At 38.6% G+C, this 72,089-nt stretch overlaps 1 pseudogene; it reads left to right on the plus strand.

Moving 5' to 3' along the window:
• The first annotated feature begins 16,316 nt into the window (after positions 1-16,316).
• Positions 16,317-56,447, plus strand: LOC100344058 (zinc finger protein 28 homolog pseudogene; annotated as a pseudogene).
• Positions 56,448-72,089: the final 15,642 nt, after the last annotated feature.

The raw sequence follows: 72,089 nt of genomic DNA on the forward strand, positions 1-72,089 counted from the left end.
ACAGGGTGCAGGGTTTTCTCTCTCTGCCTTGCAAGCCATCCCATCCCTGGCACCTTCCACAAGACTTCACACTATTCCCTAGTCAGAACAGAGTTTAAGTGGTCAGAGGAGAGGAACCAGTGGGGAGGAGTATGGTTCCCAGTTCTCATGGGGCAGGCCTCCTTATTTATCAGTCTTAGCAGCTTTCCATCCCAGCTGCCCTTTCATCACCGTTTGCTGAGCAGTGGGAAGTGATATGTAAGCCTGGGCTGTGGGATTGCAGATGCCCTGTTGGGCCCAGTTGGACTAGTAGGGCTCAGTCTGCACTGTGAGAATGCAGGGTTGTCTATCTTGGCTGGACTTAAAGCCAGCAAAGAGTATAGAGTTCGTTCACAGTCAGTACTGCTGGTTCATGTTGCTCTCCAGGGTCACAGTGCCACCTTATCTTTTTTATGTTCTCTTTGCTTTTGGCAAGATGGCATTCTGACCGGGAGCCAGAGAGGTAGGAGCTGCAGCTGCCAGCACCAGCAACCACAGTGGTGTATGTGTTTTATCTTCGCTGCTTTATGGTGTTTCTGTGTTGTTCCATAACTGCTTTACTGGCTTCTTTAGCTCTGATGAAGACAGCTAGGTAGGTGAGGAACTGTTCCAACTGCTGACTCTGAGGAGACTTGGAGCTTCTCACTCCGCAGTCTTCGTGCTGCCAACCAGTTCTCTACCTTATTGTGTCTCAAGTTACCATGGACTCCCTGTTAGTACATTAGTGAGAAAGACAACTGTGGAAGATACATAACATGGACACATTTGTAATAACAAAGCAAATCTATGGAGATCTTAGCTCCCTTACATAGTTTGTCCTGATCCAGATTTTGAAGGTAGCTTACATTCAAAGATGGGACCTGACTATTCTATGGGGGTCATTATGCTGGGTGATGTCTTAATAACGTTGTTCAGTATTTTTTTCAATGGTGCTTACTCTGTGCCAAGCATTGCAAAGGTGCTAAATATGCCAAAAGGAAATAATTACAGATAAACTGAGAAAAATTATAAGTATATAGCTGCAAATATATCAAGAATGGGTTTGTAATGGATATGTGCATGCCATTTTGGGTGACTAAAGGCACAAGTGACCTTTTTCAACCTGAGGTTGGAGTAGATGATCAGGAAGGAATTATATGACCTACCATCTTTAGCAATTTTGCTATACTTATTCCACTTATGTCGCTCCCCCTCTTCGTGGAGGAATGACACAGGACCCTGCGCTGTTCTTTCGTCTGCTCGGCCCTCCCCGGGTTTGCTGCTGGTTCTTCCCGGGTTGGCTACCGACCCTTCCACCTCCGTGGAAGGGCGGTTCCCCCTAGCCACTTTCCCCACTTCCGCGGGGGAGCAGCACACCGCCAGCCGGCTCTCTCGGGGGCTGCACAGGTGTTCCTTCAGATAGGTGTTCCTGGTGCATGTTGTCTCTCTCCTCCTTTATACTCCTCTTCCACCAATCCCAACTCTGCTACCCATACGCCGAGTACACTGCTCTCCTCCAATCAGGAGCAGGTCCTACAGTTTATTAGTTGAACTGGAGGCAGCTGTGTAGAAGCTGTTTCCTCCTCTCCCAGCGCCATATTGTGGGAGAGCAGATGCATAGAATAAGTCTTAATTCCAGTAACTTAGTCTAGTCCGAGTTGCTCCCAGTTGCTCCCCACAACTTAGAACAAGGTATATTTTTTCTAGTTAATATCAAATCATAGGCAAAACATCTATTATAGTTATATTTTTTGAGAAGAGTTAGCATTATCAGCAATATTACATCATGCATTTTTCCACATCATTTTAAATATGGCTTAGCTGTTGTCAGTTTCCCAAGTGCTTACAAAATGACATTTTACTACCTGAGAATGTTCAGTATAGAAGCAGTTTGAGTGTCAGGAATATCATGTAAATCTAACTACTAGCTTTTTGGCAAGTTTTGTTTCATTCCGTCACTGGTAATGATAAAAATATGCAAAATATTTTGTACTCAGTTTCCTTTATCTTTCAGTTCTTCCTGTCCTCATTTTATTTCTGTAAGGAAATACATTTTTTTTTCCAAATGTAGTTCCTTTTCTAGTGGATTGTCACAGATCTTTTTCCATCTTAGTATTGAAAGAATCCAACACATTCAATGAACAATTTAGAAATGTGAGACTTTTTAGAAATCCGGTCTTAGTAATACAGTGGGAGTTTTTGACATTTAAAGCCACTTAGAAATTATCAAAATGATTTGTGAAGTGACCATGCTATTTTTATCTGCAAAAGCCAGTTTCCTTTCCCGTTCAAATTACTTTGTGTAGTTTTTTTCATTAAGTTCATTTTAACCATTCTCTGACACCTTCCAAAGAAAATTTTACATTCCATCTAGGTCACTGGTTTCCAGAGTAATAAAAATCATTTAACTTTAAGCCTAATAATAGATTATTGAAAAGATTTTTAAACTTTATCTACTTGTTATCTTGCAAAGATAGACACTAACAAATCATGTTGCAATAGCTTATATGATTCAGAAAAACTAGATATGTATTAATGATAAAAGGAGATAAAATTTGAGTAATTTCAATTTATTTAGATCCTAAATGTAAGTTGCAGTCAGCATTATAGTAAGCACCAGAGTTCAGTTGGTGATCTAGGTCTACTGAAAACTTTGACAAAGAAAAAGAATACTTAATAGATGAATAAACATGACTGAGTAATTTATGAAAAAATGAAAGAACAAAGATAGCCTGTCTTTTGCAAAATGGAAGACAAATGGAATGGAATTGTTTTCCATATTACAGCCTTATTTATCCCGATAAACAATACTCACAGATCTTAGTACATTTTCCCTAGAAACCAGTCCTCTGGAACTGCCTCTACATTCACATGCTTGCATACCTACTGATACCCAGTCACAAACATTCGCACCCTTGTGTGGAAATTTACCTTGCTTCTTCCTACTCAAAATTATAGCCACATGAATGTCTTAAGACCACAACCTGCTCCTGGACTTTCCATATCTGAGCAATAATTGAGCACTTGTTAATGTTGGAAAATAAGCCACATGTTTTAATAAGCCGGTATGAATTTAACCTCATGTTTACTCTGTAGAGACTTTTAAAAAGCAGGCCAAATTACTGTTCTTCCTCACTGTGCTCCTTTTCCCATGCATTGTCTTTGTCTATTGTTCCTATATTTATTTTGCACTACTCATTTTTCTGAGTTTATGATAGTGTAAGGAATCAAAGCCCACTGGAAAATACTTTTTCTGAGTGATTGTTTTTAAAGATGTCATTGTGTATGAATGTGTGTTCACAATAGATTTGTCAGTTTAACTCATTTTTGGACCATTTGAATATGGCCACTGTTACTGACTTCCAGTGTCTGTCCCCCACACTCTACCTCCAGGGCTTCATGTGGGAGTATTTGGATATGGAACCTTTGCAAGGTGATTAAACTATGAGAGTGGGATCTTCTTCATTAATGGGATTAGTGTCTTTATGAATGAGATGCTATGTTGCAGATGACACTGACAGCTTGTTGGTGGAATTGCTATAGAACCTCCAAAACTGGGCCAGCGCCACAGCTCAATAGGCTAATCTTCCACCTGTGGCGCTGGCACACGGGATTCTAGTCCATGTTGGGGTGCCGGATTCTGTCCCAGTTGCTCCTCTTCCAGTCCAGCTGTCTGCTGTGGCCCGGGAGTGCAGAGGAGGATGGCCCAAGTGCTTGGGCCCTGCACCCACATGGGAGACCAGGAGAAGCACCTGGCTCCTGGCTTCAGATCAGCGCAGCTCGCCGGCTGCAGTGTGCCAGCCACAGAGGCCATTGGGGGGTGAACCAACAGCAAAAGAAGACCTTTCTCTCTGTCTCTCTTTCACTGTCCACTCTGCCTGTCAAAAAAAAAAAAAAAAGAACCCCCAAAACTGAGTCTGCTCCAGCACACTGTAAGCCAGTTGCTGACATCACAGTGGTGAGAGAAAGTAGGTATTCATTTTAAAGCACAGAACTATGAGTCAAACAAGTATTCCTTAATGCCCTGGCTCCCTGAGTGGTTAGGGATAAGGTTCTTGTAGATTGAAGTTGGTGTTAAGAGAGGCATGTTCAGCCGGCGCAGTGACTCACTAGGCTAATCCTCTCTGCCTGTGGTGCCGGCACTCAGGGTTCTGTCCTGGTTGCACTGCTACCAGTCCAGCTCTCTGCTGTGGCCCAGGAGGGCAGTGGAGGACGGCCCAGGTGCTTGGGCCCTGCACCTGCATGGGAGACCAGGAGGAAGCACCTTGCTCCTGGCTTCGGATCGGCCAGCACGCTGTAGCGGCCATTTGGGTGGTGAACCAATGGGAAGGAAGACCTTTCTCTCTCTCTCTCTCTCACACTGTCTAATTCTGCCTGTCAAAAAAAGAAAAAAAAAAGAGAGAGGCATGTTCAAATTTTGTGAGTTCCTGGTTGTTCCTCATCCTCTGATTGGTGTTCTTTAATGAATTTTGATGATGGCAAAATTGACTCTAGTTAGAATATGGACTGTTTTCAGGTGGTACTTACATACTGCTTCTAGCCTGGGGTTCCTGGAAAGGAAATCCCACCAAAAACTAAACATCAAGATGTTTTTCTTGGGGCTGGCGCTGTGGCTCACTTGGTTAATCCTCTGCCTGTGGTGCCAGCATCCCATATGGGCGCCGGGTTCTAGTCCCGGTTGCTCCTCTTTCAGTACAGCTCTCTGCTGTTGCCCAGGAGTGCAGTGGAGGATGGCCCAAGTGCTTGGGTCCTTGCATCCACGTTGGAGACCAGGAAGAAGCACCTGGCTCCTGGCTTCAGATCAGTGCAGTGCCGTGGCGCAGTAGGTTAATCTTCTGCCTGCAGCGCCAGCATCCCATATGGGTGCTCGTTCTAGTCCCGCCTGCTTCTCTTCTGATCCAGCTCTCTGCTGTGTCCTGGGAAAGCAGTAGATGCTGGCCCAAGTCTTGGGCCCCTGCACCCACATGGGAGACGGGGAAGAAGCACCTGGCTCTTGGCTTCGGATTGGAGCAGCTCCGGCCGTTGCAGCCATCAGGGGAGTGAACCAACGGAAGGAAGACCTTTCTCTATGTTTCTCCCTCTCACTGTCTGTAACTCTACCACTCAAATAAATAAATAAATAATCTTAAAGATGTTATCTTTGGGGGGGCAGATGATAAATGAAATGACGAGTTGCGAGATATAAGAGATTGTAGGGCTGGTTACATCACTCCATCAATTCAGTGAATTAATTTTAATAAAAGCAGGGCAAGGCAAATAGTAAGCTAAAGGGGAGAACACTCGGGGGCCCTGGGAAACTAGGACTTGCCTCGCTTTCTCAAGGCAATGTGTAGAGAATTAGTGATGATTGGAGAGCTCTCTAGCTATTTCCTCCATGGGTACATACAAGACATCAGCTGTCTGCATCCCTACAGTGGGCCCACACTAGAACTCAATCATTCTGACACTCTGATCTTGGGCTTCCAGCCTCCAGAACTGTGAGAAATAAAATTTCCTGTATCAACAACCCAGTCTCTGACAAATTAAAATACTAACAGCAGGAACTGATCAAACCATTAAACTAATATTTGAAAACAGCAAAATCAAGTATAAAATTGTATAGATTGATAATTTATTAGTTGAGAAACTTATGTAAAATACTTCTAGGAAGTCAACATTCTAAGGAATGTTTATGCCCAAGGGATGTGGTTAAGAAATAGTCAAATAATGATTACAATACTAAAGGTAAGATGGAATTTAAAAAATTAGATATTTTAAGCTTGTATAAACTAAAAACATAAAAGGAAAATTAAGAACTCACTGGGATACCTATGACCTCAAAGGACATTTGCTAGAAAACATGCGACTAATTTATTTCTACCATTGAGGTTTCATTTGATAGTGTTTTAGATTTCTCCTGACACATAGTACATTACTAAAACCTTAGAACTTTAAAATAATCTCATAGTTTCTCTGTGTTAGGCATCCAGGTGTGAGTTACCTGTTTTTTTTTTTTTTTTTTTTTTTTTTTTTTTTTTTTTTTTCCGCTCAGGGTGCCATATGTTGAAAACCAGATGCCTGCTAGTGCTGTGACTTCATCTACAGTTTGAAGTCCTCCTGCACACTCTGGGCTTGGGTTTTCACAGCCTTTCTTCCCTAGTTGTAGTTGGAAGGGGCTCATGTTCTTGAGACCACACACCAGGTCCCTCACATGGTCCTTTCCACCACATGGCCGTTTGATTTTTAGAACTCTTTAAACTTTTCTCTCTAGTGTCAGCTAAGGCAATTTTTACAGCATGGACTATATATCATGTACAGCAAAGGACTGACTATCCCATTACCTTCCCTGCATTCCAGTGGCTAGAATACCTTTATTGGACATCAGGGATTTACAAGCTATGACTAATACAGGGTGTACAGGGAGTGGGGAGGATGGAGGCCAAACTAGGATTCTACATAACCAGCATGCTTAACTGTAGTCTTCACAGTCTCATAATGAATCTTCAGTTTCCATCAGGATGCTTTTCATTGCAAGGAACAGAACAAATGACAGGTAAGACATGTGGCTTGAAAAAAGGGGCTCTGTTTTTGATCCAGTGCTTTTTATAAATTGAGATAAAATTCACCTAATGCAGTTACCATTGTAGTGTCCATATCGGTGTTACTCCATTTATAGTGTTGTACATGTATCACTTCTGTCTGAAGTTATTACCGTAGAAAACACTCTTGCATCTATTGCATAATCATTCACTGCCCCCCCCCATTTCCACATCCCCTGGCAACCATTTATCTGTTTTCCAGATTCTAGATTTGATTATTGTAGATATTTGTATTAGTGGAATCCTATCTTATGTGGCCTTTAGCTTCTTTATCTTGGGATAGTATTTCTGAGTTTCATCCATGTAGGAGCATGTATCAGTACTTTGGTCCTTTGCATGGCTTGTTTTCACATCAGGCTGGATGTTGTAGTGTGGGGCTGGTTAGCATAGAGCTCTAGTGTTATCAGTGTGGTTTGTCTCCACTAAAACTATTGTTGGAGTTTGATCCCTTTTTTGTGAGGCTTAAAGAGGGTGGAAAATTAAGAGGCTGCTTCTTAGAGGAGAGTCCTTTGGGAAGTGATTAACGTTAAATAATATCAGCAGGATGGGACCTCCATGCTTTTATAAGGAGAGAGAGAAGAATCAGAGAGTGGATATACCAGTGTGCTTCTTGTCTTTTTGCCTTAATTCTCAGCATCTTCCCTAAACTCTTATAGCAAGAAGATTATCACTTGGTGATTTTCAGCTTGAGGCTTGATCCTCACAGAAAGATGGTTGCAACAGCTCTGGACTTAATCCTGCATAACCACATCTAAAGGCAAAGGAGAGGTAGTTTGTTTTTCACATCTTGTAACTGGGCTGTCAAACATCTTCCCAAATGCCTCCAGAAGATTTTCTCTTTCCTTACCCTCTGCCTTCACCACCCAGAAAGTTCTTAATCCTAACCCAGTCAGTGGCCAAGAAGACTCTTGATTTTCCTGATTGTTTTAGAATAATTATAGATCAGTTCCTTAGCATGGGAGGGGCTAACTTCCTATTGCTTCACATGATAAAAACTACCAAAGGATTGAAATATAAAAAACACTAGAAGAACATTGAATATTTTTACCATAAAGAAATGATACATGTTTGACAGATAGATAGTTACCCTGATGAGACATTATGTAATGTATACATGCATTAAAACAATATATCATATCCTATATATATTACATACAATTTGTACCAATTAAAATTTTTAAACATTTTAAAATTAAAATGAGAAATGGGTCATTAGTTAACTAAATAAATATGGCTATCACAGCACTGTTTATGAAAAGCCAATACTTTCAGCACATTTTTGATTTATTGAGTTTTACTTGCAAGGCAGAATGGCATCTTCTGGTTTACTCCCCAAATGTCTACGATAGGCAAGGTTGGGTCTAGCTGAAACCAGGAGCCCAGAATATCATCTGAATCTCCTGTGTGGTTGGCAGGAATGCAAGTACTTGAACAATTGGCTGCCTCACAGGATGCACGTTAGTTGGATTGGAAGCAGATAGACCAGGGCTCCATCTGGCACTGCAATACTGCAATATGGAATGTGGGCTTCCAGAGTTGTGGCTTACTCTTCTATGCCACAACATCTGCCCCTAAAACATTTTAATTGTAATAAAACAATACATATCTAATTTTGATAGCAAATGCCTACTACTACTCTGGCATATAATGAGAAGCGACCTGGGTTACCATAGGAATGTGGAGGACAGCTAACTGGTTTATAAATCAGATCCTTTCCTGCAAGTTGAGACCCTGATTTATTGTCTACAAAGTCTTAGAAAGGAAGAGGCATGCATAGCATGAAGCTGAAGCCATGGGGATCAGATTCAGTGGCCAGGCACTGCACTCCCAGGGCACAGAGGAGACAGGTGAAGTACTCTTGGTGAGCACGTGTCTTTCACTGGGAATGAATTCCCAATTCCTTAGTGCATACCTCAACATCTTTGCTAAGTTGGCTAGTTCTTAGAGCTTCCATTGTGCTAAATCTTCACCAGCAAGTATCCTTTCAACACTGAGGAGCTGAGAGCATCGTCCTATGCTTTCCGGTTATGAAGAATGCACCCACCCGCAACTCTTCTGGAAGGAATATGAATCTAGTTTTATGAGTTTCTACTGTTGGGGACAATAAAATCTTCCAAGAGGAACCATATGCCTGTCTGGATACCAGATCTGAGCTTTCACAGGCACTGACTGCCTTCAGGGGAAGGCACAAAGAGACAATGCCAGAGCACTTCTTAGGCAGCCCTGTTCACAGAGGCAGTGGGGAGAGCTTTGGAGAGAAGACTGGCCTCATTTCTCCCTTAATTTGCTCAGGACCAGTCACCAGGATGGCACTTGTTCTAAGTGCTTTATCCATGAAAGTTGTGGGATACGGACAATCTGAGGAGATGGTTAATTATTCTTAATAATTAAAAACAATTAAAACAACATGGCATAAATTTTAGTGAGATCAGGAACTCAAATTCCTATTGGAGTCATAAAAGAGGCATGTGGGCCACAAAAATTGTTATTCATTCTCTGGTAAGAAAGTGTTCAAAAAAGTGGGTGAACCACATAAAATGTACTGTGAGAATAAGATTTCATATCTTATTAATATAAGTTAATTATATTATTTATTATATATAATTAATATATTATATAGTAATATTAATGTCATGACTTATCCACACTTATATCATATGAAGTTTTTATTCATACTTACCATTTGTATGAAAATTATTTTTAAAAAATATCTAGTCAGCTATTTGTCTATTTTAAATTTTTTTCTTAACTATTGAGTTGTAGGAATTTATTATATATTTTAAATGGTAAACCCTTGTCAGATGAATAGTTTACAAATATTTTCTTTGATTTCTTTTGTTGTTTCCTACTCTGGATTGTTGTTTGCTGTAGAGAAATTTTTAGGTTATTGTAGTCCTGCTTATGTCTTTTTACATTTGCTGTCTGTGTTTTGGTATCATCTCAGAAGTCATAGTTTCTAACACCCATGTTAGAAAACTGTCCACCTTTGTTCTAGAAGTTTATGATTTTTACATTTCAGTGTTCAATCTGTTTGGAGTTAATTTTTGCATATGAGGTAAGACACAGATCCAATTTTTATTCTTCATGTGGCCATAAGGTATATAAAAGATTCTCAACACTATTACCCATCAAGGAAATGTAAATCAAATTCAGAATGAAATAACTCCATTTATCTCTTAATATGGGTATTACATATTTATAAAAATATATATGACTAAAGATGTGGAGAAATTGAAATCCTTGCCTACTGCTGAATTTAAATTGAGATAGCTATTCTATAAAACAATATTGATTCATAAAAAATGGAACTATGGGGCCGGCGCCGCGGCTCAGTAGGCTAATCCTCCACCTAGCGGCGCCGGCACACTGGGTTCTAGTCCCGGTTGGGGAGCCGGATTCTGTCCCGGTTGCCCCTCTTCCAGGCCAGCCCTCTGCTGTGGCCAGGGAGTGCAGTGGAGGATGGCCCAGGTGCTTGGGCCCTGCACCCCATAGGAGACCAGGAAAAGCACCTGGCTCCTGGCTCCTGCCATCGGATCAGCGCGGTGCGCTGGCCGCAGCGTGCCGGCCGCAGCAGCCATTGGAGGGTGAACCAACAGCAAAGGAAGACCTTTCTCTCTGTCTCTCTCTCTCACTGTCCACTCTGCCTGTCAAAAAAACAAAAAAATGGAACTATATGCTCCTATACTACTGAGAACACATTCAAAGGAAATAAGCTAAAGATCTTGAAGACATATCCACACACCAATATTTGTTGCAGAATTCTTTATAATTTCCAAATATGGAAACAGCCCAAATGTCCATCTGCAAATGAGTGGGTATACAAAATGTGGTATATGCCTTAAATGTAATATGATTCAGTCCTATAAGAGAAAATCTTACCATTCATGAGAACATGAAAGAACCTAGATGACATGTGAAATAAACATGTCTCAGAAAGACAAACAACATATTCTGTTTATGTGAAGTTTCTAAAATACTTAAACTCATAGAAGCAGATAATAAGAGTGGCAGTTGACACTTTAAGGGACAGAGGGAATTGAAGCATCATTCAATGGTACCCAAGGTAACTTCAAGAGGTCAGTTGTGAAATATTTATGACATTTAAAATCAGCACTTATTGTGTACTTGAAAATTTAAGCGTGAGCTTTATGTTAAAGGTTTTTACTACAAAAAGGAACAAAGAAAATTTTAGAAGTGGTGGGACGGGCTTATTGGTGTGACTGTGGTGATTACATGTTTATGTGTGTTTCCAAACTCATCACATTGTGTACATTAAATACAGATTTTTATATATGAATTATATACCAATACAGTGTTTAACTGTACCAGCAGTGTCTTTTTTTAAAAAGCAAAATTTTTAAAAAAACCTAATTTTAAAAAGCTGTTTTTGAAACAGTATAGAACCTATTTGGAAGGGGGGAAGACACATATTTCATCCTACCTGCATGAACATAGCTTAAACTGTAATATTACTGCCTTCATATTTTTGTTCAAATATTTTTCTTAATGTTGACTTGAAATTTAAGATGAGACATGACACAGCAAGTGGTCAATTTTTTTTCATGTTACATGTTTTTACATTGTTGTAAAAATTGTCAGCATTTGTATTTTCCTTTGTGTTCAGAGTAAGCAGACATAACTTCTGGCATCTCAAGTTTGTTACCTCTTGTTTTTCTGAATAATTCTGGAAAATGAGATAGAGGATTGCTAGGAAGCAATGAGCTCTCAGACTGTGGGATTGTCACGGGGATATTCACTTTGAAGGGTTCTTCTGCTTTTGCAATACTCAGAATAATGCCTTAGGGACTTCAGCTTAGTTTTATGAAGTGAATCTTACATGCAATTCTTGTACAATTGAATAATACACAGTATTTATGATTATATGCATAATTCAGTTTTTGGTACTCTGCAAAGATGACTTTGAGGAAGAAAATACATAAAATTTGGCTGTTGAAATTGTGGCTGTTGGTAATCATGAAAAATCAGATGTGCTGAGTTTGCATAGAAGTTATGAGATTTTTTTGTATGTAGTTATGCACATATTATACAATAAATATTATGATTCTCATCTTAGTATCCACTATTAGAATGTGAGTACATTGTGAATGGCAGAACTTGGGTAAAAACTATTAGGTTTACCTATCCCAAATCTTAGAAAAAATAGGGAATATAATTCTCTTCTTATTAAGCATAAGATATTTGTAAAACTTCTTTTTAAACAAAGAAATTATATCTTTCCAGTGCTGAATCTGCTAAGTTGTAAATAAAATTAGTAGAAGTTTATTTCAATGCTTTATCTCTAATTAAAAATATATGTTTGGAATAAGAATTCTTGATACTGGTTGACAGTCTTCACAGACGGTGAACAGCCTAGAGAATTATGACATTAAGATATTATTCTTCCGGTAAAGCCCAAATTTCAGATTTGATCTCTAGCAACTTTCTGATATAAACTATTTACAGATCATTCATGGATTTTGCTGAAAACAGTGTCACAGTTCTTTTAAGTAAATGTTTAACTTCCCTTATTAGCCACGTCCATGGTATTGTGGGTACATTGCAGGCAAAGAGGGTTGTTCTGAGGTGTAGTAGGTCCAGTTCATTCACAGTGTTGTGCTGGTCCTCAGTGTTACCATTTCTATCTACTTGTTTTGCCAATTCCTGAAACATGCAGAAATCTCCAACTCTACCTGCAGATTCATCTATATTTATTTTTGTTCTTTTATATTTTGCTTTGTCTGCATTGAAAACTTGTTATTAGCTGTTTTCACATCTAGGGTTACTACTTTGTTCTCAAATAATTAACACTCTGTCTTTACCTTCCTCTGCTAATAACCTTTTCCTTGAATTAAACTTAGTCTCATATTTCTTCTTAAGTATTTGCGTTGTGTGCATCTTTTAGTATTTCCACTTCAACTGGATAAAGAAATTATGGTATTTGTACACTATGGAATATTGCATAGCACAAAAAATGAAATTCTGCCATTTTTAACAAAATGGGTGCAACTAGAAGCCATTATACTTAGTGAAATAAGTCAGTCCCAAGAAGACAAATATTGTATGTTCTCTCTGGTCTGTGGTAACTAATAGAATACCTAAAAGGTAATCTACAGAAGTGAATTGACACTTTGAGATGTGATGACTTTGAACAGCCCTTGTCTCTGCTGTTGAACAGGTTATTTTTCTATATACTATTTGCTGAACTCTTTACTTAGTGCAGGGTTAATCTTATGTATATGGAGTTAATTGAAAATAGATCTTAGTAAAAAAGGAGAATGGTAATAGGAGAGGGAAGAGGAAGAAGGGTGGGAATGCAGATGGAAGGTGTGGTAGGGTGGGAAGAATCACAGTGCTCTTAGATTTGTATATATAAAATGTATAAAGCCTGTATACTTAAAAAAAAATCATTCCACTTTGGACCTATTTGTTTATAAATTTCATCCCTTACAAGCTAATTACTTTTGTGTCTAAATGTTCTTTTGGATTTAATTATCTGAAAGAATGAAAGGGAGAGAGAGGGTGGGAGAGAGGAGAAAACAAACAGACAAAAAGAGCGTACTTCTGTCTGTTGGTTCACTTTCTAAATGGCCACAACAGCTGGGGATGGACTAGGTGGAAGCCAGGTGCCAGGAAATACCGCCTGATTATCGGATGTGAGTTTCAGAGTCCCAGTTACTTGGTCCATCATCTGCAGCTTTCCCAGGGACATTAGCAGGGAGCAGGATCAGAAGCAGAGCAGTTGGGGTTCAAAGTGGTGCTCCAGTATGGCATGCAGATTTTGGCAGCTTAAATTTCTGCACCACAACTCTGTTCCTTTGTGTTTAAACTTTTAAAATCGAATTTGTTTTTATTTTCCTACATGTTTTAAAGTATACAAATTTCATGCATTTCATAAATACAGATTCAGAAACATAATGATACTTCACACCCTACCCTCCCTCCTGCCCGTGCTCACACCCTTCTTTCTCCTCCCTTTCCTATTCCCACTTTTAATTTTTACAAAGACCTATTTTCAGTTTACTTTATACTCATGAGATTAACCCTACACTAAATGACGAGTTCAACAAATAGTATGAAGAAAAATACTGTTCCTTAGGTGTATAGGCAAGGGCTGTAAACCATCATCGAATCTCAAAATGTCAATTTCACACTTAGATATTACCTTTTAGCTACTCTTAGTTACTACAAATCAGGGAATGCAAATGATACTTGCCCTTGGGGACTGGCTTATTTCACTAAGTGTGATTGATGGTTTCCAGTTGCATCCATTTTTTTGCAGAGAGAGGGAGAGACAGAGAAAGGTCTTCCATCTGCTGTCTCACTGCCCAAATGGTGGCAATGGCTGGAGCTGGGCTGATCTGAAGCCAGGAGCCAGGAGCTTCTTCCAGGTCTCCTACATGGGTGCAGGGGCCCAAGCATTTGTGACATCATCTGCTGCTTTCCCGGGCCATAGCAGTCTGGATCAGAAGCAGAGCACCCGGGACTAGAACCTGTGCCCATATATGATGCCAGTGCCACAGGCAGAGGCTTAGCTTACTGTACCAGAGCACTGCTCCCCCACAATTTTTTTTAAACCATTGAAGAAATTCTTTATTCCAAAGCATACACTAGATAATATTTTTGATTATCAAAAATTATATCAGGCCGGCGCCGTGGCTCACTAGGCTAATCCTCTGCCTGTGGCGCCAGCACCCCGGGTTCTAGTCCCGGTCGGGGCGCTGGATTCTGTCCTGGTTGCTCCTCTTCCAGGCCAGCTCTCTGCTGTGGCCCAGGAAGGCAGTGGAGGATGGCCCAAGTGCTTGGGTCCTGCACCCCATGGGAGACTAGGAGGAAGCACCTGGCTCCTGGCTTCGGATCAGCGCAGCACGCTGGCTGTAGCTGCCATTTGGAGGGTGAACCAACGGAAGGAAGACCTTTCTCTCTCTCTCTCGCTCTCACTGTCTAACTCTGCCTGTCAAAAAACAAATAAACAAAAGTTATATAAAATATAATGGCTTTTAGAAGTATGAAATACTAGAAGTGTACTGATATTATAGAAGACTATAGGCCATTATCTTCAATAACTACCTTAATCTAAGAAGATTACATAAATCTATTAAAATGATATTTTAAATGTCCTTAGAAACTCAGAACTTTCTTTTTTAAAAAGATTTATTTATTTGAAAGAGTTACAGAGAGAGAGGGAGAGAGGAAGAGAGAGGAAGAGAGAGAGGAAGAGAGGAGAGGTCTTCCATCTGCTGGTTCACTCCCCAATTGATGGCAATGGCCGGAGCTGCGCCAATCCGGAGCCAGGAGCTTCTTCCGGGTCTCTCATGTGGGTGCAGGGGCCTAAGGACTTGGGCCATCTTGTACTGCTTTTCCAGTCCATAGCAGAGAGCTGGATTGGAAGAGGAGCGGCCGAGACATGAACTGGCGCCCATATGGGATGCCCGCACTGCAGGCAGTGGCTTTGCCTGCTACGCCACAGTGCCAGCCCCTCAGAACTTTCTTAATTTCGGTGGATTTAGTACTGCAATAATAAGCATGACTTTCTGTCCTTAGAAATATGTTTTTAAATTAAAAAATCTAAATTTATTTGATTGGTAGGGGGAGGCATTTGAGAAAGAAGCTGTATCGGGGCGGCGCTGTGATGTAGAGGGTAGGATCGCCGCCTGCAGTGCTGGCATCCTATATGGGCTGCTCCACTTTCAACCCAGCTCTCTGCTGTGGCCTGGGAGAGCATGGAAGATGGCCTAAGTCCTTAGGCCCCTGCACCCACATGGGAGACCTGGAAGAAGCTCCTGGCTCCTGGCTTCAGATTGGCACAGCTCCAGCCATTGTGGCCAATTGGGGAGTGAACAGACAGATGGAAGACCTTTCTCTCTGCCTCTCCCTCTCTCTCTCTGTAACTCTGACTTTCAAATAAATAAATAAATCTTTTAAAAAAAAAACACATATCAGTTGATTGACTTTTCAAATACTCTAAATGGCTGACGCTGTACTGGGGCAAGAGCCAGGATTTGGGAACTTGAACCAGGCCTCCCACATGGGTGTTAGGAACCCAATTGCTTGGGCCAACATTGCTGCTTCCCAGGTTCTGAATTATCAGGAAGCTGAGATCAGGAGCCAGAACCAGCAATCGCACCCAAAACTGATGTTGGATGAGGGCAGCTTAACTGCTTGGCTAAACTCCATTCCCAGTATAAACAATATTTAATGATCCAGCAAGCTCTATATAATGATATCTACCAAAACATGATTAATATATTTTATGTATTATCACTAATGTTCTGAAATTATTATAAAAGTATTTTGGATTATAAACCATTTACTTGAGGTGAAAAAGTCAAATTTGGACTGAGTGCTTATCTCCCAAAGCAATTAATAGGCCTTAAAATACTTGAAGAATGAGATAATTTTTTCACTGAGTAAGTCAGTTAAGAAAATCTAAAAGAAACATGTGGGGAATCCCCCAGGAGTCTAGAAAGAGTGTCACAGATCACCACTTACCTGACCAGCAGAAGGAGGTGAACTGTGGAAACGGCACAGAGAATCCTAGAGTCAAAAACTACCACTATCCACAAAGTGATAGTAAAGAAAAATGGAGTCAATCATGTCAAGCCAGAGACTGATGACATCGCTTATGCTAAGCTGATGCTTGCCAAGAAGGATGCTCTCATCAGACTGAACAGACATCCCTTGGCAGTCTGATAAACGTGTGTGCTATGGACGATAACCTCAAGTTACCGTCCTGCTCGCACGATGGTTGACTGCACCCCGAGAATGAGCTGGAAACACCCTGGCCTAGGCATTGGATTGGTGGCCCCCGAACTGAACAAGCAAGAGAGCTTCCAGGAAAACTTGGATAAAGGAGAGCCTTTGGCACTGCTCTTCATCCTCTCGAGGATCATGGCCCCGTGTGTGTGACCCTCTGGATCTCCACACATCTGGAGCTAAAGAGGCAGCCCATTACTCTGTGAGGAACAGGTGACGGCACAAGCTGACAACAGATGGCTCGGTGCGTGTGAACTTCAGCTCCTCGCACTTGGAGCTGAAGAGTTGAAAGCCAACCCCTTTGCTAAGTGACACAAAGCGACTACGGGATCAAAATTTAAGTGGAGCCGCCACCTTGATGCTCACCTGGACCTCTTATCAGCCTGCTGCCTGACGTGACAGAGAGTTGGACCAGACTTCTCAGCAGGGGACCTCTCCAACTCCTGGCCTTGCTGTCTGCCTGGGTACTCCAAGCCCACTGCCCAGAGTGACGGCCATCCCACAACTTCCTGCCTGAAAGTGACTGTTCTGAGATCCATCTCTCCGAGTGGTAACAGACTTTGGACTCTGGACTTTGAACTTTGACTTTTTGTGACTATGATATAAGCCTTGAGAACACAGCATTTATAATGATATTAGTCATGTGTAATATGAAGGAATGTGCCTCGACCCTATGATTAAGAATAATGTAGTTTGCTTTGCTGCACTTATTATAGTTGGATTGCCTTTGAGACTGCTTTGATGTTATATGTGTGTTATGATTTGTGGAGTAATGAATATAGCTATATATATTGGTATACAGAGTGGTAAAGGCTTAGAGTGAAATCCTATGAACAATAAAAAGCCTTTAATTGGAAAGAAAGTCTTGTGTCGTGTGTTCCTTCTTCCCCGTGCTCCAACACATCACCCCTAAGCCCTGTCGAGCTGTGTGACAGCAGGCACTCACGAGAAAACACAAATTAGGAAATATGAAGGAAAAATAATGAGTACCTGGATGAATATGGAAACACAGAATTAATGACCGACAATATTATTTGGACTGTGAATGATTATTTACAAAGCCAACTTTTATAAAGTTTATGGAATAATGGAACACAAACCAAATATATTTAGGGGAAAATATTTGAAATCTATGCATAGTTTTGTCCATAATACTTACTTTCTGTGATTTTTAAGGCATTTCATGAAAGAACTTAAAAAAAATTTTGGCATTACTATAAATGTTAACACAATTTTCTATATACTTTTTGAAGTATCCTCATGCATCCTGAGGGCATGTTTACTTTCAGGGTTTGGTTCTGCTGCAATTCTGAGACCACAAAGATAATTGTTAGTTAACTTGGCAGTGTAAATAGGTAATTTGCTTTTTGAGTAGAGACAAGTTGATGGAAAATTCTGAATTTTTCTTTGGTTTTGACTTTTTTTCTTGTACTTGTATAAATTTAATAACATTGTGTCCTTTTACAGAGGAAAAGCAATAATAGAAATGTGGGGTACATTTTGCTCACATTCACAATTACACAGATATACACAAATGAACTGCTAGTCATATACATATATGTGGGGAGCAACTCGGACTAGACTAAGTTACTGGAATTAAGACTTGTTCTATGCATCTGCTCTCCTACAATATGGCGCTGGGAGAGGAGTAAACAACTTCTACACAGCTGCCTCCAGTTCGACCAATAATCTGCAGGAGCTGATCCTGCTCCTGATTGGAGGAGAGCAGCGTACTCGGTGTGTGGGTAGCAGAGTTGGGATCGGTGGAAGAGGACTATAAAGGAGGAGAGAGACAACATGCACCAGGAACATCTAAGGGGAACACCTGAGGAACATCTGAGCAGCCCCCGAGAGAGCCGGCCAGCGGTGTGCCGCTCCCCCGCGGAAGTGGGGAAAGTGGCAGGGGGAGCCGCCCCTCCACGGAGGTGGAAGGATCGGCAGCCAACCCGGGAAGGACCAGCAGCAAACCCGGGAAGGGCCGAGCAGACAAAAGAACAACGCAGGGTCCTGTGTCATTCCTCCGCGAAGAGGGGGAGCGACACATATAAATGACATAAACACACATATCCATACATACACATAAATATGCCTGTATTCACATATTTTATGCATGTTGACTATATAGTAAATCATTTGTGCAGTATATGGAAAATGTTAATTACTAAAATAGAATTGTCAAACCTCTTATCAAGATATTTATCAAGATATTTTCAATTCATTTAATTGGAAAAGAATTTTGAAACATTTTAGAACACACATTAAATCCTTATATCATAAAACAATTTTTGACATCTGACATTAGAAACCTACAATTGTAGCAAAACTGTAATATTTCAAAATGGAACCACACAATATTGCCTCCAGTAAGCAATTTAATCCATCAGTGACATTTTGGAAATATACTTACTCTTGTAGAATAAAAATTAAATTGATTTCTTACATTGTGTGTATTTCTTTACTACTTAGGCTTGCCACATTCTTTGCATTCAGTTAGAATTGACAGAGTTTATGGACATTTATTGAGCATCTACTTATCATTAATTTGTTCATTTTGAAAGCTAGATTAGGCGAGCACCGTGGCTCACTAGGCTAATCCTCCACCTGTGGCACTGGCACCCCGTGTTCTAGTCCCAGTTGGGGCACTGGATTCTGTCCCAGTTGCTCCTCTTCCAGTCCAGCTCTCTGCTGTGTCCTGGGAGTGCAGTGGAGGCTGGCCCAAGTGCTTGGGCCGTGCACCTGCATGGGAGACCAGGAGAAGCACCTGGCTCCTGGCTTTGGATCGGCATAGTTCCTGCCATAGCGGCCATTTGGGGGTGAACCAACGGAAGGAAGACCTTTCTCTCTGTCTTCTCTCTCTCTCACTGTCTAACTCTGCCTGTCAAAAAAAAAAAAAAAAAGCTAGATTAATGCTCAGTTCCAAAGAACTCTATTAGAGAATATGATGAGGAAGGCAGGGAAGTGCCTTGCTCTGTTTGGGTTTGTGCTAGTGGTTGATATAGGAAAAAAACAAGAAAGCCGGTGAAATACAAATTAAATTTGTTATTACTGACAATAAAGGGAACCAAAAGACGAGAGAGAAATTAACCAAAATTAAGAATGATCAGGGAAAAATTGTGTGAGACGTAAATTTAAAGAGGAAAATCACATTTGAGTTGGAGGATAGTATATACTGACATCTCAGAATGGGAATAAACATGGCTTTTAGAACAACAGCAGGACGAGAGAATACAATGAGAACAGGGAGAATGGCACGGTGCACAGTGGAATGCTGGGAAAGAGTGATTATTTGGGAGCTTGGAGGCCCAAGTTTTAGGAACTCTGAAGGAGCTTAGCTGAATGGGTGGAGATACGATCTATGTTCTGTTAAAGGAAACACGCTTTGCTATAGTATGAAGAATTGATTGAAGTCAGACAAAAACAGATCCCTGGCAAGAGCCATTTGCAATAATTTAAGCAAAAAATCAGGCTAACAGAATGAAAATGTTGAATGTGGAGATAGAAGAGTGTAGGATGTGAGGATTTGTAAAGCATAAGGGAGTTTGGATGTTTGTTGGATGTTTGAGTTTCTGGTCTGGGTATCCTGGTAGGTGGTGGTCCTATTTTGTGAGTTAAGAAGGCTAGGATTTGATAGAACTTTGGAAGAACAGAGATGAATCTTACTTTATTCATAGAATTATGGGTTTTCTCCCCCTTGGCGTGTGTGTGTGTGTGTGTGTGTGTGTGTATTAGTATTTAGTATTACTTTTTAGTAATACTTTTAGTATTACTTTTGGTACTTAGAATTACTTTATATATATATTTCTAAAAATAGTAGCATATGTTAAGTGTGGATGTCAGAAGGACATGCTGGTTTGTGATTGTTCTGGCAGAGGTAGTGTATGGATCTGTGGGAACTAATTAAGTCATCCAGATAGCAAACATACAGATGAGGAATACCAAGATCCCACTGGGCAATGGACAATGCACAGCATTAAAAAAGAAAAGAAAAAGCAGAAATCATGTGGGGGGAGACAGTGATAAATCAGTGAGGAAGAAGGAAAACCTGGAAGACGGTGTGCCATTAATAAGAAATAACAGGACTGAAAGGAACAAGTTAGCCCTTGATATGATTGCTTTTGAGGATAAAAGGAGATGAGGACAGGGAAGCTTTGTTGACAACCTTGACAAAAGTTGTTTCAATGACATGATGACAGCAAATTACTTTTATCAGGAGATAACAGTTAAGAGAGTTAGAAAAGACGGGAGTAATTTTGCTGTGATATCGAAGAAAAAGACATACTCCAATTAAAAGTTGTGTAGGTTTTTCTTTGAAATACATACTTTTAGATTTTTTATAAAATATGCTTTCCTATAGGATGTATAAAGATATAGAGTTGCTCTTCCATTTACTGTAATTATGTCCAGATAAATTGATTATAAGCTCAAATACTAAGTTGAAAATGCATTGAAGTCGTCTAGCCTGCCAAACATCAGGGTAGCAACACAGTTGTGTCTCCTTATGGTAGTGTGGCTAACTGGGAGCTGCAGGTCACTGTTGCTATTGCTGCTGTCTGGCCTTACAAGAGAATATCACATCACATATTGCTAATCTGGAGAACGTCAACACTCAAAAATCAAAGTGCATTTTTCCTCCATCTACTTTGCTTTTGGATCAAGGTAAAGTTGAAAAATCAATAAATTCAACCACTGTAAGTCAGGTACTTTGTTTGAAACAATAAAATGGTTTAAAATGATTTTTTAAATTACATATTTCTCAGATTTGAGCCTCATTTTTCCCCATTAGAGAACCTGGGAAAAATGTCATCTGCCACAGTCATGGGTTTCATTCAAGATGAGAACAAAGAGCCTCAAGGTGCTTGATGTTTCTGGAAAAAGTCTTGGGATTCCTGAACAGTAGTTAGAAATTCCTCTGGACTTCAATTTTTACAGTCCCTGAAACAATCACATTAAATAGCTATTGGACCCAAGTGTGTGTTTGCTTCTGTATCTCCTCAATATAATGTGAGCTTTGCCAGAACAGGGACATAATTTTGTCTTTGCAACGTGAGTTACATGTGACTCATAACAAACACAAAGATATGGACGGATGTGTTGCAGGATGGAAGGAAGAGATGATATATTGTATGGAAACTGAAAGATAGGTGTGAACATAGCCTGCGGGAATTAATGCAGTGAGCAGGAGAGAGTTACACTCTGGGGAAACAGCCTGACAAAATCGTATGACATGTAAAGTGAAATGGGAGAGGGAGAGTATGGTTCAGAAAACTGCAGAAAAAAAATGGTAAAAGCAACACTGAGGAAGGCTTTGAATGTTCTCAATCAAACATAGGCAGTCAAAACTTTTAAACAGTGCCATAAACTGAAAGGATTTGTATTTAGGACAATAACATAAGCAGTAATTGGATATAGTCAAAAACTCCCATCAGGATAATCAATAGTGAGCTGATATTTAAGCTTGAATACTGACAGACACCATTTGAGAAAGAAGACAAGATTTGAGGTTTTATTATTTTCAGTTTGATGTTCATCTGAAACAGTATCAGCAGTTCTGACATGACTCAATTTTAGAAAAGATGTGAATAATATATGTAATTAGAGTATGCATGATTTTCTCTGGGTGTGTGGAGCGTTCTAGTAAGTACAGTTTCAAAAACTAAAAAGATGTCTGAAACAGAACATTTAGCCAAGAGATAGATATCAACAATGCCTTTAAAAGTTAAATATAAGGAGCTGGTGAGAGTTAAACCACTGCCTGTAACACCAGCATCCCATATAGGCACCTGTTACTGTCCCGGATGCGCCCTTTCTAATCCAGCTCCCTGCTGATGGCCTGGGAATCAGCAGCAGATGGCCCAAGTGCTGGGCCCTTACACCCATGTTGTAGATGCAGATGAAGCTCCTGGCTTCTGCCTGGCCCAAACTTGTCCATTTACAGGAGTGAACCAGTAGATGGAATATCCCTCTCTCTCTTTCAACTATGACTTTTAAATAAATAAATACATCTTTTAAAAATTTAGTGTAAGATGACAACAAAGTTAAAATAATTGAATAAGGAGTCCTGATATGGTCAGATCTACAGGGAGAAGAAGGAAAAACAAACGGTAATGATTAGGATGAAGACTCTGAGCTCTCCAAGACACATAAGAACATTTATTGAGTATTGTCTATCTGGAGGCCAATTTGATGCATGCTTTTTCTTCTAATTGTTGTATTAAACTTGATAATAATTTCTCATTTTAATAGCGCCCCAGAGAAATTTAAAAAAAATCTATCTTAAGTTATAGTTTCTGTCTGACAGTAAGTAATTTAACCCCCATCTGTCTGTATCCTAAGCCTGAGAGAGTAAGATATTGGAATCAGCAGCTAATGTTGATCAAGGCACCCAAAATTAGTGCCCTCCATGTGATCTTGCTAGTGATAATTACAGAACAGCAAACTATATAAATCTGAGTGTTCAATCACTTAAAGTCATATTCTTTTAAAAACATTTTGCCAATTACTATGCTTCTACTAGATAATAGAAATAAACATGTTTAAAATGAGGACTTGGTAATGAGACTCAAAAATGACAGCCCTATATATATGCTTTCATGTGCGTGTATAGATACTCACAACGTTGGGCCATTCAAACCCTGCCTCAGAATATTAGAGCTCTATGACTAATTAGCTTAAAAAATTCTGAAGTAACTGAAATGACACTTATGAGAAAAAATAAGAGGAACAGAATTTTCAAAACAGGAAATAGACATAAATATGTGGCCCCAGAGATGCCTAGGATGATGGAATTGAAATCTACGACTTCGTGTTGACCGCCTTCTCTGGTTTGTTTCCTGAGTTGGGAACTAGATCCAGCAAACATCATTTCCAGTACCTTAGTACCATTGTGAAATCATCACACAGTTTTTGGGGCTCGCTGTTTTTGAGAAACCCTCTGTGGCCTACAGTCTGCACTGGCTTTTGTGAAGAAAACGGGCCCTAGGTCATGATTGTCCTTATGTTAGGTCATGCTTCTTTTTTAGTGTTAATGTCATTTCCAATACCATGAACATAACATAGGCCTTTAAGGGGCCAAATGGCATTTGATTTTTTTTAAGATCTGATAATGGTTTATCTTTATTAGTGCTAGAAATTTTATGATTATAATTTTTTCACACTAATTGAAATGGGGGGGTGGCATAATTTTGTTTTAAATATTGCTAACCTGATGGGAAGTATATTTATAATTCATGATAAAGCAGTTCAATTAACCTTTTGCACATGCTGTGTGTTGGTATAAGCTGCTTATTTCTGCCATCTGCTTCACTTGAGACATTTAATTCTCTGATGCTACTGTCAAATAGAAGGGTTTGGATAATGCTTGATTTATTTGGTGTTTTTATACATAAATGGTTATGTGTGTGTCATTGTGACTATAATTTATAAGGCAAGGATATTGCAGAAGGACACAATTTTTACTTATGAGATAATGCATATTTCAAATTCATCATGATAAATTCACTTAAATTTTTTAAACGCATTTATTTAAAGGGCAGAGACACAGAGATGAAGAGATTGTCCATCTGCTGGTTCCCTCCTCAAATAACTGTAATGGCCGTGGCTGGGCCAGGCTGAAGATGGAAACTGGAACTCCAGCTAAGTCTCCTATGTGGCTGACAGGGGTCCAGGCACTTGAATCATCTTCTGCTTTACCAGGTGTAGTAGCAGGGATCTGAATTGGAAGTGGAGCAGCTGGGACCCAAACTGGCACTAATATTGCATGCTAGTGTTAAAGGCAGCAGCTTAACCTGTGCACCACAATGTCGTCCCCTTAACTTTTTTAAAAAAATGAGTCCTATTGAAGTCTTACTTCCCTTATCAGTGCTTCTCAACTGTTTCATTAAGGAACTATCTAGCTAGAGGCTAAGAACCTCTAATGATGAAATACTGCCTTAGGCTAGAACTTTTTTCTGGCAAACTGTTAGCTACCTTGATTTGAGGAGGCCCCACTAAAAAAATCTTCAGAAGTACTTGTTCATGTCTTCAGAAGTACTTGTTCATGGGGCTGGTGCTTTAGTATTGTAGATTAAACTTCCACTTGTGGCACCAGCATCCCATATGGGTAACAGTTCGTGTCCAGGCTGCTCCACTTGTGATCTAGCTCTCTGAATGGCCTGGGAAACAGTAGAAGATGGTCCAAGTATTTGGGAGACCCAGAAGAAGCTCCTGGCTTTAGATCAGCCTAGCTCTGGCCATTGCCGCCATTTGGGAAGTGAACCAGTGGATGGAAGACCTTTCTCTCTCTCTCTCCTTCTCTCTGTAACTACCTCTCAAAAAAAAATCTTAAAGTACTTGTTCATTAAAGATACCCTAAAACTAGTGGTTAGCACAATGTCTAGTATATAATAAGTTCTTTTTGGTAGATAGCATAGAATCATAGATCTTTAAAAATCTGTATTTATATATTTGAAGATGGAGGAAGGGAGAGAGAGATCTTTCATTTGCTGATTCACTCCCCAAATGACAGAAACAGCAAGAACTGCGCCAGGCTAAAACCAGGAGCCAGGAATTCCATCGAAGTCTCCTACATAGGTGTCAGTGGCCCAAAGACTTGAGCCATCATCTACTTTCCCAGGCACGTTAATAAGAAGTTGGATTGGAAGTAGAGCAGCTGGGAACTGAACCAACACTCCAATTTGGGATGCCTGTGTCACAAGTAAAAGCGTAACTGCTGTACCTCAATGACAAGCCCAGAATTATAGTTGGTTTGGTAGATACCATGTCATTAAAATATTCTAGTCTAAAGGAATAAAAATCCAGTGACCAAATCAATTAGGAAACTACATATCTTTATGGTCCTTCTTACCTTTTTGAATAGCCTAGCCCCCTCTAGCTTCTCCTTAGGCCAGTTTCTGCTTTTTGAGCATGTTCATAGGTTAGTGCCCACTCTTCTGTCTGCAGCTTGTGGACTGATGACTCTTTTCATGTGGTGGAAGGCCTGCTTACCAGAGCCAAGTCCACAGAGATGCTTTCTAGTGTAACAGCTAAGGCAAACCCCGGAACTAACTCTGTGATGAAGTATGAAGCAGATGAGCACACAAGAAGGCAGTTTTAGGGGAAAAAATTTATTAGGAAAGATAGGAAACTCCTGTTCATATATTCAGGATGGGAAAGAGTTCTCCTGGTGTCTAGTGCTAGGGGATTATATATGTAAAACAAGAATCATTTCTCCCACATCAAAGAAAAAGCTCTATTTTTTGGCTTGTTGGGGGACCTGTTTATCTTCACTGTACTCCCTAGGCTGGTCACAGACACTTGCAGTCACCTGGCCTTGGATGTGGCCTCGAATGCAGAGCCTACTTACTAATTTACTAATGAGCAAAACTCTTTAAGTCTCCTTCATTATCAGACCTGCTTCCTAGCTCAGACTGGTTTCCCAGCGAGATTAAGAAAACTCTTCACATTACTGGAGGGGCCCTCTGTCCTCTCTGACTTCCTACCCTTTCCCATTCTAACAAGACTCCTTCATTTCAGTTGGGAAGGATTTTAACAATGAGAATCCTATGCTTTGGAATAGAACATAATTAGGCAGAATGTGTGCATTTTTGCAGTATTTTCAGATTGCCTATTCTATGAGTTTTGCCGATTTTAATAACCATCCCCATGAATGTATTTGTCTGATGTTGTGCTGGTCCTGAGAGGAGTTCCTGTGTATATAATATAACTACATGCCAAAGGTCATTGAATTAATGAGAAAAATACCATCAAGGTGAAATTAGAAAACACTGTACCTGATTAGCAGAAAAGCAGAACTCTTGTTTGTACAAGATGGCACTGGAATTCCATATGGGCAGTTGTTCAAGTCCTGACTACTCCACTTCTGATCCAGTGCCCTGCTAATGCACCTGGGAAAGCATAATAAGATGGCCATGTACTTGGACCCCTGCATCCATGTGGGAGACCTGGAGTAAACTCCTGGTTCCAGTCTTTGGATCTGTCTAGCCCCAGGTGTTGGCATTCATTTGGGAAGTGAACCAGTGAATGGAAGATTGTGTATAACTCTGCCTTTCAAATGAATATTTTTTAAATTCACATTCAATCGTAAAATTTTGGAGACTGTAGGCTGAATAAATCCAGGAAATGCTTTATCTGATACCAATTTCCTTTCACACTACATCTTTGTTAGGTTATCTTTGTTAGAGGCTGATACAAATTAGTTTCTCTCACTGAAAGAACACATGAAGAGAGTGTTTTTAGGTATGTAGATACTTAGAATACTACTGGATTTTCTTGTCTTGAGGCCTTGACATTTTTGGGAAAATTTTCATTCTAGATAATTTCATATTGTTAATGCTTTTATGTAAAGTGATATTTGTTACCCATTTATAGTAATATATTTGTACACTTAAATAGAAGATACATAATTTTCCAAATTATAGAATAAAGCTTAAATAGAACTTTAAAATGGTGTAGACAGTTTTAACTGTGAAATGCAAGATGATAAGATTTTTGGTAAATCTTGAAACAATTTAGAAGTGTGTTCATGGAGATTGAATGTTTGTATTATCTATTCCAGTAATTAGAACCTAGAAGGTAATTAGACCGAAGACTTTATAAAGTCATTATGATTTTTTTTTCTTTTTTACTTCAAGCAATCGATTACTTTAATAGATATCATCATCTGTAAAAATTGTAATGCCTGGGGGAGGTTTCTGCATATTATAAAAGGAATTCAACATTCAGATGATCTCATACTAATCTTCCAGTTTTCTTGTGTCCTTTAACTTAAGTGATTGAAAGAGTTTCATTTTATAACAAGGAGCACAAGATTTCATGTTGACTGTAGAGATTTACTTAATAATAAATTTGTACTGTATATTTTCTGGACTTCATGTGTTTTGGTGAGTGTAAAATAAACAAAACTAGCCTGGGGGTTTATCATGGCCAAAAAGATACATTTCCTGCACCCGAAAGCATGCATTTTGCAAATGTGCCAATGTGTCTGGTGCCTATGGCTGTAAATGTACTAAGTCATAAGCTGGTAAATGAATTTGGAAATTAGTTGGAGGTTAATTCTCTGCCTCATTGACCCCTAAAAGTAGACAAACTATAATTGATTTTGATAGCATTTGTGAATAACTTTTTTCTATTTAATAATGGAGGTGTGTTTGAGAAGCATCCTCTGGATACTGCACAATTAAATGGATAGCAATGAGATGTCATTGAGAATTCTTATTTCTGTATAACACAAACTCTACTTTCAGCATTTTTTTAATTTTCAATTAACTTTATACACAGAAGCCCAATTCTATGCTAAGTAAAGATTTCAACAATTTGCACACACACACACACACACACAAAACTGTTTGAGACAAGTTTTACAGTTAACACTCATAATACAATTCATTGAGGACAGAAGCCCTGCATGGGAAGTTAGTGCACAGTGACTCCTGTTGTTAATTTAACAATTAACACTCTTATATATGACATAAGTGACACCTGAGGCTATTAACGTGAGCTACTTAGGCTCTTTTTGAACCCACAAATTCCATCAGAGTTTATGCAAGGCCATGAGCAAAGTAGAAGATCTACTCCGTTCAGAGAGAAGTATCTCCTTTGATGGTCATTTCTTTCTGCTAGGGTCTCACTCAAGAGATCCTTCATGTAGAACATTTTTTTGCCATAGTGTCTCGGGTTCCATGCCTGAAATACTCTCATGGGATTTTTCAGCCAAAACAGGATGACTTAAGGGCTGAATCCAAGGTCAGACTGCTACTTAAAGTGATTGTCATTCTATGAGTCTGCTGTGTGGACTGCTTCCCATGTTGGAACACTCTCTTCTTTTTAATTCTATTATTATTAACAGACAGTTGATTCTATTTATATAATCACTTTAACACTTAATCCTATCTATATGTTCACCTTAACACTTAACATGGGCATTCTAACACTTAAAATGACACTTTCACCATCCAGCTTAATGAGATTTGAAGTCCTTTGGCAAGTTTTCAAAACCACCCTCAGAAGTAAGTGCATAAGAACGTTTGCAGAACTATAAAGCTTAACAGTTACAAACTTCCTCCTTTCTCTCTATTCTTACTCTTATTTTTTACTGAGATCTATTTTAAATTGACTTTATATACATATGATTAACTCTGTTAATGAGTTCAACAAATACTATGAAAAAAACTGTTCCTCAACAGTCAAGACAAGGGCTGTTCAAGTAATTGCTTCTCGAAGTGTCAATTTAACTTCTTTTTTTTTTTTTTTTTTTTTTTGACAGGAAGAGTGGACAGTGAGAGAGAGAGACAGAGAGAAAGGTCTTCCTTTTGCCGTTGGTTCACCCTCCAATGGCCGCCGCGGCCGGCGCGTTGCAGCCGGCGCACCGCGCTGATCCGATGGCAGGAGCCAGGATCCAGGTGCTTTTCCTGGTCTCCCATGGGGTGCAGGGCCCAAGCACCTGGGCCATCCTCCACTGCACTCCCTGGCCACAGCAGAGGGCTGGCCTGGAAGAGGGGCAACCGGGACAGAATCCGGCGCCCCGACCGGGACTAGAACCCGGTGTGCCGGCGCCGCTAGGCGGAGGATTAGCCTAGTGAGCCGCGGCGCCGGCCCAATTTAACTTCTATAGATTTCCTTTTTAGGTACTCTTAGATATCATACGTCAGGGAGGACGTATGATATTTGTCCCTTTCAGAGTGGCTTATTTCACTAAGTATCATGTTTTTCAGATTTATCCATTTTGTTACAAAGCACTGTATTTTATTTTTTATACCACTGTGCAGTATTTCATTATATACAAGTCTCATAATTTCTTTATCCAATCAACCCAGAATACTATTTAGGTTGATTCCATGTCTTACCTATTGTGAACTGAGCTGCAATAAACATAGGGGTGCAGATAAATCTTTAATTTACTCATTTCATTTCTCTTGGGTATATTCTCAGGAGTGGGATGGCTGGGTCATATGGTAAGTTTCTATGCTGATTTCTGAGGTATCTCATACTGTGTTCCAAAGTGGCTTTAGCACTTTACATTCCCACCAACAGTAGATTAGGATACCTTTTTCCCTCCATTTTCATCAGCATTTGCTGTTTGTTGATTTCTGTATGAAAGACATTCTAACTAGGGTGAGGTGAAACCTCATTGTGGTTTTGATTTGAATTTCCCTGATGGCTAGTGATTCTGAACATTTTTTCATGTGTTTGTTGGCCACTGGATTTCTTCTTTTGAAAAATGTCTGTTTAAATCCTTAGCCCATTTCTTCACTGGGTTGGTTGTTTTGTTGTTATTGAGTTTCTTGATATCTTTATATATTCTGGTTGTTAATCCTTTATCAGTTGAATAGTTTGCAAATAATTTCTCTTATTCTGTCAGTTGCCTCCTCACATTCCTGAATGTTTCTATTGCAGTACAAAAGCTTCTCAATTTGATGTAATTCCATTTAATAATTTTGGCTATGATTGCCTGTGCTTATAGGTCTATTCCAAGAACTCTTTGCCAAGGCCAATAACCTGCAGGTTTTCATCAATGTTCTCTAATAATTTGATGTTAAGTCTTACACTTAGGTCTTTTTTAAAAAAAGAATTTATTTATTTAAGAGGTAGAGTTACAGACAGTGAGAGGGAGAGACAGAGAGAAAGTCTTCCTTCCATTGGTTCACTCCCCAGATGGCCGCAACAACTGGAGCTGCATCAATCCGAAGCCAGGAGCCAGGTGCTTCTTCCTGGTCTCCCATGTGGGTTCAGGGGCCCAAGGGCTTGGGCCATCTTCTACTGCTTTCCCAGGCCACAGTAGAGAGCTGGATTGGAAGAGAGGCAGCTGGGACTAAAACCAGCAGCCATATGGGATGCTGGCACCGCAGGCGGAGGATTAACCTACTGCACCACAGAGCCAGCCCCTAGACTTAGGTCTTATATACCAAATTTGCTCAGAATTTTCATTATGAAAGCATGTTGAATTTTATCAAATGGTTTCTCTACATCTGTTGTTCTTAGTTTGTTAATATGACATATCACATTGATTTTGTGAATACTGAACCACCCCTGCATACCAGGGCTAAATCCCAATTGGTCTGGGTGAATGATCTTTCTGATGTGTTGTTGGATTTGACTGGCTTTTTTTTTTTTAATTTTGTTGACGATTATTGTGTCTATGTTTGTTATAGAAATTGGTCTGTAGTTTTCTTTCTCTGTTGGATCTTTTTCAGGTTTAGGGATTAAGGTGATGCTGTCCTCATAGGAAGAATTTGGGATAATTCCCTCCCTTTCAATTGTTTTGAATAAGTTGAGAAGTGCAGTTAGTTCTTTAAATTTCTGGTAGAATTCAGCAGTGAAGCCATCCAGTCCTTGGCTTTTCTTTGTTGGGAGTTTCTTTATTACTAATTCAATTTCTTTCTTGGTTATGGGTCTGTTTAGATTTTCTGTCTTCCTGACTCAATTTAGGTAGGTTGTATGTGTCCAGGAATCTATGCATTTCTTTTAGGCTTCCCAGTTTGTTAGCATACGGCTCCTTGTAGTAATTTCTGATGATTCTTTTTATTTCTTTGGTGTCTGTTGCTACATTTCTTTTTTCATGTCTAATTTTATTGATTGGGGACTTTTGTTTTTTTGGTTAGTTGATCCAATGGTCTGTCAATTTTGTTTTTTTTTTTTTTTTCAAAAAAAACAGCTCTTTGTTTTGCTGGGGTTTTTTGTATTTTTTTTGTTTCAATTTTGTTGATTTCTTTAGTTTTTTAAAAGATTTATTTATTTATTTAAGAGTCAGAGTTACACAGAGAGAAGGAGAGGCAGAGAGAGAGAAAAAAAGGCCTTTCATCTGCTGGTTCACTCCTCAATTGGCTGCAATGGCTGGAGCTGCACTGATCCGGAACCAGGAGCTTCTTCAGGGTTTCCCAAGTGGGTGAAGGGGCCCAAGGATGTGGGCCATCTTCTACTGTCTTCCAAGGCCATAGCAGAGTTGGCTCAGAAGTAGAGCAGCCAAGACTCAAACCTGAGCCCATATGGGATGACACTGCAGATGGTGGTTTTATCTGCTACGCCACAGTGCTGGCCCCTCTTCCCTAGTTTTAATTATTTCTTTTTTTCTGGTTGAGTTTGGTTTGCTGTTTTCTAAGATCTTTGAGAAGCATTGATAGCTTATTTATTTGGTGCCTTTCCAATTTCTGGATGTAGGAACCAATTGCTATAAATTTTTAACATTACAAATTGTAACGTGTGAAAATGGTCTAGTTTTCCAGATAACTTTTTCATTTAATTCAAATATCAACAAAGAGCACTAATAATCTCTCAGTACATAGTTTTACACAAAGAAGTAGCAACAGCCATGTATATCCATTTATATGTAAGAGATCACAGAATTAAGAAGTCAGAACAATCCTCTGGAAGAGCTGTAGTCTAAAGTGAAACTTGAGTAGATGGTAAATTGATTAGCTACATGTTCATCCTCATAAATTTTGTTCAACAGTTACATTGAAAGTCAAAGTCAACATTTTCCATGTAAATGAATTCTAATGTCTCAATAGCAAATTATTTGTATATATATTTTATGTATATGTACATTTTTGTTTGTAAAATTGAGTTTGTAAAATTGAGACTTTTTAAAATTTATTTTAATTATTAGTTTTTAACAGAATCAAGGTACTTTGTGGATAGAATTCTAAGAACATAATATTCCTTTCCTCCCTTTATCTTTCAGTTCTCCTCTCCCCCTCTCCTCCTCCTTCTTTCTCCATTTCTATTTTTTTTTTAGTCCTTGAGATATTTTAAATTTACATTACAGTAAGAATGCTTCATACTTCACTGAATAAAAAATATAACAAGTAAAAACATCCTTCTGTACTAGGAATATAGACAATAGTTATAAACAGCAGTGAATGGAAAAATTATTTTACCCATATAAAACATTAAAGTAATTACATACATATTTAATTACTTACAGTATTAAGTCATTCTATATACTATACGAGTCCATACAGTATCAAACATTCTAAACCACTGGTTTGACAAAGGGATAACACAAAGTTTTACAAAACAATATTTGCAGAAATACTGACACACAAACATTTCTTGTTTCTTTTTTTTTAAAAAAAACTTTAGCTCCTACATATAAGGGAGAACATGGAGTATTTGCCTTTCTGGGTCTAGTTTGTTTCCCTCAACATGTCCTCCAGTGGTCTCCATTTTGCTGCAAATCATAGAATTTCATTTTTATGGCTGAATAATAGTCTATTATGTATATATACCACATTTTCTTTATCAATGAATGTGATAATGGACACCTTGGTAGAGTCCCAATTTTGGCTGTTGTGAATAGTTCTGGTATGAACATGATGATGCAGGTATCACTTTGATACGTTTTGTTTAAGTCTCTTGGAAATATAACCAATAGCGGGATTGGATTTAATTTTCGATGAAATTTCCACACTGTTTTCCACAGTGGCTGCACTATGTACATTCCCACCTACAGTATGTAAGTGTTCAAATTTGTGTACATCTTTGTCTGCATTTGTTACTGTCTGCTTTTTAGATTTTTAGCTCTTCTGAAAGGGGTTAGGTGATATTTCATTATGGTTTTGATTTGCGTTTTCCTGATCAGTAGTGACATTGAGCATTTTTGCATGTATTCAGTGGCCATTTATGTTTCTCTTGAGAACTGTCTATTAAAGACCTCTGCCAATTTCTCAACTAGAATATTAGTTCAATTTAAAAGTTGATGGTATATTTAGGATAGTATTCCTTTGTCAGATGGTTTGCAAATTTTTTTTCCCTTTCTATTGGATGTGTCTTAACTTTATTGATCGTTTCCTTTGCTTGGCAAAAACCTCTGAGTCTGATATAGTCCTATTTAATTAGTTTTAATTTTGTCGCCTGTGCTTCAGGGGTCTTGCCTATGAAGTTGTAAGCTATACAAATGTCTTGGAGTGTTTCCCCTACATTTTTCTTCCAACAACTTTATAGTCATAGTCTCAGTTCTTAAATTTAGTTCTTTGATTTATCTTGAGTTGATTTTTCCATATGGTGAGAGTTATGGATCTAATTTCATTCTTCTACCTGTATACATCCAATTTTTCCAGCACTATTTGTTGACGAGACTATTGTTAGTCTATTATATGGTCTTGTCACTTCTGTCAACAATCAGTTGCCTATATTTATATGGTTTAATCTCTGAGCTCTCTATTATGCTCCATTGATGTTACGTATTGCTTTTTATACCAGCGCCATACAATTATTATAGCTTAGTAGCATGCTTTGAAGTCAAGTTTTATGATACTTCCAGCTTGATTTTTCTTGTTTAGTGTTGCTTTGGCTGTTCTTTTTTTTTGTGATTTCATTTGATTTTAGGATTGCATTTTCTAGTTCTGTAAAGAATATCTTTGGTATTTTAGTAGGGATTGCATTGGACTTTAGATTGCTTTAGGTAGGATAGACATATTAACGATAATGATTCATCCAATCTATGAGTAAGGAATATCTTTACATTGTTTTATTTGTCCTTACTGATTAATTCATCAATGTTATAAAATTTTCATTGCAGAGTTCTTTCACTTCTTTCACTAAATTTATTCCTAGATATTTGATTGTTTGTGTAGTTATTGTGACTGGGGTTGTTCTGTTGAATTCTCAGAGTTCATTATTAACATACAAAAAAGCAAAGTTTTTAAAATATTTTTTAAAAGATTTTATTTACTTTATTTGGGAGGTAGAGTTACAGACAATGAGAGGGAGAGACAGAGAAAAAGGTCTTCCTTCTGTTGGTTCACTCCCCAGTTGGCCGCAATGGCCGGAGCTGCGTGGATCCGAAGCCAGGAGCTTCTTCCTGCTCTCCCATGAGGGTACAAGAGGCCAAAGACCTGGGCCATCTTCCACTGCTTTCCCAGGCCATAGCAGAGAGCTGGACTGGAAGTGGAGCAGCTAGGACTGGAACCAGCATCTATGGGATGCCGGTGCCACAGGCAGAGGATTAACCTACTGCGCCATGGAGCCGGCCCCAAAAGCTACGCCTTTACGTTTGTTTTGTAACCTTCAACTTTACTGAATTGGTTTATCAATTATAATAGCTTTTTGGTGGAATGTTTAGGTTTTTACATGCACAATATCATATGGTCTGCAAATGTGAACAGTTTGACTTCTTCCTTTTCAATATTGATGCCTTTTTTTTCTTTCTCCTCCCTAAGTGCTCTTGCTAAATCTTCCAGCATTTTATTAACAGTGGCAAAAGTGGACATCTTTGTCTTGTTTCAGATCTGAAGGGAAATGCTTTCAGCATTTGCCCATTCAGTATGATATTAATTATTGGTCTGACATATACAGACTTTATAATTTTGAGGAATGTTCCTTCTATACCCAATTTGTAGAGGCTTTCCATCATGAAGGGATGTTGAATCTTTTTTAATAATTTCTCTGCGTCAAGAACTTCCATTTTGACCATGGCCTTGTCTAAAAATTATCAGAGTCAGTGAACTCAGGGGGCTTCCATAGCCTTGGCAGCTCATGACAAGAGCCTAGGTTGATTACTGAGGCCATAAACAAGAGTGTCAATTTGTTAAATCAACAACAGGAGTCACTGTGCACCTACTCCTCATGTAGGATCTTTGTCCTTAGTGTGCTGTACATAAAAAAAATAAAAAAAAAAATTCTCTGCGTCTTTCGAGGTGAACATGCAGTTTTGTTCTTCATTCTATTAATGTGATTTATGATGTTTGTAGATTGATACTTGTTGAACTAGCCTTGTATTTCTGGGATAAATCCCACTTATTTGTGATGTATGATATTTTTGATGTGGTTTTGCATTCAGTTTGCTAGTACTCTGTTGAGAATCTTGGCATCTATGTTCACTAAGGATGTAGATCTGTAGTTTTCTTTTTGTGTCTTTGGTTTTGATATCAAAGTAATGGTGGCCTCATAAAAAGAATTTGGCAGAGTTCTATTCTGTTCAATATTGTGAAATAGTTTGAAGAGTATTGGAATTTATTCCTCTGTGAATGATTTGTAGAATTCTGTATTAAAGCCATCAGATCCCAGATTTTTCCTTAATGAAATACTTTGATTACTGCTACAATTTCATTGCTTGCTATGGGCCTATTTAGGTTTTCTATATCTTTTTAAGTTAATCTTGGTAAGTTATGAGTCCAGTAATTTATCCATTTCTTGAAGGTTTTCCAGTTTATTACCATGTAATTCTTCGTAGAAGCTTCTTATGATCCTTTGTATTTCAGTGGTGTCAGTTGTAATGTCTACTTTTTCATTTCTGATTTTATTTGATTTTTTTTTCTTTTTTACATTGTTAGTCTGGCTATAGTTTTATCTATTTATCTTCAAAAAAAAAAACCCAACTATGTGTTGTGTTGATCTTTTTTTTTTTTTTTACTTTTAACTTCATTGATTTCTGCTCTGATCCTTATTTCTTGCCTCCTGCTTGTTTATGGTCTGGTTTGTTCTTGTTTTTCTAAGTTTTCTAGGTGGATTATTAGATCTTTGAGACATTTCTTTTTTCTAATGTTAGCCCTTTATGTTATAAACTTCTCTCAATACTGTTTGTGCTGTATCTCAGATTTTAACATGCTGTTTTTTCATGTTCATTTGATATTTCAAGAAAGTTTTTCATATCCTTTTTATCCTTTTATCCTTTCTCGAATGACCCATTGATTATTCAGTAGCATGTTTAATTTCCAAGTATTGATGAGTGTTCCATTGTTGTTCTTGTTGATTGCTAGTTTTATTCCTCTATTGTCTGAGAAGATACCTGGTGTGATTTCAGTCTTTTTAAATTTGCTGAGACTTGATTTGTGGCCTAATAAGTGGTCTATCTTAGACAGTGTTCAATGTGGTGATGAGAAGAATGTGTATTTGGTAGCTGTTGGGTGAAATGCCCTATAAATGTCTGGCAGATCCATTTGCTCAAAAGTGTGTTTCCTCTCCAATGTATCTTTATTGATGTTCCATTCATTGATGATAGTGGGTGTTGAAGTCACACACTGTTGTTGTATTGGAGTCTATTTTTGCCTTTATGTCTAATAGTATTTTCTGTATATACCTGGTGGTCTTGTGTTGGGTGCATATATATTTACGTTGCATCTTGCTGAATAGAACCTTTGATCAAAATGTAATGTCCTTCTTTATCTCTTTTTTACAGTTTTTACTTTAAAGTATATCTGATATCAGTATGGCTATACATGCTCACTTCTGTTTTCCATTTGCCTGGTATATCTTTGTCCAACTATTCACTTTCAGTTTGTGTGTATCTTTGTTTTTGAAATGAGTTTTTTACAGGAAGCATTCAGTGGGGTCCTGGTTTTTATCCATTCAGCCAACCTAAATCTTTTGTGTGGTGAGTTTAATCAATTTACATAAGAACTAAGACCTGACATTTTGCTGATTGGATAATGATTCTACTGCTCTTGTAGTGAATATGGTAGTGAAACACATTTCATGTTTACTTCTAATGCAGGACAACCTTTAGTACTTCTTGTAAGTCTGGTATGGTGGTGGTTAATTTTCTCAGTATTTGCTTGTTTGTAAAGTAATTTATTTCTCCTTTACTTTTAAAGGATAGCTTGCTGGATATAATATTCTTGGTTATAAGTTTTTCTTTTAAGACCTTGAAAATATCAACCCACTTTCTTCTAACCTGTAGGGTTTCTGCTAAGAAGTCTGATGTTAATCTAATTGACTTTCCGTTACATGTAACTTGATGGTTTTCTTACTGTCTTTAGAATTCTTTCCTTGTCTTTAACTTTTGACAATTTTACTACAGTAGGCCTTCGAGAAGACATTTTTTGGTTAAAGCTACTTGGGGTTCTTTGAGTTTCTTGTACCTGGATGTCCATGTTTCTCTTAAGAACTGGGAAATTTTCAACTGTGTTTTCATTTAGCAGGTTCTCAATGCCTTCTTCTTTATCTTCAATTTCAGAAATACCTGTAATCCAAATACTTGTTCATTTAATAGTATCCCATATTTTTGTATACTTTCTTCATTCTTTTTAATTATTTTCTCTTTATTTTTGTCTGGATAACTTCGAAATTCCTGTTCTGCAGTCAGAAATTCTTTACTAAGTCTTTTTTGTTAAAGCTCTCAAACATATTTTTCTTTTTTCTTTTTCTTTTTTTTTTTTTTTTTGGACAGGCAGAGTTAGACAGTGAGAGAGAGACAGAGAGAAAGGTCTTCCTTCCATTGGTTCACCCCCCAAATGGCCACTACAGCCAGCACGCTACGCCCATTTGAAGCCAGGAACCAGGTGCTTCTCCTGGTCTCCCATGCAGGTGCAGGGCCCAAGCACTTGGGCCAGCCTCCACTGCACTCCCGGGCCACAGCAGAGAGCTGGACTGGAAGAGGAGCAACTGGGACAGAATCCAGCGCCCCGACAGGGACTAGAACCCAGGGTGCCGGTGCCACAGGCGGAGGATTAGCCTAGTGAGCCGCGGCACTGGCCAATCATATTTTTCTTTATTTAATGTTTGGAAACGTCATCTCCAAAATTTCTGCTTAGTATTCAATGAGTTCTATCTCCTTAGTTATGTTTTCATTCACATCACTCGTTGGTTTCCTCATTTCTTTAATCTGTCTATATTGTCTTTCATCTTGTCGAGTTTCCTTACAGTCATTATTTTGAATTCTATAACCGTCATTTCATAGATTTTCTTCAGTTTGGGATCTAATTCTGGAGGCATACTGTGTTCTTTTGGAGGCATCAGGTTACCTTGTTCCTGTCTCATGTGTCCCTATATTGATGTCTGCCCATCTGGTGTGCTCGTCTCCTACATGGAATAAGTTTTATTGGAAAAGAGTACGTATGTGGTTTAGTGAGAATGCAGGGTGTATCTTGTCTTATTGCTTTGGCTTTGGTTCTAAGGAGCCCAGGAGTTTAGTCTCTGAGTGATTTTTTTGTCTTTATATCAGCTGTGTATATAAGTGATACAGTGATCTAGTCTGCTGCAGTTCATAGGGATAGAAGTATGGTTTTGGGATGAATACAGTTTTCCTTGGATGTGTATCTTTTTCCCACATAGAGTTCAGTGTCAAGCTCCCTGAGGACTGTGACAGCCCAAGGCCTTGTTCTTGGTACTGAGGGAAACACACATGGCTGCCCTTTTCCCCTATTGAGAAGCCTGAGTGATGCCAGGGGTTGTGGCACCAATTGGTTTGGCTCTAGCTTTGTGTGATAAGGATGGACCTTTCCTCAGGTCCTGCTGGGAAAGTCCATCTGGTTCTATGGCCTATAAGAACAATCCCAGTCCTAGAACTGGAGGATGTATACTGGACCCTGTTTCAGTCCTACAGGGTAACTAGAAGGTATATACTATATATTATATATACTATACTATATATAATATATATAGTATAGGAGACTTTAGTCTGGAGGGCATGAGTCCAGAGAGGTAGAATACTGGGAAGTTCTTCCCTATGTCCACTGGCTGGATTCCAGTGGCACTGACAAATTTAGAACAAATTGTTATAGTCTTAGTATTGCAGGGTATAGTGGTCATTACCTACATCTCCCAGGGTGGGAGTGGATTTTTTTTATGGACTATTTCTAGTGTTAGTCCTCAGCAGCTTAAACGAATCCTCCTGGCTCAGATAGAGTGCATGAGTGTAGCTCTGATGCCAGTGCCCCCAAACTCCCACAGTTGGAGGATACGGGAGGTCTGTCCTTAGCTTCACACATTGCCCTGACTGTGATGCTGGTGGGAGCAGAAAAGGGTCGCTCTGCAAGGCCTCTTGCTTCCTGGGATGGCACTCTGCTCAGATTGGGGAAGGGGGAAAGGAAAGCAATGTGGCTTCCTTGCTCCAAGCTCAGAAGTCACTCAGACGCTAACCAGCTCTCCAGGCACATTAGCAGACATCTGGATAGAAAGTGGAACAGCCAGAACTTGAACCAGTGCCCATAGAGGTTGCCAGCATTGCATGCAGCAGCTTAACCTGTTGAGCACATTCAAGTCCCCAAGAAATTCTTAATTCAATATGGGCTACGTAATCCCTCAAGTCCACCTGCATGACAGGTTTGTTGCAATGTACTCTCTTTTTATTTATGTAGTTTTTGTTTACAGCCTGAATCTTTTATTTGGTGAAGGATTATTTATGTGATGTGGAATGATCACTGGAGTCAAACATCTATAATATGTTATTTTTCAGACCATTAATTTTTGTTCTGTTAATACTTTTTACCATTAGTGTAGGGTTAAATGTGGTAATGTCCATAATGAAGCTAGGAGAGTGCCAGGAACTCAGTGAATAGAGCTGAAATTATTCTTGAGTTACCATAATGAAATACTGTAGATAGGATGGCTTAAATAATAACAATATATTTTCTAAATATTCTGGAAACTTTGGGGTGCTGGCTGATTGTTTCCTCAGAATGGGTTCTTTTTATGGCTTTTTGAATGGCTGCCCTCTTTGTGTGTCCTCAAGTGGTGGAGAGAGTCATCTCTTAGTCCTAGAGATGAGGAATGGATTAAGACTTCTGTATCTTTCCTCATTTAACCCCAACTACTTCTTAAAGGCCCTGACACATTGAGAGTTAAAGTCTAAGCATACAAACTTAGCACAACTACTTTTAGTATTAAAGTACTTAAAGTACTTTAAGTATTAAAGTATAAAAGTACTTATTAGTATAAACTCTAATTGTTTATCAGTAATGGAAATAGTATGATCATCTGTTTAAAATCTAACCATCTGAGTTGGCCTGTTTAAATTCAGTGTCCTAGCTCTGAGTTTATTTATGAGGTAGCAAATGAAACATTTTTTTCCTTTTGAGGTTTTAACTCTGAACTCTATTTGAAATAGAGACTGAGTAGAAACACAGCCTGCACAACTGGGTATGATGGCTGTGTTATAATAGCTTTTGACTTTTATGGCTTTAGTAGAGACTGTAACTGCTTTATCAAGGCTACTTCAGAGTCAGCTGCCTAAATAATTGAAATTTGCTCAAAATAGCCTTTACTGAAAATTTCCTTCTTTGTAATTTGGGCTGCTGCCTCATGCACTCAGCTGTTCTTTTAGGTTTTTGATTGCTGTTGGACTGTGCTGCTGCTCTTTCAGAGAGGCTACAAACATCAAGTATGGTTTTATTCCTCAATTGGCTGCTTCATCACAAGGGATGCATCTTCACAAATGAAATATTGGAGACATTTATCAGTTACAAGTAATAAAGCAAATGTAAATTCTATATAAAACACAATATCTGAAATACTAAAATTCCTAGGTGAATTAAACACCCCCAGCAGAAGATGAAATAAATGAAAGGAAAGATTAGGCCTTGAGACCTATTTGAATGAAAAGAGATAGAAAAACCAAGATATTGTGTGTGTGTGTGTGTGTGTGTGTACGAAAGAGAAGAAATGAAGTGGGAAATATTGAAGAGAAAGATAATGAGTAGAAAATATATTAATATACACAAAGCCCAGAAGTAACCAAGCTAGTAAAACATACTAAATCTCAGATTTCAGAAGTGCTACAAAAACAAGGATGAAAAATGCAGTGAGAGTGACAGCTAGACACATCAGAATGAAATTGCTGGCAAATGCAGAGAGAAACGTGAAATCAGGAGAAAAGAGACACCTTTCCATCTGGGGAATAACAGTAATTCCAAGATCTTCTCCACTGAAACAGCGAGAGACAGAGATAATTGGGTGCTATGTACTATTCAAAAACAAACAAACAAACAAACAAAAAAATGTTTCCAGATCTTAACACAACTGTTTTACCTACCTAAGTCAAAATACCATTTTTGGTAGACAAAATCTGAGAGAATTCATTGTCCACAAACAAACATATGTATTAGATTTCCTCAGGCAGAAAAATTCTCAGGAAACCACACAGAAGTATCACAAAGAATAAACAGCCAAAGAACAAGTATGTGGATCAATATGTTGACTTTATAAAGCAGTACATAAAACATATACATATAAAACAGAAGCATGTTTTGATATATAATTACATATAAATATACTTAGATTAGGTCTATGTAAAAATAACAATTTCATAAATAAGTATAAATGTTCTAGTTTATATAGCATGAACCGATGTTGTGAATGTCTGATTTCCCCAGTGTATAGAGTCAACACAATCCCCAATCAAAAATCAAGCATATTTTTCAACTTTCCTTGTGAAGGTTAATATTAGATGCAATGATAGGTGAAAGGAATCTTACACTAAAAATCAAAGTGAATGTCTTACATTAATAGATTTCAAAGTCTACTAAAGAGCACTAGAAAGTTCTGCTACATGGGAACAAAGTAAGACAAATGGAAAATCGGAACTGAGTTTTTAAAGTCCAGCCAAGTTCCAGAGACATGCACTAACACCTGGTTTGCAGAAAAAACAAATCAGTAGGAAGTGATGGTTCATTCAGAGGGCAGTACAAGTTCAGTTACACATCTGTGTGTTAAAAAGTTTTGATCCTTACCCTGTTTCCTAGAAAACAATAAATAATATTATAGGTGTAAAAGTTTAAATAGTATATTAAAAAGAAATGACCTTTTTTGATATGGTATTAGCCAAATTTTTTTTTGTTTTAATGTTTTTATTTATTTTAGAGGTAGAATTGCAGAAAGAGATACAGAAAAAAAGGTCTTCCACCCACTGGTTCACTCCTCAGATGGCTACAATGGCCGGAGCTGTGCCGATCAGGAGCCAGGAGCCCTTCTGGTCTTTGCACGAGAGTGTAGGGGCCCAATTACTTGAGCAATCCCCTACTGTTTCCCAGGATGTAACAGAGAGCTGCATTGGGAGAGGAGCAACCTGGACTAGAACTGGTGTCCACATGGATGCTGGCACCCCAGGTGTAGGCTTAGCCTAATATGCCACAGTGTCACCCCCCAATTTCTTAAATCCAATTTAAAAATTGCTAACACATAAAGTTTTTAATCATTAGATTACATTAAAATTAAAATTTTCTGTTTAAGGCACTATTATAAGCTAGAAAAGCAAAGTTACACAGTAAGATACCTACAGTGTGTACATTTTAATTAAAATGATGAGACTGCAAAAAGATTTACAAATCAACAAAGTAGAAAACTCAGCACAAAACTAGATAAAACATCTGAACAAGGATGAGACAAAAAGAATCCAAATGACCAAAAAGATAAAAACTCATTAGTAATCAGGTAAATATGTTATAACTTGATAGCAGTTAAACGCCATAAAAAAGCTATAGCTCAATAGCAGTAAAACGCCATAAAAATTGGCTGAAGCTAAAAAAAAAAGTCAAAATAGAAATTTGGTATTGAATTCAATAAAATGGTTGTAAATTAAATGTAGCTCATTTGCAGTATTTGGAAAAACATTGTTTCCAATTATTTAGTAACTTTTTATTGATGTTTACTATAGTTCAGTATATATTCATGCTCTGCAACCAGCAGTTTTCTCTTATCAGTACACCGACAGAACTGTGTATGTAAGTTAATCAAAAGAAACATTCAGAAATGTTTACAGCCAAGTCATTAATAGAGCTTGTAAGGGGAGATTGTCAAAATGTACATCAAGGGCTGGCACTATGATTTTGTGGGTATAGCTGCCGCCTGCAGTGCTGGCATCCCATATGGGTGCTGATTCAAGTTTCAGCTGTTCCACTTCCTGTCCAGCTCTGTACCGTGGCCTGGGAAAGCAGCAGAAGATGGTCCAAGTCCTTGGGCCCCTGCACCTGCATGGGAAACTAGGAAGAAGTTCCTGGTTCCTGGCTTCGGATTATGGATCCTTGTAGCTTCGGTTGTTGTGGCCATCTCAGGTATGAACCAGCAGGTTGAAGACCTCTCTCTCTCTCTCTCTCTCTCTCTCTCTCTCTGCCTTTGCCTCCCTGAAATTCTGGCTTTAAAATAAATAAATCTTATAAAAAAGTACAAAAAATGAAAAAATTGTTAAATACATTACAGTGGGTGACTGCAACACCATTGTGAATGAACAGATTACCAGTACACAGAACAACATTACATGCATAAAGATGAGAACAAGAAATTAGGTTTAGAACAATGGATATTGTGTTACTTATGTCACTGGAAAGTGGAGTTTGTCCCTGGGGGGTGGCATGGTTATAAATGGAAAAAGGGTGGTGGGAGATCTGTGGGTGCTGACGATGTTCTGTGCTTGGATCACAGTGCTGTTCACGTGGATCATTCACTTTCTGAGCGTTTACTGACTTGCACACTTAGATATAGCTTCCTACCTACACATGAATAAAGAAACACACCAGGAACCAATGTACTGGATGATAGAAAGCTGTGACTTAATAAAAGAAAAAAAGCCATTAACCAGTTGTAGAACAGGTGTTTCTACCACTCAACGATGAGTATCTTGGTAAATACATAGAATACCCCTGAAAGCTTATGTGATTTTCATTTCTCAACTATGGACCCTTTTGACAAAGTGACTTTACCATATTTCTGACATATCCACATATTTTGATCTCAATAATAGTTCCAAGATTGCTATCATTCTCTCATAACGTCTACAGCTAAAAAAACAGGCAGCTTGTGTTAGGTCATTTTTTTTTATCAGTTACTGAACTAGTTTGAAATTTATTCAGATACGTTATTAACAACAAAGTTTTAGTTAAATATGTATTGTATAGCTATAATTTATTTGTTCTTAGATCTACTCTTAAATAATTTTGCCATTATCAATGTTATCTTTTCTAAAAATATTTTTTGAAAGGCAGAGTTAGGGCTGGTGCTGTGGATCACTTGGCTAATCCTCCGCCTGCGGCACCGGCACCCCCCGAGTTCTAGTCCTGGTTTCGTCTCTTCCAGTCCAGTTCTCTGCTGTGGCCCAGGAGGGCATTGGAGGATAGGAAACTGGGAGGAAGCACTCGGCTCCTGGCTTCAGACCGGTGCAGCGCCGGCCGTGGAGGCCATTAGGGGAGTGAACCAATGGAAGGAAGACCTTTCTCTCTCTCTCTCTCTCACTGTCTATAACTCTCTCTCTGTCTCTCTCTCTCTCACTGTCTAACTCTGCCTGTCAAAAAGTTAAAAAAAGAAAAGAAAAAAAAAAGAAAAAGAAAAGGCAGATTTAGAGGGAGAGAGGACTTCTATCTGCTGGTTCTGTTTCTAAATGGCTGCAACAGCTGAGGCAAGGCTAGGCTAAAGCCAGGAGATTCATTTTGGTCTCCCATGTGGGTGCCAGGGGCCTAGGCACGTGGGCCATCTTCCAAGTGCATTAACTAGGAACTGGATTGGAAGTGGAGCAGCTGGGTCTTGGACCAGCACCCATATGTGATACCTGTGATGCAGGTGGAGGCTTAACATGATACACCACCATGCTGGCCTCTCAATCTTTTCTTTTGACCTACACTAGTATATCCAATGTGTTACATAAACCAAAATATGTTGAAGGTTTAATACTTTCTAATTAATTAAAATTTGTTTCTACCTAAGTTACTTAAAATTCCACTTTTGGAAATCATACATAAAATCAATTTTAATTGAGTACTTAATGATATCTGCTTATTCAGTTAATCATGAAATTAACAAATCATATTGAATATGGTACTAAAATATATGGAAAATTAACTTCTTACCATTTGATACCATATCTTGGATCATACCATGTTTGATATTTGACAAAACAAAAAAGATGCACAGAGTAGGAACCTGGATTACTCTATTAAACATAGATTATCCATACAAAGATTTCTCAGTTTTGAATAAGGTATTATCCTGAGACTAATGGACTATTTTGAACTTTTTATTTCATAGTAAATAGACAGCATGTTAAGTAGAACTATATTCTTGTGTTAGAACATATCTGATTTGGATAAAATACACTGTTTAAAAATTTGACAGTAAAACCGATGAATGAATAAATGAAACTGATGAATAAGTACAGAAAAGGATGCCTATGTGCATCTTGTGAATTAACTAATATAAACTTAATAGATAAAATTATCAAATTCATAAAACAACTGTCATCTGAGGAACCTAAAAATAACATTACAACATTAGTATATACTCTTGTAGTCATGTAAATAGAATTAATTGAGGTCAATCTCATTACATTCATTTTGCAGAGGGCAGACATACAATGAGTACTTGTTCCCAGGATGGAAAATTCATGTGGCAGGGGATATTATTTCCTATTTTATGTTTGTTTTTTATTTTATATGCAAATTCCATTTAATGTATGAACAGGATGCTGTAATGAAATGTTTCCTAATGAAAAGTAGCTTTTATTATAGAAGTGACCTGTGGGTCACCATGGATAGGTATAATTAGATTACATTAAGAGAAATAAATTCTACTGAATCTGTTTCCTATCAGCTTAGGGTTATAGAACATTCAAATTTTTCAAAACCCTCACTCTCTCTTGAAAATTTGTGTTTCACACATACCAACTCACTGTGCTCTTTTATTCCAGTCTTCCTAGACTTTCCCTGTCTCAGAAGCATCTTTGATAGTGCTTTCTCATGGTCATATCCATTTGCTGCCACTTCCGCCTGTTTCTGTTAAAATCAAACATGTGATCCCTGAGATTCCCACCTAAAAGCCATACTTTATCTCTCTCTCTTTGCACTATTGATCTGAAGAAGAGGCACTTGTGTTTCATACTATCCTTTATGAAATGCTGTTTTACTTCCTGTTGTAACCTCTCTGCCCACACACGCTCTCCAGAGGACCCCAGGTTCCTGGGCCCAGCAGGCACTCAGCACTGTGAGGGACCTTCCTACTTAGCTCCAGGTCTTGAGGCTTCTCAGTGACTTCAGCAAAACTTGTCTTCCAGACCTACCAAAGGTAGTTCTGTTCCCTAAACCACTTATCACACCAGATGTGACAGCATCAGACAAGAGCTCAAATGGTGTGTTCATTGATATCACACCTTTCACTGAAAAGGAAATTTGTGTAGACAATATGAAGCAGTTTAGGAAAAGATGCATTTTTGTGAGTTCTTTTATGCATTGTGATTGGAACTTCTAATGCTTTCCTAAAATTAAGCTTTTAACTGAAAGAGAAGAAGCCTCTGGGCCTCATCTCCATTTCAATAACAGGCTGACTTAGTTAATCTACTCTTTTATCTCTTTTATTGAGTTCTTTAAGTAAGAAGATGTTTTTGTTTCCCCTGAATGTAATAAACACTAAAAATAGTTCAGGATCAGAATTATTTTAACCTTTTTTTTTTAACTTCCTTATTTTGTGTATGTTACACTGAATAAGTAGTTTGTATTTCAGGGAGAAAGCACAGGATACTTCCTTAATTGTGCTTTCATTGCATTTTACTCAAATAATTCAAGGCAATCACAAGTTCAATTGTAATATAAAAACATTTTGAAACATGACTCTACCTTATTTAGCATTAAAACATTGATGCATTCTAATTTATTGAACTAAAATATTAGATAAGTGAATGTGTCCATGCATACTAATTGAGTAGTTTATTCATAGCTTAAGCCACAGGAAACACAACAGTAGTCAAAATTATTTTTTGTTCAGTTTGTTTACAGACTATTTTTGTTTACCTACTGTGTGTATAGAATTCTGATGGGAATTTTGGAGAACTGAGGGATTCTTAAAATGTATTTTTATATACTGTGACAAGAATGTACAATTGCTCTCTGGAACTGAGCCTTTGTAGTCTCAGAGAAGCCCTCCTGTCTCCTCAGCAATTCCATAATAAACTAATCTACTCCTTTACTCCGTTTCTTCAATGAAAAGACAGCTTTGTTTACCTTAGCATTAATAATCCCTGTAAAAGCGAGTTGAGAGCCAGAATTAATTTTTTTCTTCCTCAACTCTTTATTTTTGATAGGCTGTTACTATTAGTCTATATTTTATAGATAACGTTGTTCTCAAATGTCTTAGGACATTTTTCATAATAATTTATCATGCCCAGTTCAGTTGTCCCCAAAGACCACCAAGGAGCCGGTACCACTGTAAAGCACACGAGAGGAGAGTTTTATTGCAGGTCCAGGCCTGGACTCTCAGTCAACACCGACACAGCCGGACTGAATTGAGAGCCCTGACCCTTCAGTTAACAGGGTTTTTATAGGGTTTTCAGAGACATTCCATACATCATGGTACCATTTAGCAAATCATCTCATCCCGTGGGAAATTCAAAGGACATCTCTTAGAATTGATTAGTGCATCCAGTGGCGGGAACGGACCTACTAAAGGTGGTTGGATGGCTTTGGGGCTGATGCCTTTTTAATTGATTGGCTGAAGCATAGGGTCCAAGCTGCTGGGTGTATGTGCCAAACTGCAGGGTCTTAGGAAGCTATCAATCACCTTATTTGCCCTGAGAAGACACCAGGAACTCTAGGTATTTCTCTGTTCTCTGCTAATCGGCTGTTGCTAGGAGAGTTTATCGCAAGGGGAGTTCATTTATTTTCTTTTAGGAGCTTCTGGCTTAGGGCTCAGGGCCTGGTCAGGCCCAAGTTACAAGATGGAGGCCTAATTTAAATTAGTTACACCTTGATCCAGGCTCAGGTCTCACAATTTCAAGTCATGTTCAAAGCTACAAATGATTGGAATGTGAAAAATATTAATATTTTCAGTTTTTATTACATATATAATTCAGTTTTAGATTTCCAGTAGTCTTTTGGTAAAGATTGGGTTAATTCAATATGTAGATACCGAGCAATTGTTGATGCCCTCATAGTTTTGGTAATAGCAAGAGAGAGGAAAGATCTTTGGCAAGTTATTTCAATAATCTAGAAAAGACATAGTGAAGATCTAAAGTAGATCAGTATCAAAAGCATTTAATTTAGTTTTTTAAAATACATTTATTCATTTTTTTTTAATGGCAGTGAGGGAGAGAGAAATCTTCCCTGTGTTAGCTCACTCTCCAAATGGCTAAAATGACCTGTACTGGGCCACTCCAAAGCCAAGAGCCAGAAACTCCATTTACATCTCCCATGTGTGTGGCATGTGTCCAAGCTCTTGGGCCATTCTCCATTGCCTTCCTTAGTGCATTAGTAGGGAGCTGGATAGGAAGCTGAGAAGCTGGGATTTCAACTGTCAGTTTGATAGGGACTTTTGGCATTGTAGGAGGCAGCTTAACCTGTTGTGCCAAAACGCAGGCCCCAAGAGTTGAATTTTCAAAGAGAGGTTTGTGTTTTTCAATCTGGTAACCATAGAATTCTGAAAATTTCATGGAATAAGGTGTGACTTAAGCATTGTATCAAAACTGTATAAACATGGCAGCCTTCCTACACACACATATACTTTATAAAAACTTTTTTTATTTCTTAATAGTGATAATGAACAAGATATTTGAAAATATTACAGAATTCATAATTTTATCTGTATTGTAGATTAATAGTTAATACAAGTTATCCTATTTTAGTCCTCTAAAATTTGAAGAATATATTCCTATTTGCAATATCACAAATACATATTTATATTGATGTCAAGTTTATTCTGATGCATGCAGGTGAATGGATGATGGTGTCCTTTGAGGACCATGGACATACAGGAAAAGTAGAAAGATAATGTGTTCAGATACAGATGCTGATCTTCTAATTTTTAAATATTTTATAAGTATACCTCCACATTTTTTTTAACTTTTATTTAATGAATATAAATTTCCAAAGTACAGCTTAGGGATTACAATGGCTTCCCCCACATACCGTCCCTCCCACCCACTACCCTCCCCTTTCCCACTCCCTCTCCCCTTCCATTCACATCAAGATTCATTTTCGATTATCTTAATATACAGAAGATCAGCTTAGTATATCTTAAGTAAGGATTTCAACAGTTTGCTCCCACACAGAAACATAAAGTGAAAAATAATAGATGATTTTTTTTAAGTGATGATGAAATCAGATCAGACCTATTGTCATGTTTAATCCCAGTGAGAGTCAAGTTGGGAGTTGATAATTTTTTTTTTTTTACAGAGGATCAGTTTAGTATGCATTAAGTAAGGATTTCAACAGTTTGCACCCCCATGAAAACACAAAGTGAAATATATTGTTTGAGTACTCGTTATAGCACTAAATCTCAATACACAGCACATTAAGGACAGAGATCCTACATGAGGAGTAAGTGCACAGTGACTCCTGTTGTTGACTTTACCAATTGACACTCCTGTCTATGGCATCAGTAGTCTCCCTATGCTCCGGTCATGAGTTTCCAAGGCTATGGAAGCCCTCTGAGTTCTCCGATTCTTATCTTGTTTAGACAAGGTCATAGTCAAAGTGGAGGTTCTCTCCTCCCTTCAGAGAAAGGTACCTCCTTCTTTGAAGACCTGTTCTTTCCACTGGGATCTCACTCGCAGAGGTCTTTTGCCAGAGTGTCTTGGCTTTCCATGCCTGAAATACTCTCATGGGCTTTTCAGCCAGATCCGAATGCCTTTAGGGCTGATTCTGAGGCCAGAGTGCTATTTAGGACATCTGCCATTCTATGAGTCTGCTGAGTATCTCACTTCCCATGTTGGATCACTCTCCCCTTTATTTATTCCATCGGTTAGTGTTAGCAGGTACTAGACTTGTTTATGTGCTCCCTTTGACTCTTAGTCCTTTCATTATGATCAATTGTGAACTGAAATTGATCACTTGGAATAGTGAGGTGGCATTGGTACATGCCACCTTGATGGGATTGAATTGGAATCCCCTGGTATGTTTTTAACTCTACCATTTGGGGCAAGTCAGCTTGAGCATGTCCCAAATTATACATCTCTTCCCTCTCTTATTCCCACTCTTATGTTTAACAGGGATCACATTTCAGTTAATTTTTAACACTTAAGAATAATTGTGTATTAATTACAGAATTAAACCAGTCATATTAAGTAGAACAGACAAAAAAACTACTAAGAGGGATAATGTATTAAGTTGTTCATTAACAGTCAGGGCTATGCTGATCAAGTCACCGTTTCCCATAGTGTCCGTTTCACTTCAGGAGGTTTCCTTTTTGGTGTTCAGTCAGTTGTCACCGATCAGGGAGAACATATGGTATTTGTCCCTTTGGGACTGGCTTATTTCACTCAGCATGATGTGTTCCAGATTCCTCCATTTTGTTGCAAATGACTGGATTTCGTTGTTTCTTACTGCGGTATAGTATTCTAAAGAGTACATATCCCATAATTTCTTTATCCAGTCTACCGTTGATGGGCATTTAGGTTGGTTCCAAGTCTTAGCTATTGTGAATTGAGCTGCAATAAACATTAGGGTGCAGACCGCTTTTTTGTTTGCCAATTTAAATTCCTTTGGGTAGATTCCAAGGAGTGGGATGGCTGGGTCGAACGGTAGGGTTATTTTCAGGTTTCTGAGGAATCTCCAGACTGACTTCCATAGTGGCTTGACCAGTTTGCATTCCCACCCACAGTGGGTTAGTGTCCCTTTTTCCCCACATCCTCGCCAGCATCTGTTGTTGGTAGATTTCTGAATGTGAGCCATTCTAACCGGGGTGAGGTGAAACCTCATTGTGGTTTTGATTTGCATTTCCCTGATTGCTAATGACCTTGAACATTTTTTCATGTGCCTGTTGGCCATTTGGATTTCCTCTTTTGAAAAATGTCTATTGATATACCTCCACATTTTTATGGGATACAATACAGTATTTCCACACATGTATACACCATTAACTGATTGAGTTAGGAAATTAGATTTCCATGTCCTTATCTTTTCTCTATGTTGGGAACCTACCAGGTCAACTCTTCCAGTTCTTTTTATAAAATAAAATGTTATTGGATGCAGATTTTGAAGTATTTAGAGAATTGTCCCAGGAGGTAGTTACAGGTGCAGGAGCGACTTATTCCTAGAAAAGTCTTTGATAGCCAAATTTGGGTCTATCATTCTATCCAACCAACTACCCAGCTAATGAATACTAAACCCTCAGATAGGGGAAGTGAGTGGAGAGAGGTGGTAGAGTATGAAGTCCTTAAAACAGAATTCTTGAAAACACAGCCACTAGTGGTACTAATTAAAGGGAGAACTGCAAGATGGAGAAAGTTATCTGAACATCAAAGGAAGAAAAGAATATTAAATTCTCTCAATATTTTTCTAAGCTCTGAGGTGACCATAATTTAGTTCATAATAGCAAAATTCAATTAGAATTGCCACTCAAATTGTACTTATATGTAATTATATAAGTGTTTTCTTTTAAATAAGATTATGCAATCAGTCATCATTTTTAATGAACTTAAGATAAAGTGTCACATTGACTATGCTTTAACTGTTACATATAATATGACATCTGACATGTGAATATGTGATCCAGTTTCATGACATACAGGAACACAGAATAATTTGCTACAATCTCACTTCCATTATTTTCAGAATGTCAGGCAAAAGTTTGCAGTATGAGTACTCCCTCAGGACAATACAAGGTTTTATTGTCTCAATAACCCATAGTTAGCACAAATTGCTCATAGAATATTGCTTAATAAGGCTAACTTGTATTCCATTTATTGGAAATCCAGTTTTCAGTGGGTTGAGCCCATTTGTACTATACATTCAAATATTGATAAGTAATTGATGAACAGTTGCTCAGCATCTACAACACACATCCAACATTTTGACAGGTGCAATTTTAAAGTGATTCAAGTTGATTTAATTTTAAAATATAACCTTGTGGAGCTTTGTGTTTTTTATTTGGCTTGCCGAAGAAAAAAAAATCCTGGAAATAAAATGTTACCGAATGTGTGTATAAAAATCATGAATGATCTTATCCTTAAATCTTTAATCAGCTTTAATTTGCTTTTGGAAACGAACTTATTGATAAAGCTATCCTCACAATTGTGTCAGGACATGAAAGCAGACAGGCGTTGTGGAGCAGCAGGTTAAGGGCTACTTGTGACATCTGCATCTCATGTCAGAGTGTTGGTTTGAATCCTTGTTAGTCTATACTTCTGATTCAACTCCCTGCTGAGGCATTTGGGAGGCATTGGATGGTGGCTTAGGTGCTTGGGCCCCTTCTTCTTTTGTGGGAAATCCAGATGGAATTGTGGGCTCCTGGCCTCAACCTAGTCCAACTATGGCTGTTGTAGGTGTATTGGGGAGAGCGAACCAGCAGGTAGAAGATCTCTCAGTCTCTACCTATGTTGCTTGACCTTTCAAGTAGAGGGGGCGGGGGAAGAACCCTATGTGCTTGTCTATGGATGAATGGATAAATAAATATTATCATTATAATATGTGTATTGTATATATCCATCTATATGAAATGAGACATCATTCAGCCTTTACAAAGGAGATTCATGTCTCAACATGGGTGAATCTGAAAGATATTAGGCTGAGTGAAATAGAGAAAGGAAGAAAAACATACATGATCGTACTGTGAAATTCAAAAAAAGTCTAACACATAGCAATACACAGTACAACTATGGTTACTATTTTTGAGAACTTGGGGTGGTTAGGGAAATGTAGATCAAAGGTACAAAGGTGCAGCTCTGTGGAATGAGTAAATCTGGAGACTAATAAATACATGGCATGGGAGTTAAAGGTAAGGATACTGCATTGTATACTGGGAATTTGCTGGGAGAAAATGTAGAGTTTAGATGCTCTCACCACACATTTGAGGTGATGATTATGTTAATTTGCTTGAATATAGTGACCATTTCACTGTGTATATGTAAATGAAAACATGGTGCTTTGCACCTTATGTATATAAAACAAAGAAAAAAGAAAATAAAGCGACACAGACATTTTCTCCAGACACTAGTTTATCAACTTTTTGAAGAACTTCTCAAAATTGTTCCAAGGAGTAAAATTAACTTTGTTCTTGACTTTTGTCACTTAAACATCAGTGACTAAGTAAAAGCTTTTCATTTTCCTTATGTCAACCCTGACAGCTCCCTGAGGTCTAAATGACCAATTAGTGCCAAAACTGAAGACACTTCAGTTACTTGATTTAGCCCCTGAGCTGCGCTGAGCTTAACACTGTTAAAAGGCTGGGAATTAAAATTCTTTTTGAATGTAAGCTAAACCTTGAGCAAGATCCTGGAGTTTTCTTAATATCATTCAGTTTTCTATAGTTAAGTCCAATTTAACTGTTTTCCTTTCATTCCCTTTTTCTTTATTATATTATCATTTACAATGTAAATTAGTGCCACAAAGAACAAAAAAACACATTGAAAAGTACTGAAAATAGGTGACATTTTTAGCAATTACCTGTGCATTTTATAAATTACAATTTGAGCTGATATATCTAAAGTAATATTTAATTTAACTGCTTAGGTTTTCAACTTACAATTTTTATCTTATCTGAAGCAATACATTAAGATGCTATATTTTCATATGGCTTTACTTTTCCATTTCACATTCACATTGCTTTATTTTTCATTTTATATGTTCAATAGCAGAATTAATTCTTAGTTGTGCCTTGAATATTGCAAGCCCTGAAAGTAAATGTTGCATACATTAATGAAGTTGATAATTGTGAAGTATTTAGAATAGAACAATATAAGAACAATTTGTATTTTTAAATCATTATGTACTCGCGCTACTTTATGACACATTTAAAATATGACTATGAATTCGTTTTGAATGTTTTTGTATTTCTAAATTTTGATTCCACAACAAGTATTTTATACTTAATGTTACCATTTTTATTTAAAGATTTTTATTGGGGGCCGGGCACAGCCCCGGGGATGCCTGGTGTGCGGGAGCACGGTGGGCGCCCAGCTCCGCGCTAGGCCGCAGGTGCGGCCGGGGGTGTGTCTGCTGGTGACCGGCTGGCCCAGTGGCATGTGCGCAGCTCGGTGACAAGAGGGCCAGGGCGGGAGGGCGGGTGCGCGGCCGCCAACCCCCACCCCCACCCCGCACAAAGCCCAGCCTGGGGTGGGGGTGGGGGTGGGGGGTTGGGGGGTGGGGGCTCTGGCAGCGCTGGGAGGCTCCGCCCGGGGAAGGCTGCGCGCTCAGAGCCCTGCCTTCCAGGGCCGCTGCCCCCCTACAGGACGGAGGGCACAAGCAGAAGGCCATGGGGACCTGAGGGAAAGCCACGTCCCAGAGCTTCGTGGAGTTTGGAGATGTGGCCCTAGGTTTCTCCCAGGAGGAGTGGGAGTGGCTGAACCCCGCTCAGAGGACGCTGTACGGTATGTGATGTTGGAGAACTACAGGAACCTGGCATCGCTGGGACTTCGCGGTTCCAAGCCCGCTGTGATCTCCTCTTTGGAACAAGGGAAAGAGCCTTGGGCAGTGAAGAGAAAGATGGCAAGAAGCTGGAGCCTAGACTTGAAGACTGTGGAGGAAAGTAAGAAGTTTCCCAAAGAGGGACTTTTGTGAAGAAAGGTTTCCCAGGCAGTGAGGACAGAGAGACTCAGAAACTGCAGTCTGGAATACTCTATGTTGGGGGACGATGATGCTCTGTTTGAGACACGGCCGGGCTTGGGGAGTGTCACGGTTATGGCCTTAGACTCCTCCCAGCAACCGGACCCAGCGCAGAGGAGCCTCTGGAAGCGTGTAGTGTGGGAGAACCACAGTGACCTGGGAGCCTCAGAACATTGTGTTTCCAAGCCCGATTTCGTCTCGTTATTGGAGGAAGGGAAGGAGCCCTGGATGGGGAGGAGAGATGTGACAGGAGGCCTGTTCTCACTTGAGTGTGCGAGAGCCTGGTGTGGAAAAGCCAGTGCAGGCCAGCAATCTGTCAGTGAGACTCAGGAATTATTTCCAAAGCAGGACTCACGTGCTGACGAGATAAAGGGCAGGACTTCACACACTAAACTTGGGTGGTCCAATTTCAGAGAAAATTAGGATTCTGAGTGTGTGTTTGGAAAGAAGTAAGTCAAGAGACACAATTCAGGCAAGGGACCATTACTCATAACAAAACCCACTCTAAGGAGAGTGTGTGTAACAAATCTGAAAAGTGTTTCCACTTGGACAATTCAGAAGAGAGACTTCATAATCACAACTCAATTGAAATTTTCCCAAAAAGTTCAGCAGTAATAAAGCAAACAGGAATCTATGCAGGAAAGAAGTTTTCAAATGTAATGAATGTAAGAAAACTTTTACTCAGAGCTCATCCCTTAGTGTTCACCAGAGAATTTGTACTGGAGAGAAGCCCTATAAATGTAATGACTGTAAGAAAGGCCTTTTGTGATGGTTCTTCCTTCGCACACCGTAAGAGATGTCACACTGGCAAGAAGCCCTATGAATGAAGTGAATGTGGGAAGGCTTTTATACAGAACACATCCCTTAGCCGTCACCGGAGATACTGTCACACTGGGGAGAAACCTTTTGACTGCATTGTTTGTGGGCTTAATCAACATAGGAGAATTCATACTGGAGAGAAACCTTACACATGTGATGTTTGTCATAAGTCCTTTAGGTATGGCTCATCCCTTACTGTACATCAGAGGATTCACACCGGGGAAAAACTGTATGAATGTGATGTGTGCAGAAAAGCCTTCAGCCATCATGCGTCTCTCACTCAACATCAAAGAGTACATTCTGGAGAAAAGCCTTTTAGGTGTAAAGAATGTGGGAAGCCTTTGAGGCAGAATATACACCTTGCTAGTCATTTAAGGGTTCATACTGGGGAGAAACCTTCTGAATGTGGGGAGTGTGGGAAGTCCTTCAGCATCAGTTCACAGCTTGCCACTCCTCAGAGGACTCATACTGCAGAGAAGCCCTATGAATGTAAGGTTTGCAGTAAAGCATTTACGCAGAAGGCTCACCTTGCACAGCATCAGGAAACTCATACAGGAGAGAAACCCTGTGAATGTAAGGAGTGTGGTAAAGTCTTCATCCAGCCCACACACCTCATTCAACATCAGAGAGTTCATACTGGAGAGAAACTGTATAAATGTATGGGATATGGGAAGGCCTTTGGTGATAACTCATCATGTACTCAACATCAAAGACTCCACACCATCCAAAGACCTTATGAATGTATTGAATGTGGAAAGGCCTTCAAGACAGAGTCATCCGTTATTTGTCATCGCAGGAGTCACACTGGAGAGAAACAATATGAATGTAGTGCATGTGGCAAGGCCTTCAGCCATCGCCAGTCCCTTAGTGTGCCTCAGAGAATCATTCTGGAAAGAAACCGTATGAATGTAAGGAATGTAGGATTGGGCACCTCAATCAACATAAGAGATTTCATACTGGAGAGAGATCCTACAACTATAGCAAAAGTCAAAGAGCCTTTAGGCAAACCATGCACTTTGCTCACCATCAGCGAATGCACACTGGAGAGTCCTCGACGCGCCCTTCTTTACCTTCCACATCAAGTTCTGTGGATCTGTTTCCCAAATTTCTCTGGAATCCATCCTCACTTCCATCGGCATAGTCTGAAGACTGCATCATTTCAGCCAGACAATCCAATAGTTTGGAAACTGATCTCCCTGCGCTTTTGTTTTATTTTACTTTTGTCCCTTACATTGCAGGCAGATTGACTTTTTAGATGTAATTATATTAAATTCACTCATAAAAATACTTGTGTTGAAATCCTTTAAATTGCTTAGTGCATAAGATTTGCTTAACATGATTACTGGGCCATACTAGGTGTTCAGTAAAGTTAACTCTTCAAAAATAGTATTGTTTAGAGCATTAAAAAGTGAGCATAGTCAGCTCTGATTTTTTAAAAAAAATGATGTAATAGGATGAGGCAAGGAGAAACCAGATTTGAGATCAAGAACTGGAGTTTTTGAGGTAGTTGTTAAGCTTTTGCCATGTTGTCTTAAGATTTGATTCCATAGCACTGAGTTAATATTAGCCCTTTCCATCGGATCTTCATGAACATAAACTGATATGAACTTGGTGGTGAGAAAATTCAACTTTACTATATACATTTGATGGCAGTCTTAAAAACTCTAGTGAACACAAATGAGTAGGCCACTAGGACAAATGAATTAAAACAATCAGAAATATGCAAGGTTTATAACTACTGACATGCTACTGAAGAAGTAGAAAAGTTGTCAAGATTTGATCTCTTTGAAGTCACTTGGCTTTTGAATAAATTATATTAAACTTTTGAGGAATCATTAACTTTGAGGTACACTGATTTAGGTTAGCAAACTGACTTGTGACTAAAGTCTCACTGGCTGTTCTTGTATAGTTCATGACGAATTTTTTTTATTTTATTTTTTTTATTTGACAGAGTTAGATAGTGAGAGAGAGAGAGAGAGAGAGACAGAGAGAAAGGTCTTCCTTCCGTTGGTTCACCCCCCAAATGGCTCTCACAGCCGGCACTATGCCGATCTGAAGCCAGGAGCCATGTGCTTCTTCCTTGTCTCCCATGTGGGTGCAGGGGCCCAAGCACTTGGGCCATCCTCCATTGCCTTCCTGGGCCACAGCAGAGAGCTGGACTGGAAGAGCAGCAACCGGGACCAGAACCTGGTGCCCATATTGGATGCTGGTGCCACAGGCAGAGGATTAACCAAGTGAGCCACAGCGCCGGACGATCATTTTCAACATAATTATATGAAGTTTAATTCTGTTCGTATTTAAATAAAATTTTATCAACATAGAACCACACATTTCATTTACATATCATCTACATCTTGCTTGCAGGTCAAAATGACAAAGTTGAGCTGTTCTGAAATAGACTATGTGGCCCAGAAACCAAAAATGTCTACTGTCTCTGATCCTTTTCAGTAAGATGCTGCCATTCCCTGCTGTAGACCACAGGTCAACAGACTAAAGATACAGGGCCAAGCCGGCGCCGTGGCTCAATAGGCTAATCCTCCACCTTGCGGCGCCGGCACACCGGGTTCTAGTCCCGGTTGGGGCACCGGATTCTGTCCCGGTTGCCCCTCTTCCAGGCCAGCTCTCTGCTATGGCCAGGGAGTGCAGTGGAGGATGGCCCAGGTGCTTGGGCCCTGCACCCCATGGGAGACCAGGAAAAGCACCTGGCTCCTGGCTCCTGCCAGGATCAGCGCGGTGCGCCGGCTGCAGCGGCGGCCATTGGAGGGTGAACCAGCGGCAAAAGGAAGACCTTTCTCTCTCTGTCTCTCTCTCTCACTGTCCACTCTGCCTGTCAAAAAAAAAAAAAAAAAAAAAAAAAAAAAAAAAAAAAAAAAAAAGATACAGGGCCAAATTCTGTCTACCACCTGGTTTTGTAAATGGAGTTTCCTGAGCTACAGCCATGATCATTTGTTTACCTATTGTCTGTGGCTGTTTAGGCCACTGTGACAAAGTTGAATAGTTGCAACAGAGACTGTGTGGCCTGCAATATTTACTATTCGTTCATAGAATATTTGCCAACTTCTACTCTGGAGTAGAGGAGAATATACAAATAGTTCTAATTTTATGGTGATAATAAGTCTCTGACATTAAAAGAAGACAAATTAAGCAATTTATGAATAGAGGTTAAAGAAGACTATTAAGCTATATTGAAAGATAAAAAATATGCCCCAAAAGGGAAATGATATTTTTCTAGAAGAAATGTTCAATACTATTAATGTTTGTACACTGTTATTCCAGAGTCACAGTAGAATATGTTTACTTTGATGGTTTTATTTGAAACAACGTAATGAAGATTAATTGGACAAGAATAGCAAGGAAATGTTTGATCATTTTCTTTGCATATGAGATTTGGTATCACAGTATTAGCATTTTAGTGTTGAGGAGACAGTGGAGTTACCTACCTCCCTTCACTGAAAAAAAAGTAGAAGCACATTTGTACCTTACAGAAAATATAGGAGAATTGCATTAAATGTCTCTAATCATGAAATAATACGTTGGAAGCAAACATAGGAAAGAGGAAGCTTTAATCAAACAGCATGTGGGGTTCTAAAAGTATAAAAGAAGAGAGTAAGTGACCCTACAAAGTAAAAATCTCTGACCTGGTGATGAGTACCAAAACCACAACAGCTGACAGGAAATGCTTGCAACTTGCATAAAAGAATATACCATTTAGGAAAGGTATATCACATACAAAGCAGTGGGGAGGAATGGGGCTGCATATTAAAAGTTATGTCACAGCTAAAGAATTCAAGTGAAGAAGGATGATTTATGAAGTTTTGAACTTCATTGATCAGAAAAATATCAATTAAAACAAATTTTCTTGGTTTCCTGGTGGCTTAAAATCTAAAATTTTATTTTAAGATCAAGTTCTGGTGTCAGTGTGGGGGGAACAAGCATTTATTTATTGTTAGCAGTGTAAATTTTTCTTCTACATTTTTGTCTGACAATATGGCATGTTTTGCCATGCATTCCTTTTGAAACAGTAATTTCAGATTGAGAAACTTTATTCCACTGGAATAAATATATATAATTGTTTATTAAAGAATTATTCTAATTAAAAGTAAGAATTTAGTGTTCTGCCAAGCAGCTTGCTTAAACTGTGATTATTCAACACTGTATTATGCAATTAGTAGAAAGAATTTAATCTCTGAATATGTATCTGTGGACAGTTGTCCACAATGTATGAAATGAAATATGTGATTTTCTGAAAAAAATTATTTTATTTAATTGAGAGTAAAAGTTATAGACAGTGAGAGGGAAAGAGAGAAAAGTCTTTGATATGCTGGTTCATTCCCCAAATGGCCGCAACGGCTGGAGCTGGGTTGATCTAAAGTCAGGAGCCAGGAGCTTTTTCCAAGTCTCCCACGTGGGTGCAGGGGCCCAAGACCTTGGGCCATCTTCCACTGCTTTCCCAGGCCATAGCAGAGAGCTGGATAGGAAGAGGAGCCGCCGGGAGTAGAACTTGTGCCTACATGGGATGCCAATGCTGCAGATGGAGGATTAACCTACTGCACCACAGCACTCACCCTGATGTTACCATTTTATTAAATTCAATTCATTAAAATTTTTTCTTATTTTCATCTTTTTTTGAAAAGCAAAGAGAGATTTTCTGTCTACTGGTTCACCTCCAAATGCTTACATTAGCCAGTGCTGGGCTAGGTTGAAGGCAGAAGCCTGGATCTCCATTTGAGTCTCTCAAATGAGTTGCAATGACTCAGATCCTTGAATCATTATCTGTTGCCTCCTAGGGTTTACATTAACTGGAAACTGGTCCAGAGAGCAGAAACAGGACTTGAACACAGGTACTCCAACAAGGGATGTGAACATCCCTGGTGGTGTCTTAACTGTTGTAGCAAATACCCACCTCCAAATTAATTTTGAAGGGTTTAATTTGTCTCATTTTCTGAGAGATTTTCCTGGAAGTCCTGATTAAATTATATACCATTTTTAAAGTTTCTTTTCTCTTTACTTTTGGAGAAGCTTTCAATGGAAGCAATACTTCAGATTCACCAGAATTGTACAGCCAAACCTGATCTTGTTTTGAGTGTAAAATCCTTCACTTTGCAGTATAGTCTTTTTACCATTAATATGTCTCTGTGAGTTTGGTTTGTTCTCAAACTTCTTAGGTAAAACACATTCAGCATTGGTAACTCAATCTTGTGTTTTTTGCTTTTGTTTTTGTTTGTTTGTTTGTTTGTTTTTGGTCTGTGTTTGTAAATTCTCTGTCTCAGTCTGCTTGGTAACCCACCTTATCCTACTCCACTGTGTTTAGGGAAGTGGGGCCTTTGTTTGTCCAAATCCTAAAACTCAAAGGAGTCCAGGCTGGATCTAACCCAGTCTTGTCTGTCATGTTCAATTGGGGAATTAACATATGATGAAAGCTCTCTGCCTTTCAAATAAACTGGATAATAAATTAGATTTCTAAATATTAACACCATCAAAAATAGCTAAATAAAATCACCAATACATAAAACAAATGTAATTGAATAAATTCACAAAACATGTTGGGAGGTATTGCTCATTTTCCTCCTTCCTACAGAAAATTATTTTTTGACTTGGATGCCTTCTTCTGGTCTACACAGAGAAGAGGATGTATGTTTCCAGCCCTGAAGGATGACTTTGTATCTTTTGTTTTCCTGCATAGGAATAAGTCTGCTGGCTTTGCTGTTAAGGTGTTTTTTTAAATTATGTTGAATCTTTCATAATAAAAAACAATATAAATGCAGTGTAATCTATTTTTAGAAACTTAGAGAATAAAAAAATTAATTTTAAAAGATTGAGTACCAGAACTAAGAAGTACAAATTCTTTTTTCCCTATGAATCTTTCTTCACCTCTAGTGATACTTTACTTGTTTAGAAATGTTTAATTTACATCAATAAAGGCACACAAGTACATACATGAACATATAAACACAAATTTTCATGAAATAAATATCACCTAAGAATCAAAAACAGGAAGCCACTTTATTCTTTTCCTTCTAAACTTTTCAAAATACATGGCACAGGAGTTAGCCTTCCCATTCCCTAGGATCAAAGTTTGTCAGAAGCCTAAATTTCCAAGTAGTTAAAAATTCTGGAAGTCACTAAGTACAAGATTACTAATTAAAGTTTCCAGTTCAGAGCATGATGAGATCAGTGAAAGTTAATATTGCCTGTAGGGATCGAATAAATAAAGGCAAACAAATTACTGAAACATATAATTGAAAGCCTCAGAATTGTAGGATCAATAAGGGCTTTCAAAGTTTTCACAAAGGAAGCTTACCCAGGAAGATGAGACCATAGGAGAAGGGTTTTGTGCTGTCAGTCTCTCCTCCTACACCATGGTTACCATCCAAAACTAGGTGATCAGAAGACCCGAGAGCTGGAATAAGAAGACAAAAGGTCAAAACCAGATTTTTCCGAGGTCTTAGCATTTGATATAAGGTAACTTCTAGAGAGGACACAGAGACAATCAGAAGCATTTTAGTTGTCTTGTATTACAACAAACTTTGATTTAAAACATCCACATCTATAATCTAATAGCTCTGTGGGCTGGGGAACTGGGTGAACTCAGTTGGATTCTCTGCCTTGAGTCTTACAAGGCTGATTTCAAGATGGCAGCTAGCTGGGCCCTTGCTTTGAGGGTCTGGGAAAGATCAACCTTATTTATCTTGTTCATAGAATCCACTTCCACATGGTTGTAAGACTTGGGTCTCTTTTACTTGCTCGTTGTTGAGTTGGTACCACATCCAAAAGGTCACCAACAACCTTTTTTAAAGAAAGGGTTTGGTGGGACTAGGTAGGGACAGAAATCTTTCCATGGGAATAAAACATCAACTCTGTTCATTTATACACAATCTTCAACATATCCAATTTAAGAAATACATGCAAATACAATAATGTGACCACAGGAATAATAAAGTAAAGCAATATGAGAGTACCTCAAAAATTTGAGGGGAAAGGGAAGTGGAAGACAAGCATATTTTGGTGCAGAAACTTTTGTAATCTATGCATAGCTTTTCTCATAATATACATCCTCTGAACTTTTTGAAGATCCCTCCTCTAAGTAGACACAGGCAGTGCAGATTTTACGGTTTGTTCACAGAAACTATAAAGGAAAGAACAAATGAATGATGAGAAATGATCACAGCATTGAAAGCTAGAGGAAACTGAAAAAGTTGACAAAGTGATATTTTCTGGAAAGCTTTGCAGGTCAATTTGGGGAAGCAACGGAATATTGAATGGATGTATCTCACAAGCTGCTATTAATAAGTGATTATGAGAGGTAAGTGTTTAGTCTGAACAAAGAATAAACCTCTGTAATGTAAGGAAAATAAATGTCAGAAAATATATTTTGGAGAATTTTTAAAATAAATTTTATAGCTAATATGATAGAAAACAAAGAAAATAAAAGAAAAATCAGCATATAAATCATACAGAAAAGGAAGTTGAAGGGAGAAAAGGAATATAAAAGAATTAAAAGAAAAATGTACAGGTTCCCAGGTTTGGCTGTGATGTTCTCTATAGGACAATGAGGAGGTTGATGGAGGAAGCAAGCAAAGAAAAACATGTCCTCTTACTCTAAGAAGGAGAAAGATTTTCTAAGGCAGGCTCCTCTTACAGTGGAGCCTTTGAAATGCTTGTCCAAGAATTTTATTAAAGGTTTATGTCAAAAAAATAATTTATGTCCTTTTAAAGTCTGACTGAATCAGAAGTCTAAGATTGTGGATTGTGGCCTAAGCTCTGTAATTGCAGCAAGTTTTATTCCTATGGGCACTAAATTTGGGGGCGGACATTTGCATGAAAAAAAAAATAGTGTTAGAAGAACCATTTCACAAGGGAAAGTTGTCCTGCCTTTCAAATGATTATGTGGTAGGAACTCGGCCAGTAATTCAACTGATGATGGACCCTCTGGACATATTTGAGGCTTTTGATTTTAGTGACTGCAAAGTCTTGAAAATGTTAGGAAGTGCTCAGAAGGGCAGAACAGATTCCCTGTGTGGTCCTTGGGAAAGAGCTTCTGATCTCTGACTCCTGTGGGTATATCATTTGCCTGCTAACTACCTCCAACTTCGTTCAGCTGTGCGGAATTACTTCCCTTTTGAATCAAAAAAAAGAAAGAGAGAGAGAGAGATCTACCACGCCTAATCTGGGAGTGTCACCTTCGGCACACCAAACAGAGCTCTCAGGCCACACGCATCTCAAGCCTCTAAGGCTCCATCAAAAACAGACAGTCCACTTAATCTAGAGTCATAGTATAACAAGAAAAAGCACCACAGTGAAGAAACCAAATATCTCCAATATGCCAAATAACAAACGCAAAAACCGAGGTAATAAAAACAAGGAAGTCACCATGACGCCCCCAAATGAAAAAGATACCCCAATTCAAGATTATGAAGATGATGAGATAAAAGAAATGCAAGAAGCAGATCTCAAAAAATTGGTAAGAACATTAAGAATTCTCAAAAACAAATTCTGAAACTACAGAAATCCTTAATGGACAAGATAGAAAATCTCTCTCATGAAAATGAAATATTAAGGAGAAATCAAAATGAAACGAAACAACTAGTACAACAGGAAACTGTGATAGTGACAAGAAATCATAATGAAGTGAAGAATTCAATAGATCAAATGAAAAACACAATAGAGAGCCTTACAAACAGAATGGGTGAAGCAGAAGAGAGAATATCGGACTTAGAAGACAGAGAACAGGAAAGGATACAGTCAGATCAAAGAAAAGAAGAGGAAATTAGAAATCTAAAACATATTGTCGGGAATCTTCAGGATACTATTAAAAAAAACCAACATTTGGGTTCTAAGAGTTCCTGAAGGCGTGGAGAGGGAGAAAGGATTAGAAGGCCTTTTTAGTGAGATATTAGCAGAAAATTTCCCAGGTTTGGAGAAGGACAGAGAAATCCTAGTACAGGAAGCTCACAGAACCCCTAATAAACACAACCAAAAGAGATCCTCACCACGACACGTTGTAATTAAACTCTCCACAGTGAAACATAAAGAAAAGATCCTAAAATGTGCAAGAGAGAAACGTCAGATTACTCTCAGAGGATCTCCAATCAAACTCAGAGCTGACTTCTCATCAGAAACCCTACAAGCTAGGAGGGAATGGCGAGATATAGCCCAGGTACTAAGAGAGAACAACTGCCAGCCCAGAATATTATATCCTGCAAAGCTATCATTTGTGAATGAAGGTGAAATAAAGACTTTTCATAGCAAACAGAAATTGAAAGAATTTGTCGCCACTCGTCCAGCCCTGCAAAAGATGCTTAAAGATGTGTTACACACAGAAACACAGAAACACGGTCATCAATATGAAAGAAGGTAAAGGAAGGAAACCTCACAACAGAAGATCACAGGGAATTCAAAGCATGTATTAGAACTTATCTTTGGCAAATGGCAGGGCAAAGTTACCCCTTATCATTAGTCACATTGAACGTTAATGGCCTGAACTGTCCAGTTAAAAGACACAGATTGGCTGATTGGGTTAAGGAACAAAACCCATCTATTTGCTGCTTACAAGAAACACATCTTTCCAACAAAGACCCGTACAGACTGAAAGTGAAATGCTGGAAAAAGATATACCATGCCAACAGAAATGAAAAAAGAGCGGGCGTAGCCATCTTAATATCAGACAACATAAACTTTACCACAAAAACTGTTAAGAGAGACAAAGAGGGACACTATATGATTAAGGGATCAATACAACAAGAAGATATAACAATTATCAATGTATATGCACCTAACTACAGGGCACCGGTTTATCTAAAAGATTTGTTAAGGGACTTAAAGGGAGACTTAGACCCCAATACAATAGTACTGGGGGACTTCAATACTCCACTCTCAGAAATAGACAGATCAACAGGACAGAAATTCAACAAGGATACAGTAGATTTAAATGACACTATAGCCCAAATGGAGCTAACAGATATATACAGAACTTTCCATCCTACAGCTAAAGATTTTACATTCTTCTCAGCAGTACATGGAACCTTCTCTAGGATTGACCACATACTAGGCCATAAAGCAAGTCTCAGCAAATTCAAAAGAATTAAAATCATACCATGCAGCTTCTCAGACCATAAAGGAATGAAGTTGGAAATTAGCAACTCAGGAATCCCTAGAGCATATGCAAACACATGGAGATTGAACAACATGCTCCTGAATGAACAATGGGTCATAGAAGAAATTAAAAGAGAAATCAAAAACTATCTGGAAGTAAATGAGGATAACAGCACAACATACCAAAACTTATGGGACACAGCAAAAGCAGTGTTAAGAGGAAAGTTTATATCAATAGGTGCCTACATCAAGAAATTGGAAAGGCACCAAATAGATGAGCCTTCACTTCATCTCAAGGATCTAGAAAATCTGCAGCAAACCAGGCCCAAATCTAGGAGGAGAAGAGAAATAATTGAAATCAGAGAAGAAATCAATAGGATTGCATCCAAAAAAACATTACAAAAAATCAGCCAAACAAGGAGCTGGTTTTTTGAAAAAATAAACAAAATTGACACCCCATTGGCCCAACTAACTAAAAAAAGAAGAGAAAAGACCCAAATCAATAAAATCAGACATGAAAAAGGAAACGTAACAACAGACACCAAGAAATTAAAAGAATCATCAGAAATTACTACAAGGACTCGTATGCCAGCAAACAGGGACACCTATCAGAAATGGATAGATTCCTGGACACATGCAACCTACCTAAATTGAACCAGGAAGACATCGAAAACCTAAATAGACCCATAACTGAAACAGAAATTGAAACAGTAATAAAGGCCCTCCCAACAAAGAAAAGCCCAGGACCAGATGGATTCACTGCTGAATTCTACCAGACATTTAAAGAAGAACTAATCCCATTTCTTCTCAAACAATTCAGAACAATCGAAAAAGAGGGAGTCCTCCCAAATTCTTTCTATGAAGCCAGCATCACCTTAATTCCTAAGCCGGAAAAAGATGCAGCATTGAAAGAGAATTACAGACCAATATCCCTGATGAACATAGACACAAAAATCCTCAATAAAATTCTCGCCAATAGAATGCAACAACACATCAGAAAGATCATCCACCCAGACCAAGTGGGATTTATCCCTGGTATGCAGGGATGGTTTAATGTTCGCAAAACAATCAAGGTGATACACCACATTAACAGACTGCAGAAGAAAAACCATATGATTATCTCAATAGACGCCGAGAAAGCATTTGATAAAATACAACACCCGTTCATGATGAAAACTCTAAGCAAACTGGGTTTGGAAGGAACATTCCTCAATACAATCAAAGCAATCTATGAAAAACCCACAGCCAACATCCTATTGAATGGGGAAAAGTTGGAAGCATTTCCACTGAGATCTGGAACCAGACAGGGATGCCCACTCTCACCACTGCTATTCAATATAGTTCTGGAAGTTTTAGCCAGAGCTATTAGGCAAGAAAAAGAAATTAAAGGGATACAAATTGGGAAGGAAGAAGTCAAACTATCCCTATTTGCAGATGATATGATTCTTTATTTAGGGGACCCAAAGAACTCTACTAAGAGACTATTGGAACTCATAGAAGATTTTGGTAAAGTAGCAGGGTATAAAATCAATGCACAAAAATCAACAGCCTTTGTATACACAGACAATGCCATGGCTGAGGAAGAACTTCTAAGATCAATCCCATTCACAATAGCTACAAAAACAATCAAATACCTTGGAATAAACTTAACCAAGGACGTTAAAGATCTCTACGATGAAAATTACAAAACCTTAAAGAAAGAAATAGAAGAGGATACCAAAAAATGGAAAAATCTTCCATGCTCATGGATTGGATGAATCAACATCATCAAAATGTCCATTCTCCCAAAAGCAATTTATAGATTCAATGCAATACCAATCAAGATACTGAAGACCTTCTTCTCAGATCTGGAAAAAATGATGCTGAAATTTATATGGAGGCACAAGAGACCTTGAATAGCTAAAGCAATCTTGCACAACAAAAACAAAGCCAGAGGCATCACAATACCAGATTTCAGGACATACTACAGGGCAGTTATAATCAAAACAGCATGTTAATGGTATAGAAACAGATGGATAGACCAATGGAACAGAATTGAAACACCAGAAATCAATCCAAACATCTACAGCCAACTTATATTTGATCAAGGATCTAAAACCAATTCCTGGACCAAGGACAGTCTATTCAATAAATGGTGCTGGGAAAACTGGATTTCCACGTGCAGAAGCATGAAGCAAGACCCCTACCTTACACCTTACACAAAAATCCACTCAACATGGATTAAAGACCTAAATCTACGAACTGACACCATCAAGTTGTTAGAGAACATTGGAGAAACCCTTCATGATATTGGCACAGGCAAAGAATTTCTGGAAAAGACCCGGGAGGCACAGGCAGTCAAAGCTAAAATCCACTATTGGGATTGCATCAAATTGAGAAGTTTCTGTACTGCAAAAGAAACAGTCAGGAGAGTGAAGAGACTACCGACAGAATGGGAAAAAATATTTGCTAACTATGCAACAGATAAAGGGTTAATCACCAGAATCTACAAAGAGATCAAGAAACTCCACAAAAACAAAACCAACAACCCACTTAAGAGATGGGCCAAGGACCTCAATAGACATTTTTCAAAAGAGGAAATCCAAATGGCCAACAGACACATGAAAAAATGTTCAGGATAACTAGCAATCAGGGAAATGCAAATCAAAACCACAATGAGGTTTCATCTCACCCCGGTTAGAATGGCTCACATACAGAAATCTACCAACAACAGATGTTGGCGAGGATGTGGGGAAAAAGGGACACTAACCCACTGTTGGTGGGAATGCAAACTGGTCAAGCCACTATGGAAGTCAGTCTGGAGATTCCTCAGAAACCTGAAGATAACCCTACCGTTCGACCCAGCCATCCCACTTCTTGGAATTTACCCAAAGGAATTTAAATTGGCAAACAAAAAAGCGGTCTGCACCCTAATGTTTATTGCAGCAAAATTCACAATAGCCAAGACCTGGAACCAACCTAAATGCCCATCAACGGTAGACTGGATAAAGAAATTATGGGATATGTACTCTTTAGAATACTATACCACAGTAAGAAACAACAAAATTCAGTCATTTCCAACAAAATGGAGGAATCTGGAACACATCATGCTGAGTGAAATAAGCCAGTCCCAAAGGGACAAATACCATATGTTCTTCCTGATCGGTGACAACTGACTGAACACCAAAAAGGAAACCTGTTAAAGTGAAATGAACGGTATGAGAAACGGTGACTTGATCAGCATAGCCCTGACTGTTAATGAACAACTTAATACATTATCCCTTAGTAGTTTTTTTTTTTTTGGGCTGTTCTACTTAATACTACTGGTTTAATTCTGTAATTAATACACAGTTATTCTTAAGTGTTGAAAATTAACTGAAATGTGATCCCTGTTAAACATAAGAGTGGGAATAAGAGAGGGAAGAGATGTACAATTTGGGACATGCTCAAGCTGACTTGCCCCAAATGGTAGAGTTAGAAATATACCAGGGGACTCCAATTTAATCCCATCAAGGTGGCGTGTACCAATGCCATCTCACTATTCCAAGTGATCAATTTCAGTTCACAATTGATCATAATGAAAGGACTAAGAGTCAAAGGGAGCACATAAACAAGTCTAGTACCTGCTAATACTAACCGATAGAATAAATAAAGGGGAGAGTGATCCAACATAGGAAGCGAGATACTCAGCAGACTCATAGAATGGTGGATGTCCTAAACAGCACTCTGGCCTCAGAATCAGCCCTAAAGTCATGCGGATGTGGCTGAAAAGCCCATGAGAGTATTTCAGGCATGGAAAGCCAAGACACTCTGGCAAAAAAAAAAAAAAAAAAAAAAAAACAACCCTAAATGAAAGATGTCTGTGAGTGAGATCCCAGTGGAAAGAACAGGTCTTCAAAGAAGGAGGTACCTTTCTCTGAAGGGAGGAGAGAACCTCCACTTTGACTACGACCTTGTCTAAATAAGATAAGAGTCGGAGAACTCAGAAGGCTTCCATAGCCTTGGAAACTCATGACTGGTGCATACGGAGATTACTGATGCCATAGACAGGAATGCCAATTTGTAAAGTCAACAACAGGAGTCACTGTGCACTTACTCCTCATGTAGGATCTCTGTCCTTAATGTGCTGTACATTGAGACTTAATGCTATAAGGAGTACTCAAACAGTATATTTCACTTTGTGTTTCTATGAGGGTGCAAACTGTTGAAATCTTTACTTGATATATACTAAACTGATCTTCTGTAAAAAAAAAAAAGAAATTATCAATTCCCAACTTGACTCTCACTGGGATTAAACATGACAATAGGTCTGATCTGATTTCATCATCAGTTAAAAAATCATCTATTATTTTTCACTTTATGTTTCTGTGTGGGAGCAAACTGTTGAAATCTTTACTTAATGTATGCTAAACTGATCTTCTGTATATAAAGAGAATTGAAAATGAAAAAAAAAAAAAAGAAGTGCTCAGAAATGGTTGCACTGCTTCTTTTCACCTTCCATATAGTGGGGGTTATTTCAATTTCAAATAAGAGTTGAAGGCAGTTGAATAATATTATGCAACTTAGGATTTCTTTATGGCTTCACATAGGAAGCTACTCCATTAAACTGGGCATTTAGGGAATGAACTAGTGAATGGTAACTCTATTTTTGTCTTACTGCTCCCTCAAAGAAATAAATATGCGTTTTATAATATAAAATATTTTATAATGAAGGTCTGGGTCTTAGCCTTTAATGAAAGTAATAAGTTATTAATGGTTTATTTTATACTTAACTGCCAAATTAGGAGAAGCAATAATGATCCACCATAGTATGTGTATGTTATGTCCTATTATTTACTATGTTATAGCTTCAATATTTAGTATGATAATTTACTAATTACTAAGCACATATTAAGCACATATAAGAGTTGGTTTTATGACAGCTTTACATTAATTACATCGTAACCCTTATATGGATGACATAAGTATTATTATCCCTGTTTTATGACAGAGGAAAAAGGATTAAAGCAATGTTAAGACAATATTTAAGTGGAATTTTCATCCTCATATCTGAGATATATAATTCAACTTAGATTTTCAGTCCACTAAGTTCCTAGTTCACTCTGTTTTATAATATTCTCTTAGTTGCCTTGTAATCATTTCCCACTTGGATGAGGTCACATTACTTAGAGTTTAAGTAGGTTTTATTCCCATGACTAAAAATCTCTGTTCTGTGTTTACAATTTTCTTATATATGCAGGCCTGGACACTAAATTTTAATGGATTTTATATCTACCTTTTTGCTTTTCATAATCAAACTGTCTGCTTTATCCATGACAAACTGCTTCTTATGTCCCAGGAAAAGCTTCCTTGCTTTGTTGTACACTTCCTAGAGCTTAAAATTATCTTCTGCTTGTCCACTTAATACACTCAGTTTTCCTGGAAGTCACCTCGTACACCAGAATTTTCAGTTCTTCTAGGCTAAGGTGTGGTTACAGCCTCACAGCACAGGCTATTGTCCAAAAGCATTCAAAAGACCAAACTTAACAAATGTTCTAACATTTTGTTAGAGGTAGCAAACTCAGAGATTGAATGTTGCTCTTTTTTCTGCCTTACATATCTTTATGTTCATTGCTTTTCATTCTCTGAAGTCAAAATTTTTAATTTTAACAAAATTATTTGAGAGGGAGAGAGAATTTCCAATTATAGTTTGATCTCACCCTATACCCCAGCTCCCAAAAGCCAGCCAAGGCTGAGACCGGCCTGGGTTGAGGGTAGGAATCACAGACTCAATCAGGTCTCCTATGTGAGTGACAGGGTCCCAATTACTTGAGACATTAATGGTTTTTCTCAGGGTCTGCACTGGCAGGAATCTTGAGTTGAGAAATGGATCTGGGACTTTAGCCCAGGTGCTCTAATGTGGGACGAATGAGTCCTACTCAGCATCTTAACTACCCGGCCAAATGTCCACACAGGGCCATGATTTTCTTTCCTTTTTTTTTTTTTTTTTTTTTTTTGATAGGCAGAGTGGACAGTGAGAGAGAGAGAGACAGCAAGCAAGATCTTCCTTTTTCCATTGGTTCACTCCCCAAGTGGCCGCTATGGGCTGCGCTCTGCGCCGATCTGAAGCCAGGAGCCAGGTGCTTCTCCTGGTCTCCTGTGCGGGCACAGGACCCAAGGACCTGGGCCATCCTCCACTGCCCTCCTGGGCCACAGCAGAGAGCTGGAAAGGAAGAGGAGCAACTGGGACAGAATCCGGCGCCCTGACTGGGGCTAGAACCTAGGGTGCCGGCGCCTCAGGTGGAGGATTAGCCTAGTGAGCTGCGACGCCAACCCCATGATTTGTTTTTAATTGATGTTAAATATTATAAATACTACCTGTGTCAAGCCCTGGTTGTTTGTATTCTGTATGTTCCTAAAAAATATATTAATGTCCTTACTATCAAGTTCCATATATCTTATTTTAAAATTTTAGGCAGTTAATAATTGGTTTGGGGATGATTTTTTCTATTAAATCTGTTTAATCTTTATGACTGTTACATTCTCCATATATAAAAATTATTTCTATTCAGTATAATAATCTCATCATTCTTGTAAATGTAGAAATTTCAAATTTAAAGTTATTCATTAAAATTACCATAAACTTATTTTTTCCAGATTGGACATGGAAATTTTCTTCTCATTCCAAATGTCCTGCAGCTTTCTAGGGTTGTTGAAAAGAGCTACAACATTA

The sequence above is a fragment of the Oryctolagus cuniculus genome, chromosome 3 (genome assembly GCF_964237555.1).
Source record: "Oryctolagus cuniculus chromosome 3, mOryCun1.1, whole genome shotgun sequence".
Taxonomy (NCBI): domain Eukaryota; kingdom Metazoa; phylum Chordata; class Mammalia; order Lagomorpha; family Leporidae; genus Oryctolagus; species Oryctolagus cuniculus.